Source organism: Eutrema salsugineum, unplaced genomic scaffold (assembly GCF_000478725.1).
Source record: "Eutrema salsugineum unplaced genomic scaffold, Eutsalg1_0 scaffold_17, whole genome shotgun sequence".
NCBI classification, from domain to species: Eukaryota; Viridiplantae; Streptophyta; class Magnoliopsida; order Brassicales; family Brassicaceae; genus Eutrema; species Eutrema salsugineum.
In genome coordinates, this window is record NW_006256852.1 from 1,706,119 (window position 1) to 1,778,060 (window position 71,942).

Genomic DNA, 71,942 nt, shown 5'->3' on the forward strand with positions numbered 1-71,942 from the left:
GAGATGAAATGCTTGATACGAGGTGAAAATTGGTTCAACAAGGTTGGAACGAAGTGAGAACTTACTTATTGGAAAAACTCTCGAACGATAGGCGCGAGACTTGACCTACGAAAATAATGGATGCGAGGTACGAGATGCGGGATAAAAATTTAGTAAAATAACAGGTATGAGTGAAATAATAGGTGCGAGATAAAACTCGGCTTGAGGGAAAAATAGGTGCGAGGTGAAACTCGGCTTAAGGGAAGAATAGGCGCGAAGTATGACTCGGCTTACCCTGTTTTATTTCATTAATCGTGTCCGAATAGTGAGAATGATCTCGACGTAGTTATTCGGCTGATTTAAGAAAGGATGCGGGACTGGTCCCGGCTTATTCTCTCACAATCGTAAGGTTTTTGTTCATTAGGAATGATTAAGAGTTTGCATTGTAGGGAAATGCGTATTAGGGGATCGGACATCTAGCTAGGATGTCGATGTGAAAGATGTCGAAGTGAAAAGATGTCGAAGTGAAGTATAAATAAAATTTTATTAATAGCTGTACCTCGTGAGAGGTTGCCTACGTACCCAACAAACTGGGATCAAGCCGATCGTAGTTCACATTCGAGACATAGCTCAACCGGGTATAGCTCGGCGAGCGTCCTTTTTTTTTTTTTTTTTTTTTTTTTAGTAGTAGTACCGCTTGATGTTCATCGAGTTCCAAGATCGAGGTATCATCTCGCCGTCCATCGTCGTCAGCTCGTAAACACCAGGTTTAACAACGTTAGTGATTTGGTAGGGGCCTTCCCACTTTGCGCCCAGTTTTCCGGCGCGGTATTTTATTCTCGAACACCTTTCGAAGGACGAGGTCGCCGGCTTCGAAGTGCCTTCCTTTCACGCGTTTGTTGTAGTATCGTGAGATTTGCTGCTGATAATTTTGCATACGTAACAGGGCGTGATCTCGCTCCTCCTCGAGCATGTCGAGGCTATCCTTCATCATTCTTCCGTTCTTCTTACCATCTTGTGTCAACATCGTTCTGCGTATGGTTGGTAGACCGACCTCGGCGGGGGCTAAGGCTTCCATGCCGTGAGACAACAAGAAAGGGGTTTTATTCGTCGATCTGCGCAGTGTAGTTCGATGTGACCATAGGATTCCGTCCAGCTCATCCGCCCATAAGCCCTTCTTATCTTCGAGTCTTTTTTTGATGCCGTCGAGGATGGTTTTGTTGGTCGCTTCTGCCTGTCCGTTTCCCTGTGGGTATCGTGGTGTTGACTTGCTAAGTCGTATTTTCCATTTGGCACAGAAGTCCTCGAATACATCGGAGACGAACTGGGAACCATTATCGGTGACGATCTCGTAGGGCAATCCGTGACGGCATACGATATTTTTCCAGACGAAGTTCTTCACATCGGTTGCTTTGATTTTGGTGTAGGACTCGGCCTCGACCCACTTCGTAAAGCAATCAGTGATGATAAGTATGAATCGTTTTTGTCGGGATCGAGGTAGTGGACCGACGATGTCCATCGCCCATCGCATGAAGGGATAAGGTGGCGAGGAAGCAGCCAAAAGCTCGGCTGGTGCGTGGATCATTGGCGCATGTCGTTGGCATTGCTTGCAGCGAGCTACGAATCGATCGCAATCGGTAAGCATTGTTGGCCAAAAGTGACCGTGGTTCTTGATTTTTAGAGCGAGAGCTCGACCGTTGGAGTGATTTCCACACGCCCCTTCATGTGTTTCCCGCATGACATCAAGTGTCTCTTCGCCGTGAAGACAATTGAGCAGGGCGCCCGTCGAGCTCCAACGATAGAGGTTGCCGTGTGACTGAATGTATTTAGCGCTTCGATTTTTTAAGCGCCTCGCTGCCCATCGATCGGGTGGAACTTGGCCGTCTGTAATGTAGAGCAAGATTTCGATCCTCCAATCTTCGGTTGCTGGCTCTTGTTCGGCAGGTTCATCGATGACCTCGGGGGGAGGTAACTCGACGGCGTCCAATCTGTTCGCTTCGAGTTCTCGAACCGCGCATACTCCTCGAGGTAAGACAATGCTAGGGGAATCGATGCTTTCTACCGAGATTACGCGCTTTTGATGTGTTTCAGACGTCGATGCGAGGGCGGCTAGTGCATCTGCTGAGGTGTTGTCACTCCTCGGAATTCTGGTGAGTGAGAAAAGTTCAAAGCGATCAGCGAGGTTTTTGACGGCTTTAAGATACAAATCCATTCGGTCGTTTCTGGTGTCGTAATCGCCGCTATACTGACTAGCAACGAGCTGGGAGTCGCAGAAAGCTTCGATTTTTGTGACCCCGATTCCTTGCGCTAGACGTAGTTCTGCGAGTAAAGCCTCGTACTCCGCTTCATTATTGGAGGCTGGAAATTCGAGCCGGAACGATTGCTCCAATATCTCTTTCGTCGGAGATTCTAGGCGGATGCCGATACCTGCGCCTCGGGACAAGGAGGATCCATCGACGTATAAGGACCACTTCTCGTCAGGTAGGTCGGTCTGGATTAGCTCTGGGCTGACTGGCTCGGGCTGTGCAGTATGGTTCGAAGTGGTTGATTGGTCAAGACGATGATCGAATGGGATTGAAAGTAGGGTCGTAACTTTCTGGCAGACATGATGACCGCGAGTGCGAGTTTCTCCAAAGTCGGATATCGTTTTTCTGCGTCGTCCAGAGTTTTACTAACGTAGAAAATCGGTTTCTGCTCGCCTCGGTCTTCTTTGACTAAAACGCCGCTTACTGCCGAGCTCGATACAGCGATATAGAGGTAGAGGGTTTTGCCTGTTTCAGGTTTGGCTAAAATTGGAGGGCTGGCGAGGTATCCCTTGAGCTGTTGGAAGGCCTCCTCACATTTACCGTCCCACTCGAAACGTTTGTTGCCTCGGAGAAGTTGATAGAACGGAAGACACTTATCTGTGGATCGCGAGATGAATCGGTTGAGTGCCGCAATTCGGCCGGTAAGACGTTGGACTTCACGAGTGTTGCGAGGTGATGGGAGATTGATTAGGGCATCAATCTGCTTCGGATTTGCCTCGATTCCTCGTTTTGTGACGATGTAGCCTAGGAATTCTCCGGAAGTTACCCCGAAGGTGCACTTAGTTGGATTGAGCTTCATCTGGTATTGATTTAGAACGGTGAAGCAAGCTTGCAGATGGCCGATGTGATCACCGGCAGTGAGCGACTTTACTAGCATATCGTCGATGTAAACCTCCATCGTTCGTCCCAATTGATCGGCGAACATGTGGTTGACTAGTCGTTGGTATGTTGCGCCCGCGTTTTTTAATCCGAACGGCATTACCTTATAGCAATAGGTTCCTCGATCGGTGATGAAGGATGTCTTCTCACGATCTTCGGGGTGCATCGTGATCTGATTGTACCTGGAGAAGGCGTCCATGAATGATAGGAGCTCATTGCCTGCCGTTGCCTCGACGATTCTATCGATGGGTGGCAAGGGGAAACTATCCTTGGGGCATACTTTATTGAGGTCGGTGAAGTCTACGCAGATTCGCCATTTGCCGTTTTTCTTTTTGACGACAACGGGGTTTGCCAGCCATTCTGGATATTTGACCTCGATGATCGATCCAGCCTTTGACAAGCGTTCGACCTCATCATTGACAGCTTGTGCCTTTTCTGGACCTAACTTCCTCCGCTTCTGCTTGATCGGTTTAAACGTAGGATCAATGTTAAGCTCATGACTTGTGCTTGAGGGATCGATCCCGGGCATATCGCTTACTGACCAGGCGAATGTCGTTGCATTTCGGCGAAGAAGTCGTACGAGCTCAACCTTGATCTCCTCCTTTAGATCGGCTCCGATCCCTACGCATCGTTCGGGGTCGCTTTCGTCGATGTTGACTTGGACGACGAGCTCCTGCTTCGGTCTTTCTCGAGTTGGCAAATCGACTTGAGTTACGGGTAGAATTGTAAGACACGCCTTGGCTGGAATCGCGGATTTGGATCGGAGCTTGTGCTCTGCGGCGAAGCAGAGTCTCGATATCCCCTGAGAACCTCGAATGGTTTTTACCCCGAAGGTGGTTGGGAATTTGAGGCATTGATGATAGGTCGATGGTACCGCTTTCATGGATTACAGCCAGGGCGTTCCCAAAATTACGTTATAGATGGCGGGTTTGTCGACGACGACGAATTTGACGAGGCGAGTCGTCTTTGCCGCGTAGACTGGAAGCCTGATCGTTCCGATCGAGTAGACTGTGTCGTTTCGATCGAGTAGACCTCGAGGATATTTTAACTTGCCATTTTTGTGCGAGCATGACCTGGCGGCCGTACTTTTTTATCGACCTGACGGAATCGTTGCACATCGATAAGCCTCCCATGATAAAAAAACACCTTCTTTCGAGATGCCAGAGGAGTGTCACATCGAGGTTGGTTTCCACGGTCTCTCTTCGCGACGTCGTCGTTGGATTGATCGTTTGTTGGAGGAGGAGTTGGAAGCTGTTCGGCGGAAGCCGTTGGTCGAGCCCCGCTGTTTTGCGGCGTGGTGTTTTGGGGCTGGTTTGCTAATGCGATCTCCCCCTTGCGGTATTTTGCAAGCAAATAGGCCTGTAGTTCGCGACACATCGCAGTCGGGTGACCATACTTGTTGTGATAGTCGCAGAAGGGTCGTGTCTCTCCACGATCTCCTCGCTGCCAGGTGTTTGATTGGTTTTGGTACGGGCGATTTTGCTGCTGTTGAGTGCTGATGTTGTACGTCGCTCCTCGGCGATTGTCACCTCGATAGTTATTGTCGAGGTGTTGTCGAGGTTCCTGATAATCTTGTTTGGGGATATCTTTGTGAGGTTGCTGCTTCGGTGTTGCTTTTGCTGGCGACGCGGTCTCTTTTTCTTCTTCGTCTTCGATGTATAAAGTGGCACGGTGAAGCGCGTCTTCGAGAGTTCGGGGTTTACTGAACTTGAGGCTGTCCCGAAACTTCGAATCGATTCGCAGGGCATTCCGAAGAGCTGGCAGCGATGCTTCGTCAGTCACGGTGATCCGAGAAACGATCGCATTGAACCTGCTGATGAAAGACCGAAGGGATTCTTTTTCGCCTTGTTTGATCTGATAGAGGTCGGCGCTGGAAACTGCTCCTTGGATATACATCATGTACCTCTTGAGGAATGCGGTTGATAATGTTTGGTAGCTGTCAATCGAGTTCACTTTTAACTTGGAGAACCAAACGAGGGCCGCACCGCCGAGGTTTTCAACGAACAGTTGGCAGAAGCCTGCATCTTTTTCCTCGGGGGTGAATCGTGCTCGGCCCATTTGAATGCTGAACGCGGTCATGAATTGGCTTGGGTCCGAGTTGCCTGTATATGTCGGGAGATTGAACTTCACTTGAGTTCTAATCGGGAAGTCGGTGATTCGGGTCGTGAACGGCGTGCTTTGGCTTTCTTTCAACACACGGTCGATCTCGGGTGCTGAGCTAGTAGCTTGATGGACAAGCGAAGTCATGGCTCGCAATTTGGCTCTCATTTCGAGCATTTCTTCGTCTTGCTGCAAGTTTCTTATCTGAAGCCGACGTGTCTCGTGTTCGGGAGCCCCGATATTTACCTCGTCATAGTTCGAGGTTGGATGATTTTCGGTTGTTGGTGGTGCGGGTGAGTCTCCGAATAAGGCGCGCTGTACGCGCTGAATCTCTTGGGCTCGTCTCTCTGGGGCTTGAGTCTCTGAAGAATGTAATATGTTGACTTGATCTTGGCAAGAAAGTTGTGCCGCGGCGAGCTCGTTCAGGCGAGTGCTTGTCTGATGATTTAGCTCTTCCATTCGAGCCATCATTGTTGCGAACAACGTTGCGACGTCGGTAGGAGCTGCTGGTGTGCTTCGATTCGCATCTTGTGCTTCTGGGTTTGAAGTTGCGTTTTCACGGGATTTATCGTTGGTGGCTGCCTATTCGAGGTCTCCGGATTGTTAACTGGTGACACAAGAAGTCCCTCCTCGGCAGTAGTTGAGATGGGCAGGTTAGTTGTTTCGTTGATTTGAATTCCTGACATTATCGAGCTCCTCTTTGCGTAGAAAGAAATCCCTTAGCCCCACGGTGGGCGCCAATTGTCGTATTATATCCGCACACGAGGTTACTTCAGTTAATTTGTCTAGGTGGAGCTCGAAGATTCTTGATTAAATAGAGGTGATCTCGAGGTGTTTGTTTCGAGGTTGTTTGGACGAGGTAAATTAAGCGATGTTAGCTTGCGAGGTAAGAATTTGATTATAAGTCTAGAGTATTCTTGTCCTTGTTTCAGATTACGTATCCCGTAATAAATGAAGTTACAGGGCTATTTATAGTGTTTAAATTAGGTTACATCTCGGTCAGAGTAGCTTGGGCGGCCGGGCAGATAGACCTGACCGACCGTCTATCGAAGCGTCGTGGTGGCGAGCTGCTTCATCCATGTCGACGTGGCGAGCTGTCCCATCCACGAGGAGGTGGCGAGCTGCTCCTTAGATACAAAAAGGTTACCTATTTGAACGATCTCGTTTTACTCTTCGCACACGGGCTTGTTGATCCTATTGGGCTTTCACTTCGTTAATGGGCCTGAACGAAATTACAAAAAGGGGGCTGTGCTCAGCCCACCTACAACACGTCTCCGTATGGTGTATGTCCTTTCATCATTGGAACATGTCGTTTACAGCATCAAAGAGTCTGTGATTCTAATTTGGATCTCTCCAATTTGGAAAATGGAGAGCAAGTTTGGATTCAGGATTCATGAGTAAACGATTGCATTTGTGTTGTTTGTGGGTTAGAGTTAAGGATGTCTAATTTTGTTAGAAAATTGTGATTTTGATTCTCTTTTTGGCCTTTCGAAACCAACAAGGTGAAGGTGGTGGAACTATTAAAGGACAATGGGTTATTATATCTCAATCTATCATTTGGAAAAGACATGTTTTTAGGTGGAATTGGTGTCCATCAAAACATATAGTTTAATTAAATATTAGTATTTATATGTAGATTTCATCTGGGGACAATTTTTAGCTAGCATTTGTCATAACTTTGGCCGTTAAATGTTTGCATCACTGACTTTGATAGTGAAAACTACCGTGATGATCATGCCAGGTAACTATGCGTATAGGTGAATACGGCAAGTTTCATGGAGTTTTACTGATTTTATCTCTAAAAAAACTATGGTTACTCTTCATTCCTTCAACGAAATTGTTTTAATTTTCTATATTTTCTTGAATAGTTGTATTGAAAATGTTTCTATATCCTCTTATATATTATTTATGATATGAAAAATATATTTGATTTGTCTGAAAAAAAAAAATTATACCACAAGTCCACAACGTGTATATATTACAAAGTATCTTAGGGCTGAATAAGTGTTAAGGCCTAGAATAGAATTGAAGCCCATAAGAAAAAATGAGTTTGAATCTCGACAGAAAATAGGTTCTATCTGTACAATGGTCCCCCCCAGCACATGTTCCACACTTTGTCTTGGTGACCGCTGTGACCTGTCGCTCTTAAGCCAGCCGAGACCACAGACTCTCCCTTTACATTTTTCCTTATGCTCTTTGTCTTACCTAAAGATATTTTGTAAAGGAAACCCTAGTCTCCTATATGCTTTTTTCTATTTATAACCTTGTAACCACATTATGGGAATACACTCTTTTAAATCTTTCTTGAGGCCCCATACTCTTTACCATTTCCGCATTGTTCTTTAGAAAATCCAACATCGTATCAGAGCGTTAGGTTCCGATTTACAGAGTTTCTTTTCTACATTCTTCAAGTTTTATTCTCTAAATCTCTCATTCTCTAGTTCGTTCATCATTCTCTTTCTTGTTTCTCAACTTTTCTCAAAAACAAAATAAGTTCAAGCGATGTTAACACCGAGATCTCAAAACCAGTGGTTATTCGAGTTATCCTCAAAGGAATAAACTACTTGTTGTGGTCAAGAACCACAAAGACGGCTTTGTGTGGACGAGGGCTCTGGAATCATGTCTTGGAAGAGAAGACTCCAGCAGAAGGCGCCGCTGAAGAAGGAAAGAAGGATGAAGAAGCTAAAGCCGCTGAAGCAAAATGGTTCCAAGAAGACCAAGTTGTGCTTGGCCTCATCCAAAACTCTCTGGATCCGAGTATTCTTGAGGCATATTCCTACTGTGAAACTGCCAAATCTCTGTGGGAAACCCTCAAGAATGTCTTTGGAAATGTTTCAAACCTGAGCCGAGTGTTTGAAGTGAAGAAAGCTATCAATGACTTTTGCCAAGAAGACATGGAGTTCACCAAGCACTTTGGGAAGTTCAGATCTCTGTGGACCGAGCTGGAGATGCTTAGACCAAGTACAATGGGTCCAAAGGTGATTCTTGAAAGGCGTGAGCAAGACAAAGTGTTCGGTTAGCTTCTCACCTTGAACCCAATTTTCAATGACCTCATTAAGCACATCTTGAGAGGGGATAAGCTCCCAGATCTGGAAGAGGTGTGTGCTAGAATCCAAAAGGAGCAGGGATCTATTGGACTCTTCAAAAAGCAAGAGCTCATCTCGGCGAACAAAGGAGTCTTTAAACCTGATGAGAGGAAGCCGTGGATCTGCGACCATTGCAAGAGGAAGGGCCACATCAAGGATAAATGCTGGATCCTTTATCCTCACCTCAAGTCAAACAAGTTTAAGGAGGCAAGAGCAAACTTTTCTCAAGAAGGAGCCGGTGCATCAACACAAGGTGGAGATGGTGCCATGAATGTCTCGGCCGAGTTTGTGGAGAAGGGTGATCTTGAGGCTCTCATCAAAGCTTTGGCCGCAAAGCAGTCTGGTATCACTTTCTTCTCTAATAAACCTAAAAGTACTCTAGTTGTAGATTTAGGTGCATCTCATCATATGATTAGTAATCCTGAACTCTTAAACAACATAGAACCGACTTTAAGAAAAGTTGTGATAGCTAATGGCGATGGCATTCCCATAGAAGGAACCGGAAATTTAAAACTGTTTGATAAAGATAGCAAAGCATTGTTTGTGCCCAAATTTACTTCCAACTTATTATCGGTTAGTAGAGCTACCAAATATCTAAATTGTTATGCAATATTTGGTCCTAATGATGTTCACTTTCAGAGTATTAAGAATGGGAAGTTACTTGGAAAAAGGTGAAACCAAAGATGATCTATATGTTCTCGAGGATTCTTCACCAAGCAACTCAAATGTTTCTCTTTTAATTCGTGTTTTCTACAAGTTTGAACTCTATTTGGCATGCTAGATTAGACTATCCTCATTCCCGTGCCCTTGAACTAATGTTACCTGATATTTCTTTTGATCACACTAGTTATGAATCTTGTATTCTTGGTAAACATTGTCGAGCTGTCTTCCTAAATCATCTACTATTTATGAACATTGTTTTGACTTGGTTCATTCTGATGTTTGGACCTCACCTTGCATGTCTAGGGATAGTAATAAATATGTTGTGACCTTTATTGATGAAAAATTAAAGTATACATGGATCACTTTACTTCCCTCTAAAGATCGTGTATTTGAGGCCTTTACAAACTTTCAAAATTATGTGACTAATAATTTTAATGCCAAGATTAAGGTTATTAGATCAGATAATGGAGGCGAGTACACAAGTCATAAGTTCAAAGAACATCTAGCAAAACATGGCATCTTACACCAAACCAGTTTCCCTTACACTCCACAACAAAATGGAGTTGCTGAGAGGAAAAATAGACATTTGATGGAGGTTGCCAGATCCATCAAACTGGGTCAACACTATAGTATACTACAATAGTCAGGTCGTAGCTCATCCAATTCAGGCTGTTTGTTCTCTTGCCTTGTTGCCATCAGATCATCAAGCGTTTCTTGGAAAGATTGAAGAACATGAGATTCCTAAGAGCTATGAGGAGGCTAAGGACAAGAAAGAGTGGGTTGGAGCCATCAGTGATGAAAGATGAGCCATGGAACGCAATCACAGCTGGGATGAAGCTGAGTTTCCACCAGGGAAGAGGGCCGTGAGTTCTAAATGGGTTTTCAGCATTAAGTATAAAAGTAATGGTGAAATCGAGAGATATATACAAGGCTCGGTTGGTTGCAAGAGGGTTTACTCAGACATTTGGAGAAGATTACACATATACTTTTGCTCCAGTTGCCAAGCTACACACCGTGAGAGTAGTACTTTTTCTAGCTATGAATCTCTCTTGGGATATTTAGCAAATGGATGTGAAAAATGCATTTCTTCAAGGTGAGCTCCAAGAAGAGTCTATATGACTCCTACACCGGGTATGGAGTGTTGCACCAGGAAAGGTTTTGAGACTGAGAAAAGCTATATATGGACTAAAACAATCTTCACGAGCCTGGTATAACAAGCTAAGCACCAGTCTTATGGCTCGGAGTTTCAAGAAATCCCATTCAGATCATACCTTATTTACTGTCAAGAGTTCACAAGGTCTAATACTGGTTCTTGTTTATGTGGATGATCTCATCATATCTGGAGATGACAAGGAAGGAATCAAGTCTACAAAGGCTTTTCTCAACTCTGTCTTTGACATCAAGGACCTTGGAAAGCTCAAGTAATTTCTCGGCATTGAAGTTTGTAGATCTCCGGAGAGTCTATTTCTTTCTCAGAGAAAATACACCATTGATCTCCTTACAGAAACTAAAAAAGTTGGTGCAAAACTAGCTAAAACACCGCTTGAAGATGGCTACAAAGTCAATCGAAAGGGGGAGAAAACGGATGAAGCCTTCAAGGATGTATCTAAATATAGAAGACTTGTGGGAAAACTGATCTACCTTACTCTCACAACACCAGATCTATGCTTTGCCGTTAATCAAGTGAGTCAACATATGCAAGCTCCAACCGTGTATCATTGGAGTATGCTGGAGAGGATTCTGATATATCTCAAAGGGAGTCCAGACCAAGGAATCTGGATGGATAAGAACAACAATACAGAGATTGTGGGGGTATTGTGAACTCAGATTGGGCTGATGATCGAGTTGATAAAAAGTCTACAATACCTTTATTGGTGGAAATCTTGTGACTTGGAAGACTAAGAAACAGAAGGTGGTATCTTGTTCAACAACATAAGCCGAGTATAGAGCCATGGGAAAGCTTACCAGTGAATTAACATGGCTCAAAGCCCTCTCTTGAAAGACTTCGGTATTGAACAAGACAACCCCATCACTATGCATTGTGATAATCAAGCTGCCATCCATATAGCCACCAACTCTGTGTTTCATGAGAGGACTAAGTCTATTGAAATAGACTATCATAAAGTTAGAGAGGCGATTGAGAAAGGAATCGTTCTGTCGTGCTACACTAGAAGTGAAGACCAGCTTGCAGATATTTTTACAAAATCCGTAAGTCTCAAAGTTTGCAACCAGATCTTTGGTAAACTTGGGCTTGTGGATCTTACCAAGCTTTGATCTCATGCTCTCTGACTCATGTGCTTCATACTCTTTTTCCCTCAACAAAATTTTGTCCCACGCGGTTTTTTTTTGTTGAGGTTTTTAATGAGATGAGGTGCATGAATCTCCAAACTTAGTCTTTGGATGCTCTACGACTAAGCTTGAGGGAGAGTATTGAGCAAGGCATCTTAAGGCTGAATAAGTGTTAAGGCCCAAAATAGAAGTGAAGCCCATGAAAAGAAATGAGTTTGAGTCTCGGCAGAAAATGGGTTTTGTCCGTACAATGGTCCCCCCCAGCGCGTGTTCCACATTTGGTCTTGGTGACCGTTGTGACCTGTCGCTCTCAAGCCAGCCGAGACCACAGACTCACCCTTCACATATTTTTTTATGCTCTTTGTCTTACCTAAAAATATTTTGTAAAGAAAATTTTAATCTCCTATATACGTTTTTCTATTTATAGCCTTATAACAACATTATGGGAATACACTATTTTGAATATTTTTTAAGCAGCCATACTCTTTATCATTTCGGCATTTTCTTTAGAAAATCCAACAGTATAATCATTCTTCTAGATACAGTATCATTAAAATATAGATTTGCATTTGTGTGGGGCCTAGTCTTAATTGTTCTTCAAAATACATTACAATAGCATTTTAAAAAATATATATATATAAATTGACCAATAAAAAAATAATGTCTTGCATGTTACACCACATTACCACAACGTGGCATTAACTACAAAGTGTGAACATAGAAGAGATTTAAGGTCTGATTGGGAAGGACTGTGACTTTAGATTTTAATGTTAGATTATAACTTATTAAAACTTTGGCTGTAAAATAAATAATTATGATTTAAAAAAAAAAGTAAAAACCACAAATATGAGCTTTTAAAAAAAATATGTGAAAAAATAGAGAAAAAGCTGTGAAAAAATTTAGGAGCAGTTTTTGATTTTAAAAACTTTTAAACCAATAAAGTCTGATTGGTTAACTAATGGTTTTTAAGATTTTAATTTTTTCTAAAACCTTTACAGTTTTTAATTTTTTTTTTTTGCCAATCAGTATATTTCTATATTTTTTTGGAATGAAAGTATACATTGTATATTCAGAAGTTTAGTAGATCTAATAGATTCAGAGTTATACTGTATGTGTATTGTATATCGCTATAAATAAATACTCTTAGAGACTTAGACCATGGTTAATACCATATCTTAGCTGAATAAATTTAATCAGAGGAGATATCTTACTTTTAGGTAAGATATGTTTCCTGTTTTAAGAGCATGATTATTGGTATTACCTCTAATGAGTTTCTTATGAATATTTAATGAATTGATTTGTATCAAGAAACTATTAAAAGAAACCCTGTTTTTTTAATGGTCCATTGGTAGAAACTTACATAGGTTTCTTGTAAGAAAAAAAAATTATGTTTTTTTTTAATGGAAATAAAGACAATTAATTAAATTATTACATTATGAAATTACAAAAAAAACAGAAACAACACAAACATACAATTGAAATGTAAACTTAAATTTTGTAATACAAACTTAATTGTTGGCTTCAGTACGTCCCAAATTTTTGTCAGACATGCTCCAACAAATCAGCTTGCAAACGATCATGCCGTGGTTTATCCCGAATATCATTTCGAATACCCATCATATTAGCAATGTTTGAGGGCATATACGTTGAATATGAGAGATCCACAGTTGAACTTCCGCTTCCTTCTCCATGTTCAAAATCTGAAAGATCAAAATGTCTGTATCCATCTCGTTCGTCTTCTACTATCATATTATGGAGTATGATACAAGCTCTCATAATCTTCCCTATTTTTGCTTTATCCCAAAAATGAGCGGGATTTTTAACAACGGCGAAGCGAGCCTGTAAGACTCCAAAAGCACGTTCGACATCTTTTCGGTAGCCTTTTTGACGTTCAGCAAATAAGCATGACTTAGGATCTTGTGGAGCTGGTATAGATTGCACAAAAGTGGCCCATTTTGGATAGATACCATCTGTGAGATAGTATGCTAACTTATACTCCCGTCCGTTGACATAAAAATTTACTCGTGGAGCTTTACCTTGTATTATATCATCAAAAACGGGAGATCGATCAAGAACGTTTAAATCATTTAATGTACCTGGAGGTCCAAAAAAGGCATGCCATATCCACAGATCATATGAAGCAACTGCCTCTAGAACGATAGTGGGTTTTCCTGAACCACGTGTATACTGGCCTTTCCAAGCCGTTGGACAATTCTTCCACTCCCAATGTATACAGTCGATGATTCCTATCATTCCGGGAAATCCTCGTTGCTCTCCGAAATGAAGTAACCGTTGAAGATCCTCTGGGGTGGGTCTTCTTAAGTACTCATCACCGAACAAATTAACAATTCCTTCTACAAAATGTTCCAAACATGCACGAGCGGTTGTTTCACCTAGACGGAGGTATTCGTCAACTGTATCAGCCGCAGTGCCATATGCCAAGAGACGAATGGCAACTGTACACTTCTGAAGTGGTGAGAGACCAGGCCTTCCGAGCGCATCTTTCTTCTGTCTGAAGTAACGTACTTCGGTGGAAAGTTTTTCAACTATACGTAAGAACAAATGTTTGTTCATCCTAAAACGTCGCCGGAAATAATTAGCCGGATATGTTGGAGTTTCACTGAAATAGTCGTTCCATAACCGGTTGTGGCCTTCTTCACGATCTCTTTTGATAAAAGCCTGTTTTTTCCGTGATTTGGTTGTCTCCATTTGATCGCCATAATAATTCAAACAATTCTGTAAAGTTTGATTGAACATTTGCTCTACGTTTTCTTCAAAAGCTTCATTAACTGGCCCATTGAAGTCGTTGTTGGATGAAGAAGCCATTTTTTTAAAGGAATTTGATTGGAAATGAAAGAAAAAGAAGAGAATTAAATTGAGAAAGCTTGTGATTTGTATCAAAGTATGGAAACTTATATTGGTAGCAAAGTAAGAAGGAAGACGAAGGAAGAGTTTGGAAACTTAGATTGGTAGCAAAGTAAAGTCTCTATAAATAAACGACTCTAACTTATACATGTGGTGTCAAATTGTTTTTACAATGTGTGGTCTGAGAAGAAAAAAACAAAATACAAGGCAATAGAAAAGAGACTTGTGACACTCATTTGGTGTTTTGTGGCCACGCCTATGCAATAATTCTTGTCCACCGAGTGGGAAATCTGTCAACACAATAGTACAAGTACAAACATAAGGTGAGTTGGCATAATAATTGAACAAGAGCAAAGTTCATCATGTTTAGTTAATTTTTTTATAAAGATCAAACTTAAAGCTCATCATCGTAAGGTAAAGAACAAAAGTAACACCAACATTCAAGTTAATAAAAAGAAACATTCATTTTCATAGATAAAGAACAAAAGTAACAACCACATTCAAGTACTTAACCGAGAGATCAGACCCACCTTAAGCAAGTACAAACACAAACTTAAGGTTTAAAAAAGCTTAAACATAAACTTTAACAGAAAACATTCTAAAACAATTCAGTCATGAGTTTCTTCTTAACATCTTCCTCATACTCTGATAGTGGCCCTTGCTTGGCCAAAAGACATTCAAGTATACCCATCTTTTTGATTTTTGCCTTCATTTCCAAGTCTTTCTCTTGAATTGGCCACACTGCTTGAAGCGCAAGCAATGGTTCTTCTTTCTCTACCGCTGGCTTCTTGCCCTTGGCTTTAGATGCCTTGACACCTGCAGGTCGCTTGCCTCCATTATCTTCATCGCAAGGGTGGGTCTCCTCAGCACCCGATCCATCTAAAACTCTTCTTTTTTTGGAGTTTCCAGCGACTTTTTCTGTTGAAAGAGCAGACCATTTCTGATCATTTCTGAGCTCATACCAAGCATGCTCTAAAGTGAACTTCTTCTTGTGATTGTTGTAGAATATCTCATGAGCCATTTTGAGAATATCATTCTCATTCTGACCACTTGATCTCTCTCTACAAGCAGCCTCATATGCTCCACAGAATTTGCATACTTGATCATTTATTTTCTGCCATCTTTGCTTGCATTGGATCGCCTCTATCTTCTCACCAACACACTTTGAAGATGCTGAAAAATAAATGGCTGTTGACTTCTGTTCATTTCCCACCACAGCATCCTTACTAGTGTTTAACTACGAGCTAATGAGAAGAATATCATCACTCGGGCTCCACTGTCTTCTTTCCTTCTTTTCCACAACAGGTGATGCTTCACCGATGGATGCAGCACACAGAGGGGTTTCTTCAACAAAGCTTGATGGATATCCGCAAAAAACAGAATCTTGTTGACTGTTCAACAGTTCAACAAAGCTGGGGTAGAAGAGAATGCCATTTGGTACAAGGAAAGATGAGAAGAAAAGACCAGAAGAAAAGATAAAAAGTTGAGAAGAAAAGATGAGAAGAGAAGGATTAAAAGAAAAGATGAGAAGAAAAGAAGAGAAGTTTGAGGCAAGTCGCTTTTGGGAATTGGTTGTGGAAATGGGTTAAGGGATTACAAGAAAAGATGAGAAGAAAGAGATGAAGCAAGACTCTTTTACGGAAAGAGGAAGAAGGAGAATCAAAAACAGAACAAAAAACAAGCACAAACTGAGAAGAAGAAGGAAAGAAAATATGATTATAAATAGAGGAAGCACCAGCTATGAAATAAACCAACGATGCAACATTAATGAAGGTAATGAAAAGGAACATTGAAAGAAGAAAACCATAAACGTTTTCCAGGGTTCATACCCCATTTAATATCATAAACCAACCTAATCTCAGCCATTACTCTACACTAAAGCAAAAAGAGGTATATTGAGTTGACATTTATCTAACACAGAATCAGCTTTCATTAACCACTTCCCTAAATCATTAAACCCTTTAAAACCATGAAAACTGAAGCAGCATTGATCAAGCCTCAACCACTCCATATCTAACTAGGCATTAATTGTCATCAACAAAACTAGAAGACTAACCTTAACCTTTGTAACGAGCAAAGAGAAGAGGAACCTTGGTTACGAGCATAGAGAAGAAGAACAGTAGGAGATAGACCTTTGGCATAATAAGCAAAATCTGCAAAAACCATTAACCATATTATGAACCATCACCGAGCATGAACAATTTCAATCATGAACCATTAACTTAAGCTAAAAGAGATAGAAATAGATAGAGCATATGATCAAAAACGATTTACATATGATGAACCACATACCATTTACAGATCAACAACCATTTGCAGATCATGAACCGTTTACAAATTACAGATCAGAAAACCATTTACAATGCATCGATTTAGAGACTAATTCAGGAAATAGATAGAAACTACATGCAACATAGAGAGATCATTTAACTATTTCTAAGATTTACAAACGAAATCCTCGATGAAGAACACGAGAAAGAAGATGAAGAATCAAAAACGAACAAAGAGGATTAAGAGGATTAAGAATCACTTATCTGTTAAATCGATGGAAAACAGATACAAGCCTCTGCATATCGGTGCCGGAGAAGAAGAGCATCGCCGGAGAAGAAGAGCATCGCCGGAGAAGAAGAGCATCGCCGGAGAAGAAGAGCATCGCCGGATGAATTAGTCGGGTGCTTCGGTGAGATCGTTTCGACTCAAAGAGAAATGGCCATGTTTTTTTGACCGAAGAAGATGAGATTTGGCCGAATTTTTTTCAAGCCACTCAAAGATCGCCACGTCCATAAGACGGATCGTTTCTTCTCAGTCCAAAATTAGGATCGATCCCACTTATATTGGATTTTTTTAATTAAATTTTATTCTAAAAAAGCCTCAAGAAACCAAGAGAAAACCTGCAATAAAGATGGTTTAACATGCTTCCATCTCAAAGTCAAAACCCTTAAAGAAAAACAGAGACCATCACAAATCTCTTTTTCTCTCTCTCTCTAATCTCTTCAATGGCTTCTTCTACTTCAACCCTTCTTGGCCCACCTTCCGTCGCCTCTTTAGAGACTCCGAACACTAATCCGCCGGAAACCCCTGTTTCCGATGACCACAATTTGATCTCCAAAACCGCCACACTAAACCTCGAAGGAAAACCACCGATGGGTCTAACCGAAAACTTCTCGCCAACTTTTCTCTCCTCGGGGAACCCATGTCTCGATTTCTTCTTCCACATCGTCCCCGACACGTCTCCCGGCGATCTGATTCAACGGCTGGCGGTTTCTTGGTCTCACGACCCGTTGACCACGTTGAAGCTCGTCTGCAATCTCAGAGGAGTTCGAGGAACCGGAAAATCAGACAGAGAAGGGTTTTACACTGCCGCGTTTTGGCTTTACCAGAATCACCCGAAAACCCTAGCTTTGAATCTCCCTTCTCTCGTCGATTTCGGGTATTTGAAAGATTTGCCTGAGATTCTTTATCGGATCCTCGAAGGTCAGGAAACAGAGAGAGGGAAGAAAATGTCATGGAGGAAGAAGACTCAGAGGAAATTCAAGCGTAAGAGCAGCGAAAGGTCCAACCTTTCTGGTGATTTGGAAGATCGGATTCTTGAAAACGCAGAGGAGCTTGCTGGTCCTGTAGATAAAACCAAGGCCAGGGCTTTACGGAAACAGAAAGAGTTGGAGAAGGCGAAGAAGGCTTTAGAGAGGTATAAATCAGATGCCAATTACAGATTACTGTTTGACAAAGTTGCAGATTTGTTTGCTGATTTGTTGAAATCAGATCTGAAGTGTTTGAATTCTAATGAGCCGAATAAGATTGGTTTAGCTTCGAAGTGGTGTCCTTCTGTTGACTCTTCGTATGATAAGACTACTTTGATATGTGAAGCAATTGCTAGAAGAATGTTCTCTAGAGATGAGTACCAAGGAACAGAGGAAGTGCATTACGCTTATAGGATTAGAGATAGGTTGAGGAAAGAGGTTCTTGTGCCGTTGCATAAAGCTCTTGAATTGCCTGAGTTGTCTATGAGTGCAAATGAATGGAATCTATTGAAGTACAATAGAGTTGCTTCCGTGGCTATGAAGACTTACAAGAAGCTCTTTGTGGAGCATGATGGCGAGAGGTTTTCGCAGTTTCTTGAGGATGTGAAGTCGGGAAAGGCGAAGATCGCTTCTGGTGCGTTGCTTCCACACCAGATAATCAGCCAGCTTGAGGATGATAGTGGGAGTGAAGTTGCAGAGCTTCAATGGGCTAGAATGGTTGATGATGTTGCCAAGAAAGGGAAGATGAGGAACTCTTTGGCGATTTGTGATGTCTCTGGAAGCATGAGTGGTACTCCTATGGAGGTTTGCGTGGCGCTTGGTTTATTGGTCTCGGAGCTTAATGAAGAGCCGTGGAAAGGGAAAGTTATCACCTTTAGCGAAAACCCGCAGCTTCATGTAGTCACGGGTTCGAGTCTGAGAGAGAAGACAGAGTTTGTCAGGGAAATGGACTGGGGGAATAACACGGATTTCCAGAAGGTGTTTGATCGGATTCTAGAGGTTGCAGTGGAGAATAATTTAACCAAAGACCAGATGCTCAAGCGTTTGTTTGTGTTCAGTGACATGGAGTTCGATGAAGCTAAGGGAGACAGTGGTTGGGAACGTGATTCGGACAGTGATTCGGAGGTAGATTACTCTGTTCGTTACGAGGAACAGTTGAAGAGGGCAAAGCAACGGTCCAAGGAGAAATGGGAAACAGATTATGAGTTGGTTCAGAGGAAGTATAAGGAGAATGGTTTTGAGAATCCTCCTGAGATTGTGTTTTGGAACTTGAGAGACTCGTCGGCTACACCCGTGGTGGCTAAGCAGAAAGGAGTGGCTTTGGTTAGTGGGTTTTCGAAGAATTTACTGACTCTGTTTCTTGAGGAAGGTGGGATTGTGAATCCTGAAGATGTCATGGGGTTAGCCATTAAAGGTGAGGAGTACAAGAAGCTTGTTGTTTATGACTGAGTTACACATACACAAGCTATAACGCTTAATACCTAGCACCATATTATATATTTATCAGTTTTTTTCTTTTGAGTTTTACACCAACTAAAGTTTGAATTTTTTTTTTTCGTGTTCTATTTTTGATCTGTGGTATTATGCGATGAAATGAATGAAATCTTGTTTATTCTTTCATTTTAAGTACCTACGCCTAATTAGATTTACAATTAAGAAATTGAAATGATCTAGAAGTCATAAGAGGAGGCATCACTCTTCGTTTCCTCCTAACTTTGGAATCTTTCCTCCCTCTCTCTCTTGGTTCTAATAGAGGAAAGGGCAAAAGCCAAACTAATATTCTCTAATCTCTTTCTCGTTATTCCTGTGGTGTCCTCTCACATCCGGTAGTTTCATAACGAATATGTTCTTGTAGATGGCCAAGTTGCTTGATTGATATGATGCAAACAAATCAACAAAACAATTTTTTGAGAATTACCCTGAACCCAAAACCTAGATACTATGAAGGCGAAAGAACGCTTTTCACGCTCTTTACCCGTGAAAGATCTTGAATTTGAAGCACGACCTAACCGGATTTGATTCAAGCTCAACAAAACAAATAAGGAAAGAGTTTTCTAATTGAGCTAGCATCTGGTTGTGACATGATGTAGTTGAACTTAGAACAATGTAGGTTATGTTTTAACACATGGGCTTTTGCTAAAATGGAAGAAGAATATATTCTTCAACGCGGCTTTATAAAGCCCTTTCATCAAGTTGACAATCACCGTTCTTTACCACAAAGAGAAAGAGCATATAAAAGAACATAAAGCTCTAAACTTTTTCACTTATTTTCTATATATATACAACAGCTTCTGTTTATTATAAATCTTTTAGGTTCGTCATTGCTGTTTAGTATCATTGTTGATCTGTTTCTTGAGGTTTATCAATGGATGCTTTAGACTCGGTGATCAAGAGGTTGCTTGAAGCTAGAGAGAAACCAGGAAAGACTATTCAGTTGTCAGAAACAGAGATCAAAAAGCTCTGTTTCGTCTCTAGAGATATCTTCTTGAGACAACCAAATCTCTTGGACCTCGAAGCTCCTGTCAAAATTTGTGGTAACATAACCATTCTCTCTCTCTTTCTATCTTATCTATTCTCTGATATTGTGTTCTTACGGAAAATTTTGGTTGAAACAACAAAAAACAACAGGGGACATTCATGGACAATACTCAGATCTCTTAAGACTGTTCGAACACGGAGGACACCCTCCTCATTCTAACTACTTGTTCCTTGGAGATTACGTCGATCGTGGCAAACAAAGCATCGAAACAATTTGTCTCTTACTCGCTTATAAGATCAAGTTCCCTGAAAACTTCTTCCTCCTCAGAGGAAACCACGAAAGTGCTTCGATCAATCGCATCTACGGCTTCTACGACGAGTGTAAACGTCGTTTTAGTGTCAAGATTTGGCGAATCTTCACTGATTGCTTCAATTGTCTCCCCGTGGCTGCCCTCATCGATGACCGGATTCTCTGTATGCACGGTGGGATCTCCCCGGAGCTGCTTAGCTTGAGACAGATTAGGGATATTCGTCGTCCAACGGATATTCCTGATCGTGGTTTACTCTGTGATCTCTTGTGGTCTGATCCTGATAAAGTGGTTAGAGGTTGGGGGCATAACGATCGTGGAGTTTCATACACTTTTGGATCGGATACAGTTTCTGAGTTTCTCAAAAGACTCGATCTTGACCTAATTTGTAGGGCTCATCAGGTTTGTTTCTTGTTACTTGCGCTCAAAGCAACAGTTTACAGTGTGTGTTTTCTTTTGACGCAAGCAAACGGTTTCGTCTCAGGTTGTGGAAGATGGGTTTGAATTCTTTGCGAACAAGCAGCTCGTGACGATATTCTCTGCGCCGAATTACTGTGGGGAATTCAATAATGCAGGTGCGATAATGAGTGTGGACGATGATTTGACCTGCTCTTTTCAGATCTTAAAACCTAATGACAAGAAATCGAAATTCAGTTTCGGAGGCAGAGGTGGTACTAAAACTAGCTTCCCTTATCCTAAAGTCAAGGTATGTGTATAAATCACATAGCATATTTTTCAGTTAGTGATTTAGTTTCGGTTTATGATTTCAAATAAGTGTGTTTTGTTTTTATTTTTTAAATATAAAAATGGCATATGAAGGTCTACGTATTCAAATCTGTTTTCTCTTTTGAATTCAATGGAAAAAAATAAAAATAGAAACATCACCTATCAGTCTTTTGATATTCTGCTCTAACGAAAAACTCTCCGTTCCAAAGGGACTTTGAATCCGGGGTACAAAGGAACCAACCCTTTTTAGACCCAATGTTTCAAAATTAACACTTAATCAATGGACTTTAATTTTGAGGTTTATTCGGTTACTGAAATAGTTGGGAATTTTTGTTGCCCGATTCGAGTGAGTTTTTTTCGTTTTTTTTCTTAATACAGACTATACAGTTTGTTAGTTTTTGTTAAAACATATACATTCGAGAATACATTTTAAAGCACATTTTCTCTTTTGAATTCTATAGAAGAGTAAAAAAAAACATTTTTCAATCGATTTTTCAGGGTTAAACACCTTTGGGATTTCTCATTACTAGTGATTTAAAGTCATAAATTTTGGTGATACCATGATGTACATGGGTAAGCTTGAAATCTCTAACCATTTGATCGAAATATTTTGTTTTCTTTTTATATCCAGTCGATTCTGAGTTCGCAGAGTTCATACAACCGATGAAGATTTGATGACTCACGATGACTTCTACAAGCATGCAACTGAGTATGATAATGCTTAGCAAGAGCAAGAGGATTTTGAATTTCGGATTTTTAGAAGCTTTTGGGTTTACTTATTTGGGCACTTCACTTTACCTGTGTGTGTGTTTTCTTTGCTGTTGTCTTCTTTCTTTTCGTTGTAAATTTGGTTTTGTAATTGTTGGTGCATTAAATTTGAATAAAACATGTTTTCCTTTGGACCAAATTTTTGGTTATGTTTTTTCGAAACCACCATACATCTTTTCTACTTTTATTTTCCAAAACTGTTTCTAACAAGAAAAATATATTCACAATTTTTTCTCTCGATCATCCTACATCCGACGATAAACTCTATATGACTACATAAGGAATAATAAAACCAAAAATGGACTTAGCACGAAAATATGTTCTATATGACTACATCATCTATACTATTAAAACAGAAGCATGTTTTGTGTCTAAACAGGTTTTACTTAATTTTTACTATTCTATTTTTGGATAACTTTTTTTTGGCTCAACAACATACTCTTATTAATCCAAAGATTATTACAACTCAGATTTTTCCTTCTCAACTTCTTTTGCAACCCAACTTGGCACACAAGAATACAACTTAAGAACACTAATATCAAAAGATAATGATTCCTGAGTTATTATATCAGCCACTCTATTACTCTCTCTCTTTTGGAACTCAGTCCTCACCTTATCAAGACTTGTAATTAGACAGGATATATCTTGAAGGTATGCACTTAGAGTCCGCCATTGTTCTCCATCCATACATGCATCCACCATGTTTTTGCAGTCAGTCTCAAATATCACTTATCGATAGCGAAAACTAGAGAGCGTGAGTATAGCCCATCGGAGAGCTTCAGCCTCTGCTTCTAGAGCCAAATTCATTTGTGGCAATACTCGACCTCCCATCCATATGACATCACCACGAGAATCCCTCAGGATCCATCCACACCGATCACCACCACTCTTCCACGCTGCATCCACATTGCATTTTTAACCAATCATTAGAGAGTGGTTTCCAGGCCGAGCGAGTTCTTACCGTGGGAGCGATAAGTCTTCTCTGTTCTTTCTCCTTCTTACTATTCTACCAAAACTCAGCATCTTCCATAGCTTTTTGAACCAATGCCAGAGGGTCATAATCCTTCTCTTTGAAAATGAAATCATTTCGATTTTTCCACAACCTCCAAACCAACCATGGGACAAATTTCTTTGCTTCCTTAAAGACAGGTTGATTATTAGCAAAGATAAGAACTCTATGTAAATTTGAAAAGATATAGTTAGACATTATTCCATACGGAGGAGCAGGAACAGGGGAAATGGCCCAGTTCAGGCGAGCATAAGGGCACTCAAAAAGAACATGGTTCACATCCTCAACTCCATCTTGACATCGAGGACACATAGGGTCTTTAGCTATATGTCTGTTAACCAGATTCACAGCAACAGGGAGTGAATTACACAGACACCTCCAAAGAAAATGCTGAACTTTCGGACTTGTCTCAGATCTCCACACCTCTTGGAATAAACAGTCCAAACTTGGCTGGTTAATCTCTACCAGTTGTTGTTCCGGCTTAATAACATTCATCAACACCCAGTAACCAGACTTAACAGAATATAGACCCGATTTGTGAAATCCCATGAATATCTATCTTCGCTAAAGCGGCCACCAGGTCGTATACTTTGCACTCGAGCAATATCCTCATCCGTCAGAAACGCCCCAAGGAACTCCATATTCCATTCTCGACCATTACTATGGAGCATGTCTCCAACTATATTTAACTCATTAACAACATGGCGTAGGTGCGGTTGCACCCATTTAGTTGCCAAAACTGGTTTAGCCGGCTTCCTCTCAATCCACTGCTCACCCCAAATTGATGTCTTTTGACCATTACCAATAATCGCCCTTGCACCTCTTTTAATAAAGTTCTGTGACGCAAGAATACTCCTCCATGCATATGAAGGTCCAGAACCTAGCTTTGCATTCAACGGATCAGAATGAAGGAAGTACCTTGCCTTATATACCTTAGCTATCAAAGACTCAGGGTGGGATATTATTCTCCATAATTGTTTGCCCAAAAAAGCCACATTAAAAGCCTCCAAATCTCGAAAACCCATCCCACCATGGATCTTGGCCTTGCTCATATATTCCCAGGTCTTCCAGTGCATACATCTCTTCTCCTGGTTATTTCTCCACCAGAAATCAGCCATGACCTGAACAATCTCCTTACAGACCATCTTTGGCAAGAGGAAGCAGCGCATAGTATAAGTGGGAAGGGCTTGACCGACATATTTTAACAAAATTTTCTTCCCTCCTTGCGACAAAAATCTGTTCTGCCAACTACCCACTCTGTTCTCCAGGTTCTCCTTAAGACAGCTAAATATCGACACCTTGGAACTACTAAAAGATTCAGGCATCCCAAGATAATTGCCTTCCCCACCTTCTTGGTCTATCTCCAGTTTACTTTTAATATCAGCCCTTCTTTCTTCTGGGATTAGTTTGCCAAAGTACACACTCAATTTCTGGTAATTAATTCTTTGGCCAGAAGCAAGGCTATACAAATCAAGGATTCCAACCAAAACGCCTAATTCTGCATCATTCTCTTTGCAGTAAAACATATTATCATCAGCAAAAAGAGGTGCAAAATTGGGGGAGCTGTTCTTGCTACTTTAAGACCGGTAATTCTCTTATCATTCTCAGCTTTCCTCAACATTCTGACCAGAATTTCAGTACACATAACAAAAAGATAGGGTGATAGCAGATCACCTTGTCTCAGGCCTCTGGATGGGATGATGTTACCGACTGCTTGACCGTTTATGAGTACCTGATAAGAGACCGTCTTCACACACATCATGATCAGGTGAATGCACCATTCGTTGAAACCCAATATTCTAAGAGCCATCCTTAAAAAACTCCACTCAACCCTGTCATACGCTTTGGATATGTCCGTCTTTATTGCTATGAATTCCTCCGAGCACTTGTTCTTGGATCTTAGTGCGTGAAGAAGTTCATGAACCACCAGTATGTTGTCGGTGATTAGACGCCCTTTCACGAATGCAGCCTGCAATTCTGATACAATTGCTGGTAACAGACCCTTAATCCTGGACGCCAAGACTTTAGCAATAACCTTGTACGCTACATTACTTAGGCTGATTGGTCTAAAATCAGCCATCTTGTTTGCCTTCATCTTCTTTGGGATTAGACAAATAATCGTCTTATTAACTCCATTCCCCATAATACCAGTCGTGAAGAAGTCTTGCACCATACTTGTAATCTCATCCCCAATGTCCTCCCAAAACTGCTGATAAAAGAACCCATTCATACCATCTGGGCCCGGACATTTACTCGGGTTGATATCGAAGACCGTCTTTTTCACCTCCTCTCTAGATACAGGCTTGATGACATCATCATTCTGGGCCTGAGAAATCCTCTTCTCGTACCTATGTATCTCATTAAGAATATTCTCACAGACCCCAATATCTTCAGAACTAAAGAGAGTCTTAAAGTATTTTTCTGCAATCCTTCCAAAATCCTTCTCCGCAAACCACTCTTTACCCTGATGCGATTTTGGGCTCTCCTGTTTTTAGTAGCCGCATGAAAAAACTTTGTGTTGCGATCTCTTTTGGTTAGCCAAGTGACTCTACTTTTGAGTTTCCAAAACTCCTCTTCCTTTCTATACTCATGGTCAAGCTCCTTTTTCATTCTTCTTATCTCCTCAGTAGACACATCCTCCCTTTTGGATGCCTCATCTATATGAAAATATAGCTCTTGGATTCTCTTGGCAGAATTCGATTGGTCTTTCTTTTCCATCCTGAGATAGCTTTCCGTGCATATTTGATTCAGTCCATAAAGTCTACTCTATTTCCAAAATACATAGCCTTCCAAGCTTTCACTATTCCTTCCCTAAAACCGTCCATACCAAAAGGCCGGTGATCATATTTGAACTCTGCCCATCTTTTTCTTTGATCCTCTAGCAGGCATGTGATTAGAGGGCTGTGATCAGAGCTCACCCGTTGGAGATAGTTAGCCTTTGCTTGATCAAACATCTCGGCCCAAGCTTGATTAGCTACCGTTTTGTCCAGTCTACATTTCACCAGCTCCTCATTCCTTCTGCCAATCCATGAAAACTGAAATTCATCGTGTCTAACATCCCACACACGTTTTCAACATCTGTTTGAATTCCTTACATGTGTCTTCACTTCTCTCATTACCACCCTGTTTCTCTGAGGGATCCACCAACTCATTAAAGTCCCCTGTCATCATCCATGGAGCATTTCTTTCAATCTCAATTCTCGTTAATCTTTCCCACACCATTCCTCGGTTTTGTTTGACAGGGTCCCCATAAATACATGATAGATAGAACTATTTATCCTCTCATCTAACTCTAGTATCAATGATTCTTTTGTCCAAGTAGAGGATACTAACAGAAACAGACTCTCTCCACATAATTGCTAATCCTCCACTTAGACCAACTGGTTCCACATTATGCAGATCATGATAACCAAGATGTCCTACAACATTTTTCAGGTATCTTCTTTTATTATTGGTCTCACAGAGGAATACTATTTCAAGGAAATACCGACATCGTATTTCCCGTAATTGACGAACTGTAGGGATATTCCCCACCCCCTGAAAGTTACAGCTCAGTACTCTCATTGAGGCTTCGAAGGGTTGGTATTAACCATCAACCCTTCTTTAAACAAAGATCCACTACCATCAGCCATAAAAACAGCAGAATGGTTTGGGATATCGTCACCTTCTAAGGTAGACTTGTTCTTACAGAGTTCCTGTTTCCTGAGCCCTTTCCTCCTGATTCAGATCTATCCCCTCCAAGTCTAAGAAACATCGAATAAGAGCTAGGAGAGTTCAGCTTAGCTTCAGTTCTTGCTCTTTTGTTATTCCTATCATCACTTGAGCTGAGCCGTCTCCTCTTTTGAGCTATCTGGTCTCTCATTTCCTCCACTAGTCCCTCCGCTCCAAGCCTTTCAAAAACCAATAATGAGTTACTCCTCTCCGATCCCCCAATGTCTTTACCTTCAGGCAAACCCTCCTTTACTTGCGATTTACCGTGACATCAAGGATCTATTTCCTGACTTCCGTTCTTTTTTCCAGAACTATTCCCGGAGTCTCTAAGCCTATTGAAAACAGACGGGGACCTAGCTGAACCAGCCTGACCACTCTCATCGGATCTATGTCTGTTCTGAACTTCATTGCCACTGGACATTCTTTTTTCTTGAGTGGAAAAAACAGACTCTTTAGCACTAGCTGAGCTAACCCCATCAATACCCTTACCAGCTCCTGATCCTTCTTTTTTCCTCCAGACTTGACCACCGCGATGTTCTACCATGTGTGAAGATGATTGGTTCCAGTGTAACCTCTCTTTTACTCCTCGTCTGGAAGTCCTGATATCCGCCAAAGAAGAGGAACTTTTTTCACTTCCACTTTTCACGTTTTTCTCCACAGCAATCTCCTTTCCTTTTCCTTTAGATCGAGTTTTCTCCCCTTCTCTCTTTGAGCTGGATCTTCTAGGAGCCTCCAAGCTTTGACTCTTTCCTTCACTAATATTATAGGAGCATGCCGCTTGGTCATGAGTGAGTATCTTGCATAGAAAGCAAGCATTCAGGAGCTTCTCATAGATGAGTTCCGTAAGAATATTTTCTCCAGTGTGGAACCTTGCACGTTTCCTAAACTGCAAGGGTTGATCAGCAGGGAGCCAGTCATGTGCTCTAACATATTCCACATAAGTAGAGTTTTTCGCGTGAAGCTCAATACCATCCACTCTACCTAACGGGAAAATCAAACTGTCTACTACTTGATTCTTCAGTAGATGCACTGGCAAACCTTAATTCTAATCCAGAAGGGAATTAGATTCAAATAATCTGGTCCAGGAGTTGGAGACCATCGATCACATTCAAAAATGAACCACGGTACATTCACAAGAACATGGTCCTTTAACAAGAACATGGTTCAGGTTTCTCTCGCATCCAAAAATGAACTGAAATCGGTTGTCTCCCACAACTCTGCCCCTCACCTTGTCTTCTAGATCCCAAATCAGGGGGAGAGCCTTTAGCAAGCCACCAACTTTATGGACCGCCGGATTGAGACATCGGACCACTACACTCAGGGAATTTTATTCGAGAAGGTCTTATTTATGTTACCAAACAAGTCAATTTAATGTAATATAAATAAAATAATATATTTTAAATATATTTTAAAATAAATTCGAAAATTTAAATTTGAATTTAGATTTGTTATAGATTTCTTTAAATATAGGTTGCATTATTTATCAAAAATCATAAAATAAATTATTATAATATTTTTACAAAAATAATAAAATTAGATATTAATTTAGATTTAATTTAAATATTTAAATTTAAATAATATTTTCAATGAAAAAATGAAAATGATATATTATTGTAAGTTTTATGAAATGAATCTAAAATTTTAAATATTCAAACTTAAAATATATAAAATATACAAATAATATAAATGGATGGGTTAGAATCATATTTTAATAATTGCGGTTCTTTTTTATTAATATAATTAGATATGTTATAATGACGTTTTTATTAACGTTGTATTTTTGGATTAATATGAAAAAACAGGTTAGAATAATTTGTTTTTGTAACCGCGATCATATATTTATACTAGAAATAATAAATTAATAGAAACAAATTATATAGAAACAGAAAAAGTATTTACCAGTTATTAAAAATTATATCTAAACAAAAACAAAAAACATAAATTATATTACAAAATTTTGATAAATTAAAAATAGTTTTGTGCAGATGCACGTAATAGAATCTAGTTAGAAGTTGTTAGGGATTCTAAGTTTTATTTTGGGTTTGGAAATATTTCTTCCACAAATAATTGAAGGTCTCAAATTATAGGATATGAAAACTGTTTTTGTATTTCTTGTTAAAGTTATCTTTGGGACCAAAACCTATTATTTATATATAAAAATAATTTTTAGTATGACCAATTATCAAATTAGAAATTACTGAACTTATCTTTACATTAAATTTCTAAAACACTTATGCCCCTTAGTTATTAACTTGATTCTAAAATGACCACTTAGTGGCCTTAACATATTAATTAATTCTCTGACCCCAAAATAGATCTTACAATTTTTCACTGGATCATATATGTATCCTGAAAATATGATAGATTTTATGAGAGCTAAAAAATTCCATGATATTACATCTGAGAGTATATAAAATCTTTTCCTTGACTATAGCAACATAGATTTGTTATAACAATCATAATTAAACATTCTATGATCACTGAAATCAGTATAGCCAAATAACATAGATCAATTATGAAAAGTATGACATGAAAATCACATGATGGTGATAAATACATGTCCATTTTCAAGTGGTCCTATTTTATTGAAATCTTGTAATTTAGTGTATAGATGTAATCCAAAGCTTTACTTCTGATCAGAAAATAATGTGCATAAAACAACCAAAACATAGAACAAAAAAAAAACAAATGATAACTCCCATTAAACCAAATGATCCTCGAACACTGAAACACCCATTTGAGCAGTATACTCATGAAAGACCTTTGGTGGAATACCTTTTGTAAGAGATCTGCTATCATGGAGTTTGTCCCTAAGTGTTCTATAGAAATCTCAGCTCTCTGTACCTTCTCCTTCACAACTAGGAACTTGATGTCAATAAACTTTGACTTTGTCATGCTTTTATTGTTATTGGAGTAAAAACAGCTGACTTATTGTCACAATATAACTTCAATGGTCTTTCAATTCCCTCAAGAATTCGCAGCCCTGTGACAAAATTCCTCAGTCAAAGTGCCTGATTTGAGGCCTTGTAAATTGCTACAAATTCTGCCGCCATTGTGGAAGAAGCTATAAGTGATTGTTTACCACTACGCCAAAAAATAGCTCCAGCGGCCAATAGAAAAACAAAACCTGATGTAGACTTTCTACTATCTCAACATCCATCAAAGTCAGAATCAGAATACTCAATGATCTCCGAATGATCTGATCTCTGATAAGTGAGCATATAATCTGTTGTTCTCTGCAGGTACCTCATGAATTTTTTGGGTGCTTTCCAATGGTCCAAACCTGGATTAATTAAGTATCTGCTTAAAACTCCAACAATGTACACTAAATCCGGATGCGTAGAAACTTGAGCATATATCAGAATTCCTACTACAGATGCATAAGGCATCTTCTGCAGTTTCTGAATTTCCAAATTTCCTTTAGGGTATTGATTGAGACAAGAGCCATGATTGTCTTAAAAGATTCCATTGATAAAACTGGAAAATATCTTTCTTTGTAGTCAATATCTTCTTTTTGAGTATATCCTTTAGCTACTAGACGAGCCTTGTATATCTCTCCACATTACCACTTGAGTCCAGTTTGGTCTTAAATTTCATTTGCAACCTAAGGGTTTCTTTCCTTCTGGTAACTAGACAAGGTCCCAAACGTTAGTCTAGCATTGACTGATACTTTTTTTCACTAGTTTTGACCCACTTATCTGAATTAGAATTGTCCATGGCCTCATGAAAGTTGATAGGATCATCTTCCAATTGGGTTTAATTCGCTCTTGTTCCATAAGTACTGTGTAATCATCTCGAATAGTCTTCTTTCGCTAATGGATCGCTGCAAATGCACATGTTCTTGTTGCACCATCTCTTGAGGATTTTGAATTTAACCTTCAGGTTTGATAACATCTTTAATTTGGAGAAAGAACTTCAATATCAACTTGAGGTTCCAAATTTTCTTTGTCCAAAGCAACTATACGAACCAGATTAGGAACCAAAATTAATTCTTCTTCAAAAATGATGTTCTTAACTTCATTTCTCCTTCCAAATTCAAAATCCTCAAAAAAATGTGATTATTCCCGTCTAAAAAATAGTCTTCTGTGTGGGATCATAAAACTTATAGCCCCTAAATCACTCAGAATAACCAACAAACTAACTGCTCACAGTTGTGAAGTCCAACTTCTTCTCAAATGGCCTATAAGGCCTAGCCTCAGTTGGACATCCCCAAATGTAAAAATATTTCAGACTAGGTTTTCTACCAGTCCAAAGCTCCTAAGGTGTCTTTGCAGTTGCCTTAGTTGGTACTCTATTAAGAATGTAAGCTACAGTTTTTGTGCCCCTCCCCAAAGTGATTCAGGTGAAGTGGAATGAAAAATCATACTCCTTACCATGTCCTTAATTAAGACTGCGATTGCATCTTTCCGATACACCATTCATACTGGGAGACCCAGGCATAATGTATTGGAGAACAATTTAACACTTCTCTAGGTATCTAGCAAATGGTCTTCAATGCTGTTCACCTAAACCGTCATGCCGACCATAATATTCATTACCATGTTCAGATCTGACAGACTTTATCCTTTGCTCAAGTTGGTTCCCAACTTCGGCCTTAAACTGTTTGAACACGTCTATAGACTCTGCATTTTCATGAATAAAAAAGAAGTATGAATACCGATACTAGTCATCAATGAATGATATTAAGTATTGGTGAGCGTTCCAAGATGTTGTAGGAAATGGTCCACAAATGTCTGTATGTATCAATTCAAGGACATCCGTAGCTCTGTATGCACCCAATTTCTTATTTTTAGTTTGTTTTCCTCTAATGCAATCCACACAGGTATCATAATTTGTAAAGTCAACAAAACTCAAAATGCCATTGGACACAAGTCACTCAACTCTGTTCCGAGAGATGTGACCTAGGTGCTTCAGCCACAAAGTTCCTGAACTTACATTGTCTAACTTACGTTTAGTACCCCTTGATTCAACGCTTAAGCCGTCATCACGAGAATCTATAGTGTGTAGCATGTAAAGACTACGATTTTCCAGAAGAGTACCGGTCCCAATCACAATTAAATCTAAAGACACAACCACTTTTCCATTCCCTGATACACAAAAATATCCAGACTAGTCTAAATAAAGACCAGGAACCAAATTTTTCCTGAATCAAGTCGCCTTTTCAAATCCAGAAAACAATTAGTACTGAATTTTTTTTTTTAAATGTGTAATTGCCTCCACATATACCAAAGTTCCATTTGCCACATGAATGTGTCTTTCAGCTTCAGTTAGATTTTGATATCTTAGGCAATCCTGTAGTGAAACACTAATGTTAGTAGTTGCACTTGAGTCTAAGTATTTCTAGGTACTTCAACTAAATTCAACTCAGAACAGACCATAGCGAAAAATATGGCCTTATATAGTGTGTGACACTTTTGGAATTCTTTCTTCATGTGTCTATTTTCTTTACAAAAGAAACATATGTTTTCAACTTTGGTCTGTTCTTCTTGGATTGGACCTTTAGCAGCAATATTTTTAATAACCTTAGTTTTAATCCTTTTGGCCTGAACTTTAGAGATGTTAACTATATAATCACTTTTAGAATGCAAATCCATCTCCGCAATGAACTGTTTGAGATCTATGACCTCCTCATCACCTCTAATGGTTTCTGGAATAGTGTCTCTAATGATCATTAGACCAATGCGATTAGAACGTTACCATGTCTCATAAGTTGCCTTATCCCCAACAGCGCTGGTATCTATATGAGAAGCAAGTGATTCCATCCTAATTAACGCAAGATCAAGATCCATACACTCAAGAACGATCTTAACTTTACTTTTCTACTCCTTGAAATTGGAACCACTAAGAGTTGGAATTGATCATAAGTTTGTAGATACCGTAGCGAAATTTGCTAAAAAAAAGAGAACAATCTTTATCATTCACATAATTATTTCTAATAATCATCACATGTTTATCATCACAATTATCTCCGTAATTCGGCGAAATACAAATTTACCTCTGAGTGATTTAATATTCGCATTAAAATACATACACAATATTTAATATTATCCATAAAAAAATATCCACTATAGAAGTTACTTTACCCAATACAAATATTTAACTTGCATAATCTAATTTATCTATTTATTAAGAATTTAATTTTATTCTTGCGCAAATGTATAACTAAAAGTTTATGGGCTCTATATGCAAGAATAATACAGCGGCATAGTGGTTGAAAAAAAAACTATAGTCCTATTCCTCTTTATTTTCCTTCTTTTAATTTTGCCAATGAACCTGCAGTCCATACCTTATGGTTTCTTCTTCTTAATTTGGGTCAAGCCCAAAAGAAAATCTCAATAAATGAAATAATGTGTTTCATTAAATCAACAACATGAAAAACCAAATTACCCTTTTCTTCAACCTTCTGACTGTAGGGTTTTGAAAAAAAAACTCACAGCCACCAGGCCGCGAACCAGATCTGAATTTTGCTCAATTTTGCTCAATAAGTTTCAGAGATTTATATCAAAATTGATCCAAGAAATTGCTCACAGAAAATTTTGATAAAAATTAAATAAAATTTCTAGAAAACAAAACCTTATGAGCAATAATCAGATTCAATGATCTAAAATTTTCACCAAAATAATTCTGAATTAATTAACAATAGCCTAAATATTAAACAGAACCTGAACATGATGCTATGATACCAATTGTAGGTTTTATTTTTTAATAAACTACTATAACAGATGAGTTCATGATTCATAAGAACAGAAGCGCAAGCGTATCTTTTGGATCCATGGTTTATGTTTTAAATTTTGAGAATGGTTTTTCTACAACAAACCCTGAATAGCTGGAGGTGATTGGATGCAAAAATTTTTGTGTTTTTCTTGTTAGGATTGTAATGGAATCAAAACTTTCTATTTATATATAGAAACAACTTTTAATTCGACCCTTCATCGAATTAGAAATTACTGAACATATCCTCATACTAATACACAATAATCCCAAAATTGATCTTCCAAGGAGTGCTCAAGGTACTCGATGTAGCCAAAACACAGGTTTACCATTTCATGGAGATTGTTATCGCTGGATTGGGTTTCTTCACTGATGCTTACAATCTTTTTTTGTATCTCGTTGCTCACAAAGATCTTAGGTCGCATTTACTACCACAAGGAGCAGAAAAGCCTGGAACACTCCTGCCATAAGTTGTGGCCGCTGTCAATGGTGTGGCTTTGTGTGAGACACTTATGGGTCAACGTTTTTTTGGGTGGCTTGGAGACAACTAGGCCGGAAAAATGTTTACAGAATCACTTTGATTTTGATGGTCCTTTGCTCTATCGCCTCCGATCTCTCCTTTGGAAATAGTTCCAAGGGCGTCATGACAACTCTTTTTTTCTTGGTAAAATGTAAAAATGTCATGACAACTCTTTGCTTTTTCAGGTACTAAACGAATTTTTATTTTATTTTTTATTTTATTTTATATTTCTTTTATATTGGATTCTTTTAAATGATATTTCACATTCATTTTACGTTCAGAATTAGAACCTCTATAAATTAATACTCGATAAATTAATAATCACTATAAATTAATAAATTTTTCTGGTCCCAGTCGGGCCAGTGTAAAAATCCATCAAATTCGATAAGATAATTAGATAATAATTTTTTTGAAACTCCTATGTAAATAAATGGTCCCAATATAAACATAAATTAATAATTTTTGAAAATTTAAGTATATATATGTATAGACTAAAATATAGTTAATCTTTTTTGTTTTTATTTAAGTTTAAAATTTTATTGAAAATCATCTCTTTATTGATTTACATCAATAGCTTTTAATGTTCTTTTTTGTATCTCCATTCAAAATTTATGAAAAATGTTAGATGTGATAATTGATTTTCTTACGCGTAATTGTTTCGAAATATATTATGGTATTATCTTCAGTTTCAGCACCAACAATAAGGATAATAGCCATATTTTTTTTTATAAATTTTGTACTAATGAACATTTATATTATTACATAGATAATTTATTCCAGAATTAATAAATAGAGATAACTATTCTATTGGGATTGCTATAACTAGTTATCATAATTTTAAGTTTATGCATGTTATTTTATAAGCATATGAGTTTAAATTTTTAAATATAACTTCATTTGAAATAAAGTTTTAGGAAAAGATGGGTGAAAAATAAATTTTCTCTAAAAATTAATAATTATTAATTTGTAATGAAATTAGTATCACAATAAATTAATAAAATATCATGGTCCTCACATTATTAATTTATAAAAGTTTACTGTATTTTTTATTTTACGAATCCAATATTTAAGTGAAATTTGAATTTCTTTTTACAATCTTGTAATTAAGTTGAGAAAATAATTGAATGAGTTTTTTTTTTAACTTTTAACTATGGATATTGTATTGAAGTTATTAACAGATATATTAGGGCTAGAACGGAGCCGGATATCCGGACTTATCAAGGTATCCGAATCCAGATCCGGATCCACCGGATAATCAATTTTACTATCCGGATCCGAAAACTCTGGATATTCGGTTTGAACCAAATATTTACGGATATCCGATCGGATATCCGGTTTTGCTGATTTAAAAAAAATCTTCAATTTTTTAAATTATAATGCGATAACATAGATAATTAAAATGTATCATCATAGCAAAAGTTATGAATAGCAAAAATTTAAAAGCATTCAAGTAGCATTCAAATAGCACAAAGTTTAAAAGTTTAGATAGCAAAAGAGAAAATAGTAATAGAGAAGTTAATTTATCTTCTTGTCCATATGCTATCCATTTTCATGTTCTTCTCTCAAATCTGAAATAGAAAATTATCATGCAATATGAATTTCAATCATATGTATGAGTTAAACCAAAAATAATTTTACAGTTAATTTTTAAAAATGAATAAATATTATCAAAAAGAAATAAATATTTAACAAATGGATAACGGATACCCGGTTTTAAAATTTTCTATTATCTGGATCTGTATCCAAAATAACCAAATACTTAATTTTACTATTCAGATCTGAATCCGAACTACACGGATATTTGGTTTTTACGGATCGGATAGGACCGGATACCGGATAATAATTCCAGGCCTAGATATAATAGACTTACGGATATAATAAACTTTATAAGAAAATTCTGAATATATATCAACCTTTTTTAAGATAATTGTGTTGAAAGTTAAAACGGACGAAATATATAGATATATTAATGACACCTGAAGACCATTAGTGACTTTTAACATGCAAAAATAATTTATTTGTGTATATTGTCAATTTTTTCCGCAGCTGTGGCAAAAAGGTTTTGGCTTGGAATTGGTATAGGTGCACACTTTCAGCAACGATCATGTCGGAGTATGGGAACAAAACGATTTGTGGTACGTTCACTGTAGTCCGTGTTCACTGTGCAAGGGTTGGGATCTTGGCTGAAGGTATCGTTGCGTTAATATTCTCGAGCATTTTCGATCACCAATTCTCATCAGAAATCTGTTGTGTATACCATGTTGGCTCAACCGTACCTTAAGCTGATTACTTATGGCGTATCATCCTTATGGTTGAAAATCTTCCCGCGGCTATGACCTATTACTGGCTAATGAAAATGTCAGAAACTGCTCGCTACACCGCTTTAGTTGCCAAAAACATCAAACAAGCCACACAAGACATGGCTAAAGTTTTGCAAGTGGATCTTGAAGCTGAGGAAGAAATTAAAAGATTGTTAGAGACCCTAAGCTTAACTATGTATTGTTTAGAAATAAAATATGGATTGTTTTTCAAGGAGTTCCTTAGACGACATGGACTTTCAGGGGCGGATGTAATAAAGGAAGAATGGGGTCAAGTGCCCCCTACTTTTTTTTTAAAAAAAATTTTTTTTCTTAAAATATTTATGCAAATTCAATCAAAATAATTTTAATTTAGTGGTAAAAAAATAATTTGCCCCCAACTTTTTTTTTCCTGTTTATAAACTTATGTCCCAACTAATTTTTCTTCTAGATCAGCCAGGACTTCCTCTCTTAGGAACCAGCTCAACTTGGTTTTTGCTTGACATCATGTTTTACAGCCAAACCTTATTTCAGAAAGATATTTCTTCCACGATCGGATGGATCCCAAATGCGGCTACGATGAATGCCATCCAAGAGGTTTACAAGATCGGTAGGGCTCAAACCCTCATCACGCTCTGTAGTACCGTCCCATATAATTGGGAAGATTTGCGATCCAACTGATGGGATTCTTCTTCATGACCATATTTATGTTCGCTATAGCTTTTTCCCTAATGAACACTGGATCAAACCGGACAACCACATCGGATTAGTCATTATTTACTCTCTAACTTTCTTCGTTGCAAACTTCGGTCCAGATGCAACTATATTTGTTTTTCCAGCCGAGATCTTCCCAGCTAGGTTGAGATCCACTTGTCATGGAATATCAGCTGCGGCGGGTAAGGCGGGAGCTATCGTGGGAGCATTTGGATTCTTATACCTGACTCAGTAAAAGGATAAGACCAAGATGGACGCAGGATACCCACCGAGTATTGGTGTCAAGAACTTTTTTTTTGGTGTTATTAACTTTGTTGGTATGATCATGACGTTTTTAGTGCCGGCATCTAAAGGCAAGTCTCTTGAGGAGCTTTCGGGCAAGAATGTGAATGATGAGACGGCCTCGTTCGCCGTCGCAACTTCCAGAAGAAACTAAAGGTATAAAAACTTTTGCCTTAACCAAAATTATATATTGTCCTTTCGATCCACTGTAAAATTTTGTTGTTTATACTGTGTTGTGAACAAACCATAGTGTATTAAAGAGCTGGTTAATTTAATATGCTGTTATAATTTCTCTTATCTTATAATATTAAAGGAGAAGTACATTTAGGAAAATGATTTCGGTGTTAGGTGGTATATTACAATGAATGTCATTGTATAAAAATGTATCCCACGAACAAAAAAAAAACTCAAACCAAAGAGGATCCGCGTCCTTTTAAAATGATCCGTTTAAAAGGACGCAGATCCTTTAATTTGACCCATTTTTTATTTTAGGCAATTCATTATTTTTGAAGATGTAATCCCTTTGAAATATTTAGCTTTTAATAATCGGGATAAATGAAATAGATATCGCAATAAATATATTTACATATTAAGAACATTTTATGCATGAGAGAATCTTGAATTTAAAATATAAGAGAAAATATACAAATCTTCAAATCTTTTTTCTCGCATACTTGATTATTAACACAATAATAACAATTTCCAAGAATGACGTATTTAGTTATTTGCCAAAATATTGTATAAATTTAAATTTGAACATATATACTTAGCCGCCAATGTATCTTCCCTCTTAACGGCATTGTATAAAATCCTAAAATTTTATTTTGAGCTATAGCCAAATCTCAATCTAGGAGAATATTCTATTAGTTTGTTATTGAATACTATCCCATTTATTTTGCATCACCGTATCGATACTCAATAACAACTACTTTACAAAAAATTTAGGATTCACTATTTCCAATCAATATTGTGATCAATTTAATTTGAGAAAAATATACTTGGCCGCCAGATTACATACAGCTCAACGGTATTGCGAAAACCCTAGATTGTTTCACTATAAATACGACACTACCGTATTCCATTTCACTCTACATCAACTACAACTTTATTAACTTTTACTTCAATTCAATTCTTTGCAATGGCTTCCAACATGAGGTTAACCCCTTTGGCTGACTTAAAGCCATTCAAGACTGGGTGGAAGGTGCAAGTGAAGGTCTCTCGAAATCATTCTCGCAGATGAAATGGTATGATCAAGTGAATGTGTAATTACATTTTCGTACTACTAACTATTACTGGTTTACATATAAACATTTTTTATTTTCAGGGTACCAAAATCCACGCCACCGTCAAGAAAAACCTGTTGCATCGCTTTGAGCGATTGATGGTTGTCGGTGAATGAAAGTTCATCGAGAACTTTTCATTGAACCAGGCATCCGGTCAATACTGGGCCACAAAGCATCAATTCAAGATGTTCTTCATTTCATCCACTGTTGTCACCAAAAGTGCTAATCGATCTGACAGTCGATTTTTTGAGTTCTTAGATTATGATACAATCTTGAACGATTCCACAAGTACAAGTTTTTTGATCGGTGAGTTTCTATTTATCTATATAGTTAGTTTATTACATTTATATACGTATACATCTGACGTCATTTTTCAAAATACCAGATGTTATTGGACGAGTTGAAAGTGTACGTGAACTTGAAACAATCCCTGTAATGAACAAGGACACAAGCAAGCTTGAGTTCGACTTGTGTAATGCGAAGTGAGTATATACGGTTAATGTTTTTTATTCTTTAAAATATTTACTCTAATCTAATTGAACCGTATTATATGTAGAGAGGAGTGCTTACCATGCACACTTTGGGGTAAATTTGGCGAGCAAGTCTATTCAGCTTTTCAGAATGTTGGCGAACGTGGTGTCATCATTGTAATCCGTTTTGAGAAAATCAATGTGTTTAGAGGTAAAAATATTTAATTACAAAATTTTTATTTCAACATAAAATAAAATGCATTTTGATTATTTGTTTAAATTATCATAGGTGAACGTCAAATTACCAGTTCTTTCCAAACCTCTAAGGTGCTCATAGATCTTCACGATCCAGATGTCATTGATTTCAAAAATAGGTAAACAATTTATTTATATATCAAACACATATTTTGACAATGTGATTATTAATAATAATTGTTTTCCAATATGAAGTTTACCTGCAAATGACGGAAATATTACTTTCTTGAGTAGCAAGCCACATCAGAGGATTTTTTATGATGGTGAGAGTAATTTTGATCAGTTTCCAATGGTGACTATTGCTGAACTGCAAGATTATCTGGAGGTATATAACAAAGTCGTCATAACTTTATTATATGTTGATAAAATGATATGTCTTTGAAAAATGATTTTTTAATATAAATCTAATAACATAAAATACTTAAAGGGTATAAAACCTTATATATGGTATCGACTAAATTAAATGTATAACTCAAACCTTAACTTTTATGTGTTAATTTATCGATAGAGTTTATGCAATTATGGTGACTGTTCTATTTTTAAATATTCAGGTTGGAAAATATAAAATCATGTGTACTGTATATACGCGGTTGATACAGATTAGTCATGGTTTTACTTGGTTTGCACTAAGTGTGGGAAAAAAGTCTACAAAATCCCAAAACGCAAAGACGAGAAATTTTGTGATAAAACTAAGAAGCTTTATTCATGTGAAACATGTGATGCCAAAGTTTCATCTGTCAGTGCGAGGTAACTAAATTTTATAAATTACTAAATAACAATTTGTTTGCCAAAAACATATAATCATGTTTACATTTAACTTATATTGTAGATACAAACTCCATCTTTGTGTAATGGACAACATGAGCAAGATCAAATGTTTTCTTTTTGATTCAAATGCAAAGGATATTGTTAACCAATCTGTTGATGAAATTTTAAAAGGGACATATGATAACACCGGATTTTGACCATTTTTATGGATCACTTTAATATCTTTTACAGGTGTTTTTACTCCATTTTCAAAGGTTTTCAAAGGATTTCTATGTTTCCGGATTTTAAAAGACTTTTCAGGTAATTTGGGATAAAGAGGCACAAAATGGAACAAAAAGACTCTTTTGGATAAATGCAGACCGTCAGAACTCTCATAGAGCGACGAAGACCTTCTCACCGTCTGATCACCCTCAAAATTGGACAACCTATAGAAGAATCAACCAGCTTTCAAATACACTTGGTTTGGAGACATTCGAACGGTTGGATCTCAAGATATTCCATTAGCCCCGAAGCCATGCGGAGTCGGCCAGCAACTCACGCGACCGTGGCCAACAAGCTATTTGCCGCGGTCAGAGGCTTCCCGACCGCGGCCAACAAGCCAATTGCCGCGGTCACAACACTCCCGACCGCGGCCAACAAGCCAATTGCCGCGGTCACAACACTCCCGACCGCGACATTCAAGCTCCGACTTAAAGCCCACTTATCTGAAGCCCAAAGTCATTCCCAGCCTCAATTCCGGAACCCTAGAGACCATGGAGTATTGGAGACTATAAATACATGTCATTTAGGTCGTTTTTAGGAGAACCTTTGATACTTTACAGAAACCCTTTTCCTTTAGCCATTTTTATGAGATTTTTGTAGAAGATTGTTCAAGTCCGAGTTCTTCAATAGAGAAGCTTTCTTTATCTCTTTTCTTTACTGTTTTTTATTACTTTTATTAAAACCAATGATGATGTCGAACTCAGCCATGTCTGAGTAGATCCCGAGTTGGGCTTAGGGTTCCCGAAAGGGGCTCTCATAATCGATTAAGACATCTAGGTTTATAGATCTGGGATTTCGACTTGTTCTCTGTTTATTCTTGTTCTTATTGCATGTATGCTTGATTGATCACCTAGTATCTGATCTAGATAGTTAGTGTTGCGAAAGTTTTCATTAAGTATCAGCCCTAGAATGAAACAGACGATTTTTCCGTAGGAGTGGAAACCTACCTGCGGCGAGATCGTGAGTATTGACGAGTCTTGTGCAGCTCTTGCGTTCTCTCCCTTCCAGGGCCAGAGTGGAAACCTACTGGTCAGGGTTGCGAGAAACAGTTGGTTATGATCACGATGGTGATGTAGTCATACCGCCGTACTCTAGCTCTAGAACCCATATATTGTTATCCGTCAATCCCAATCTATCTACCTTAATGTTAAAACCGATTATGATCCCTTAGAGTTCCCAAAAGCTCAGCGTTTTAGCCATAGTTTACAATTCCATCAATTTTTACTTGCTTTCTTAGACCAGCATTTCAATTTCCTTAGTTCGTTATTTACTTGCTTTATTTACCTTTCATGCGATATTTTACTTGCCTTATTTTTGTTTAGTTCGATATTTTACTTATTCCATTTGCATTTCATTCGATTTTCTTACTTGCTTTTTAGGATAGATTTATTTGCTTTCTTTTGCTTTAGTTTAATTCGAGAAAAACAACCAACCTTTAAAACCAATTTAGTCTAGACATAAAGTTAAAAACCGTAGAAGAATACCAGGCACACAAATCTCTGTGGATTCGATCCCTAAATATTACAACTGCTTAGCTGTGCACTTGCGGCTTTCATTTGTTTTGTTAAGGGTAAAACTTGTTCCCTCACGTAGTTGACACTCAACACCGCATCAAGTTTTTGGCGCCGTTGCCGGGGATTTGTTTCGCTGCCTTTTGCTATTTTTCTTGTTTTAACTTCTGTTCTAGACACCTGATCTCTAGTTCTTTCTTAAAGTTTTTCTGAACTATCTTTCCCTTCTTTTTTCTTTCTCTGAATTGCATGAATACCAGGCGTAGACCTGCAGGAGACATTCCAATTCTAGACGAGATAGACAGACACGAAAGAGAACTTCGAAGACTTAGACGAACGCAAGGAATGGCCAACGACGACCAGCCTGGAGATCCTATTAATCGAAATTTAAATATGGACCAAGACGGGTCCGAACATGGAGAAAACAAAGAGAATGATCACATAGAAGGTGATCATGCTCGACAAGATGGAGAGGAGGATGAGGTTCTTCCAAGAAACCACCAGAACCGAGAGAGAAAAGGACGTGAAGACCTTGATCCACCCATCAATATAGCCGATGGTGACCACCCAGCAATGCAGCCGAATGAACGCGTTCACCGCCCCATTCCGCCAGCAAATCAACACCGAAGACAAGCCAGGAACCATCGCATAGCTGATTTTGATGCACCTACTCAAAATTTTCAGAATCGATCTGCAATTCAAGTACCATTTCCAAACCGGAATGAGTTTGAAGTCAAGCCTCAAATCATCTCATTGGTGAAGCAAAACCAGTTCCATGGAGTTCCTTCTGAGCATCCAATGGACCATATCGAGCTTTTTGAAGAAATTTGCAGCATGATGAGAACAAACCAAGTTCCACCTGACTATTTAAAGTGTAAGTTGTTCCCTTTTTCATTAGCAGATAAAGCTCACCGTTGGTTGAAGTCTTTGCCTGCAGGATCGATTACTAATTGGGAAGAATGTAGAACTGCTTTCCTGAACCACTTCTACACTAAGTCAAGGTCGAACAATTTGAGAACGAAGATCTCAACCTTTCAACAAGGGTCAACTGAATCTTTCTATGAAGCTTGGGAACGTTTTAAGGAGTATGAACGTGATTGCCCTCACCATGGATTTCATGGATCAAGCCTGCTGAGCACATTTTACCGAGGTTTGCAACCAAAATACAAACTTTCACTTGATACAGCTAGCAATGGAGATTTTGGGCAAAAGACGATAACTCAAGGAAGAGCTCTCATCGAAAATTTGGCTCAAGCCAATAGCAATGATTGTCCTGAATATGATCGATCAATGAAGCAAGCCGGAACGGACAACAAGGACATAACCGAGTTGAAGAACATGGTGAGCCAGCTTCTGAAGAGCAACAATCACCCGATCCATGCTTGTGAGACCAACAATGGCGCAGAAGATGAAGGACCTAGTGATATCGATCACATTAATCAAGCATTTCAAGAAGAAGATGTGAACTACGTAGGAGCACTGGTGCCATACCAAAATCGCTCCAACAACAACTTCAACAACAACTTCAACAACAACTTCCGGAATGCAAATTACAACAATCTCTCTTACCGCAATCCAAATGTGGAGAATCCTCAAGACCAGTACTACCCACTCAGCAAAAATCCTTCCAAAACAAGTTTCAAGGTGGAAACTTTGGAGGAATAGTACCATATCAACCGCGACAGCCATATAACTACCAAGGTACGGATTTTAATAATCAATTTGTACAACAGCAGGGAGTCACGACGAACCAGCTAGCTTCACAAATCGGTAGACTTGAACAGTCAATCCAATAGCTCGTTATGACGAACGAAAAAACATCTAAAGACGTAAACGTGAAATTGGACTGCATGTACAATGATCTGAATGGTAAGTTTGAATCTTTATCTTCGCACGTAAAAAAGTTAGATGTGCAAGTTGCCCAAACAGCCGATTCTATGAAGAGGCAAAGTGGAGTCTTCCGGGGAGTGTTGAAGATAACCCTAAGAAGTTTTGCAACGCCATAACCACATTGCCCGAAGAAGAGGTCGGAACCGATGAAAAGAAAGAAGAAACCCCAATCTTTGTACCACTGTACAAGGATATCGATTCCAAGCAGCCACCGTTTAAGGTACCTGAACGATCACCGTTTCAAAGGCTTACAAAAGCCGATGATCCGGGACGTTTTGTTTTCCAGTGTTTCATTTCAGGAATCAAGTTTACAGACTGCCTGTGCGATTCCGGAGCCAATGTCAACATCATGTCTAAGACATTTGCCGAAAAATTGGGCATAAAAACCTTAAGGACATCGACGGTTAAGGTTATCTTTGGAGATTCATCTCAAAAAGATACTGAAGGGGCTATTCATGATCTACAAGTTCTAGTGGGAGATAAGATTTTTCCAGCAGATTTCCAAGTCCTGGAGATGGATAAAGACAAGGAGAGGCCACTCATTTTCGGGAGACCATTCCTAGCTACAGTAGGAGCAATTATCGATCGCAAACCGGCATGCTGTTTTCCTCAATGTGGACAGAAAAAGGTACTATCCTACTATCTTAGATGAATTTCCAAGCAAAGGAAACAGGCCAAAAGAGAAAGAAAAGGAAAAGCCGAAAGCTTTTGCAAAGATCAAGATCATCATTCCACCAGATGCAACAGAAACTAGTGAGGACCAAATCCAGGAGCTGATCGAAAACACAAAAAGGGTTCTGAACAACATTAAAGTCCGAAAAAAGATTAAAGGTAAGAAGACTTCTCTTCAAGGAGAAGAAGTAAAACCTCCACCAACCAGAAGTGACAAAGGCACATCAAGTGGAGTGCCATTCAAATCAGCATGATTCCTCATGCTTACGTCGAGCTAAATGACTTAAAACAAAAGCGTTTAATGGGAGGCAACCCATTTAGGTACTCTTTCTTTTAGTTTTTTTTCCTTTTTAGAATTTATGCTTTCTTTTTCTTTTTTAAGTTTTAGGTATTTTATAAAAAAAAAACACAAAAAAAAAAATATCAGAAAATTAGAAAAACCAAGGAGAAAAGGTAGGTCTTTATCTGCTCGGCCCGGCAAAGACGAGAAGATTGGACAATAGGCCGCAGGAGGAAGACCCGCGGTCGCAACAGACGGAACCGCGGCCAAAGGTGCATCGACCGCGGCACCGTGAATGTGACCGCAGCCGAGCCCTCATCCACCGCGGTCGCGCGTCTCCTGACCGCGGCCGTTGGTCGTTGAGGTGATGTCGCGGATTTGTGACGTTTTTCGTTGATTCCCGGTGTTTCCCGAAATGTTCCTGGTAAAACTCGAAAAGATCCTCCGTAAGTTTTAAACTTTCCTAATGTGCAAACCAGAAAAGGTAAGTTCCCGTAAACGTAAAAATTTCCAGAAATTTTCCGTTTTTGCTTCAAAAACGCTTTTTAAAGAAAAGAAACAAACTTTTTGGATCAAAACTATTTCTTCTCTTCTCCTCCAAAAGACATAGAGATTTAGGAGAAAGAACACATTTTTCAATTCTTAAGCTTTTTAAGAGATTTTTGGCTCAAACCTCACTCTTTTTCAAAGCTGATTTCAATTCTGCCATCAATTCTCTCTTTCCAGCAAGGTATGAACCTCAAACTCACCATTCTTACTCGATTTTGAACTTAGGGTTTTCTTTAAAAACCCAAAATCTTGGTCTATTGATGGTGGAAATAGCTTAAGAATGATAGATTATCCATTAGATTATCCATTTAGGTTATCTAAAAATCGATTTTATCACCTAGCTTAAGAGGAATTGAGATTTTTGAAATTTGGATTCTACATGGTTCATAAAAATCGAATTTGGAACAGCAAAATTGATGAATTTGATTTAGTCTTGTGTGATTAGTGATTAGTATTAGGTAATCTTTAGAATTCACATGGAAATTGCTCATAAAAACCGATTTTTAGAAGATTTCTATGTTGAGGACATCAAAAATCCGAATTTGGTCATGAATTACTTGATTTCTCTGATTTAATATCAGTTTTGTTTGCTACTAGTTTTAATTAATCTCTTTATACCAGTATTAGTATAACAGATCTTAATGTGTTAAAATTAGCATCCAAAATTCACTCTTTTTCCAAGAATCATTTTATTTTGCAGAAAATGGACGAAACCAGATCCCGAAGGAGCCGTCGAACTGGTGGCAGCTCCGATGATATTCCCGACGATGCTACTCTAGGAGAGTACATGCTGAACCAAGCCAGACCGAGAAGAAGAAGCTATGTGATGAGATTGCTCCAACACTCAAGAGAAACACGAGCACCTCCCGAACCACCACAGATTCGATACATTGGGAGGGAGACAAACCCGAGAGTGGACTATGCAAGGCGTTTCAAGAAGCTGAACATCAAACCCATGCCTTGCATTGATTATCATACACTCGAGATGCTTGGAATCAGAGAGGATGTGATCTGGTACATCAATGCACTTAAGCTGAGACCCTACTTGGAGCTGAACCTTCCGACTTATCCTGAGCTAGTCCGTGAGCTTTTAGCAACCGTTACACTCCACCACACGAAGAGGATGAATCCCAGAGCATCAGATGGCATCTTGTCATTCTCTATCCGCAGACAGCTTTATTCTCTCACCATTTCCGAGGTTTGTGAAGCTCCTAAGCTTCCATACACTGATGGCATTTACCTTGAAGATGAACCTGATCTTAACCTGTGGAGAGAGATGGGTCATGGAGCCTATGATAGTGGGAGATCTAAGTCAGCCCTTCTTAGCCACCCAGCAGTGAGAGTTGTGCACAAACTCTTAGCACACACGATTTTCTCTAGAGCCAACATGGGAGGTGTTTTGAAGACTGAGCTCATTACACTTCAGATTCCGTTTATGGATGATCCACGACTTGCTTGCTTTGCCTGGATCATAGCGCAGAATATGGTAAAGGTGAAGCATGATTTACATGGTTGCGATGACGCTACTCCAGCTTTCGGGAGTGCTATTACAGCGATACTACAGGCTGTAGGATTTGATTTCTCATCTGATGATCCACTTCCCGATGTCTGGTATGATCTACTTTATCTCTCTCGCGATCACACTATCTCTCGTGCCGCTTTCGATCCAGACAGGTTTGGTTACAAGTATTGCACTGGCACTGAGGAGCACCGAGTCCGCTTACCTTCATCATCTATCCCGAGATTGAGCAACGGAGGACGCCCTCGATGGACTCCGGAATCCGATGATTTTCTGCCATCCGTTCCTCGTCTACCATTCACCATTGGCCAGTACATAGTGGCCAAGGCGAGGCATGATGCAGCTGCGGCCCGTGCTCATTTTCAGCCATCCATTCCGACCGGCCACACCTTATCATCTACATCATCTCATACTCATTCCGATCTGGAGCGCAGAGTTGAGAGACAGGGACGACGCTTTGAGCGCGTTGTCACCTTCCTACAGGAGCAGCACCAGTTCGCAGACGACACTTCGGAGGATGAGTGATTGATCAGCACTTCACTACCATCACGGTTCTATCATCATTTTCTTTTCTTTTATCTTATTTTATTTCGCTTTTATTCACCATCTTATCACCAACTTTTTCACACTAGGGACAGTGTGATTTAAGTCTGGGGGAGGATGTCTATCCGTACTAATCATTTCCCTGCTTTGCTTTTAATTTTCAAGTACTTTTTATATTTTAATATGTAACCTATTCGACATTAAGTATTTTTCAGGAATGTTTGACGCAAAACTATGATGATTTAGACCTGCACACTTCTACACTATGCATGATAGCTCATTTGTGGTTAGCACTAGACTAGGCGGTAGCTAGAGTACTCCCACCAGAGGACTTCTATTCATGGAGATTCTATCTGACAGGATATACTAGCTCATTTTATTTGAACTTAATATTGATACCTAATTTTCTCATCATTGATTTTAGGCAGGCGCCGACATACACATCTAGGACGTCTTTTACCCCACTTTTACCACTCTTTGTCGTCCTAGATGACCAGTTTATCTTTATCTGGTACCATACCCTAAACCCAAAACCTTTGTTTTCAATCCTCATGCATTCTCTCTTTAGTTTATATCAGCAGATATGTGCAAAAATGTCGGAGAGAAGAGGAGCGACGCAGTTTTCAGTCACTCGCAAAAGAGACTGAATGGAATTGGGAAGGAAGAGTATCAGAAACATAATAAAGCTTTACAAGACAGATATTAACTGGTAAATTCGTGCTCTCTAAGACTCTATATCTAAAGGTGTTCCCTTTCTTTTCCAAAAAAAAAAAAAAAAAAACGTGAAAAAGAAAAAAGGGACAAAAAGCCTAATGAGTCTTAGATTGTCGAAATTTGTGGAGCAATGAGCAACAACTATTCATTTATGGAGCTATTGTTTTGAAAGATTTACAAAAATCTAAGTCTGGGGGAGTTTGGAGAGAACTTGAGGAAGAAGACCATGAATCTATGTCAAGAAGAAAGTGACTGAAAACTGTGGATACCAACAGCTTCATTCTCTCTTGCGGTTTTGCATAATGTCCTGCATCCTCCAGATCTTCAGGTAACCCTTAAACACTTTAAGCCATACCCCCAAAATAATCCTTCTTTACACCTAGCCTAGATTGCCTTGCCTAGATTTTCTATGATGAGAACCACCGAGATTTTTAATGAATGTTAAGAGCTAGTTGACTGGAAGTTAGATCTTAGTGCATAGATTTCTGCATAACGGATTAACGGACTAGTTATGCCTGTATTGCTAGTAAGAATTTTCTAGGCTATTCCCGATTGATGCATACTGATTGATATTGGTCTAGAAGTTTGGTCTCTGAGATTTTGTTTAGTTCCTGCGTTTTCAAACCTCTCGCCGAGATTTAGCCTTTGTTTTGTTTGAGGACAAACAAAAGACTAAGTCTGGGGGAGTTGATAACACCGGATTTTGACCATTTTTATGGATCACTTTAATATCTTTTACAGGTGTTTTTACTCCATTTTCAAAGGTTTTCAAAGGATTTCTATGTTTCCGGATTTTAAAAGACTTTTCAGGTAATTTGGGATAAAGAGGCACAAAATGGAACAAAAAGACTCTTTTGGATAAATGCAGACCGTCAGAACTCTCATAGAGAGACGAAGACCTTCTCACCGTCTGATCACCCTCAAAACTGGACAACTTATAGAAAAATCAACCAGCTTTCAAATACACTTGGTTTGGAGACATTCCAACGGTTGGATCTCAAGATATTCCATTAGCCCCGAAGCCACGCGGAGTCGGCCAGCAACTCACGCGACCGCGGCCAACAAGCTATTTGCCGCGGTCAGAAGCTTCCCGACCGCGGCCAACAAGCCAATTGCCGCGGTCACAACACTCCCGACCGCTGCATTCAAGCTCCGACTTAAAGCCCACTTATCTGAAGCCCAAAGTCATTCTCAGCCTCAATTCCGGAACCCTAGAGACCATGGAGTATTGGAGACTATAAATACATGTCATTTAGGTCGTTTTTAGGAGAACCTTTGATACTTTACAGAAACCCTTTTCCTTTAGCCGTTTTTATGAGATTTTTGTAGAAGATTGTTCAAGTCCGAGTTCTTCAATAGAGAAGCTTTCTTTATCTCTTTTCTTTACTGTTTTTCATTACTTTTATTAAAACCAATGATGATGTCGAACTCAGCCATGTCTGAGTAGATCCAGAGTTGGGCTTAGGGTTCCCGAAAGGGGCTCTCATAATCGATTAAGACATCTAGGTTTATAGATCTGGGATTTCGACCTGTTCTCTGTTTATTCTTGTTCTTATTGCATGTATGCTTGATTGATCACCTAGTATCTGATCTAGATAGTTAGTGTTGCGAAAGTTTTTATTAAGTATCAGCCCTAGAATGAAACAGGCGATTTTTCCGTAGGAGTGGAAACCTACCTGCGGCGAGATCGTGAGTATTGACGAGTCTTGTGCAGCTCTTGCGTTCTCTCCCTTCCAGGGCCAGAGTGGAAACCTACTGGTCAGGGTTGCGAGAAACAGTTGGTTATGATCACGACAGTGACGTAGTCATACCGCCGTACTCTAGCTCTAGAACCCATATATTGTTATCCGTCAATCCCAATCTATCTACCTTAATGTTAAAACCGATTATGATCCCTTAGAGTTCCCAAAAGCTCAGCGTTTTTAGCCATAGTTTACAATTCCATCGATTTTTACTTGCTTTCTTAGACCAGCATTTCAATTTCCTTAGTTCGTTATTTACTTGCTTTATTTACCTTTCATGCGATATTTTACTTGCCTTATTTTTGTTTAGTTCGATATTTTACTTATTCCATTTGCATTTCATTCGATTTTCTTACTTGCTTTTTAGGATAGATTTATTTGCTTTCTTTTGCTTTAGTTTAATTCGAGAAAAACAACCAACCTTTAAAACCAATTTAGTCTAGACATAAAGTTAAAAACCGTAGAAGAATACCAGGCACAAAAATCTCTGTGGATTCGATCCCTAAATACTACAACTGATTAGCTGTGCACTTGCGGCTTTCATTTGTTTTGTTAAGGGTAAAACTTGTTCCCTCACGTAGTTGACACTCAACACCGCATCAACATACGATGAGGTATTATACACTTTATATATTTTATTTCAATGAATTTTATATTAAAAAATCATTTCTCAAATATTTATTATTTTTCAACATAGATACAAGATCCATATGTCGTTCCTGATGTACTGCAAAACTTGGTTGGGAAGACTTTTCAGTTTCTAATTTGTGTTGAGAAAGAAAATCTCTACAGTGGTAGTAATACATACAAGGTCGAAAAGGTTTGGAAAGGCAATCAGGTTTTGACTACCACCGTTGATGATGCGAATGAATCTGAAGATGGGGGTGATCAGAGTTTACTCATGTATGGCGATCAGGTAAAATTTATATGATGTGAATGTATGTTTTATATTTATGAGACAATACTATATCTTGAAAATTTATTATTTATAGGCATCACTGATGAACACACATAGCCAAGAGTCTTCGGATGATGTTTCTGGCAATATCAAAACTCTTTTATCAAAGCGTGAGCGTGATGATCCTAAAGATTCAGTCGACTCATCCTCATCGTCTAAGAAGTCATGTAATAGTGGAAACAGTGTGGAAAAGACATATGCTAATGAAGTGATTGATTAGGATACACTGAAGAGTGATGGTGTTTTGGTGAACGCTCTTCTTACAAGTAAATCCAATGAAGGTGTTGCCAAGGGCGAACTAGAGGACGTGGTGGTGGTAAAGTTGTTGGCAAAGAGGGAGGCAAAAATGGGAAGATGTGATCCCATATATTCTGGAGTTTATGAATTTGTTATTATTCAATTTTTTTATTGAATAACTTTCTCTTTTCCAATATTTGGTTTTGTATTTTGAGCATTCGGATATTTATTTTTTTGTAGTTAGTTAATTGTTTCTATAAGTTGAATTATTAATAAAATATGTTTGGGTTTTGCATACTATGTTTGCCAGTCACATGTTATACATTTTAATTCATTTGCATCAAAAAAATAGAAGTATAATATATGAGTAGTTTAAATAAATACTCCTTATGAGTTCTGACGATGATCCTTACGAGTTCTGACGAACTTGAGAATCCATCGTCTGGATCTTCACTCACTCCTTCATATAAGAAGCTAATTTTTTTTTTTATGGTAATTGTCGAACTTTTTTTTGCATATTTTTATTTAATTGTGGAACTTGAATTTTGCCCTAGAATTTTTTTTTCTAATTCAATTTTTTTAAACTTTAATTTGTGATTTAAAATTTTTGGTTCAACCAACTGTCATAAATTTAAACGAAAGTATCAATTAAGACGACATTAAAACCATAACCGTTTTACTCCATCACATAGAAAACTATTCATTTCCTTATTCTCTTTTATCTTCAATCTTAACAAAACAATGTCTCCTTGTGAAAGAGTTTCCAATCTTCAGAAGACAAACGGCGGATATCGTATTTGTGTACAGATACTAAGAGATTGTTATGATTATACTCTCTTCGATCGACCTAATCGGATGTTAATTCTTGCGGATGAATTTATAAGTTTTGGAGGTTTGAAAAGATTTACCGTATATATGTTTTAGGAATGTATTTCTTAATTATTTATTTTGATAAACCGTGTAGGGTAATCGCAACCTGTCTACTATTCAATATGATATAATGGACAAATTCGAGTATGCATTGGTTGAAGGATATTGGGTTTTTCTTGGTAATTTTGAAGTTACTGACAGAGTGATTCGTCCAAGTATATCATCAAACAACTATCATATACATTTACTCGAGGATACTATTGTTGACAAACACGATCCAAAGTCTTCCAGAGAAATATACTCTTTTTGTGCATTCATGAATATTTTATATAGATTTATTCATACAGATAGATATCTTGGTATGTTTCTTACAACTTTTTATTTTAAATCGTTTATCTAAGGAACTCCAACATGTATTTAAAGGCAGTCTTTTATTTTTGCAGTCTTTTATTTTTGCAGTTGATCTTCTCGGTGTTGTCACATTTGTTCAGAAACTTCAGTTAGGAGTTCCTATGCCCGATACATCGGACACACCCACGCAACGTCCACTTATTCGTTTTAAAATTCAAGATTTCAGGTCTGTACAACTTATCCTCAAAACATATGTTATGTGTATATTGTTTACAAATTTTAAAGTATATTAATAATGTTATAAATGATTTAAATATACAGTGGAGAATCTTTGAAATGTATTGCTTGGGATAACTTGGCAAGGAAATTTGAAGAACTTTGGAAGAATCGTGAAAGGTCTTCTAGGCATATTATTGTATTGCGATTTTTCTCTTTCACTAGATGGAGAGGTAACTAACTACCTCATTATTTGATAGTTTAATTAATTATAAGTTTACATATATATTTTTCCCATATACTGAGTATATCTATGTATTTAGATGAATGGATAGTTGAATCGGAAATATTCATATCTGATATTCTCGAGGATCCTCCTACTCCAGAAGTGGAAAGAGCAAGGTTGAGATATGTTTATTCCATCTTTGATACTGTATCCTGTATTTTAATATTTATAAATATAAATATATATATATATATATATATAATTATAAAAAATCATAATATTATTTCAGACTTGCAACTTCCATTGATTTTCCTCCGGTCCACGATGAATATGAAAACCATTCTCAGTAAAAGAGATTATTTTTTCCTATTTCTTATTTTTATAGTGTTAAACTTGAAAATCTTAACTTATATATTATTCTGATTGATATAAATTATCCAAACAATTTAATTGTGTTAGCATTTTTTCTTGAATCGTACTCTATTTTTTTTCAACAAAAAATAACTATGATATTCAAAATTTGTATGGTCCGTGATTTGTGTATGTATTAAAAAATAGAGTACATAAATTTTGGGATTACTCTCATTAATTATTTGTAATTAATAAAATGAAGTAACTGATTTAATTAAAGAGAAGTAGTCAGTAAAAGATATGATATTTTTCTACCATCTTTACATATTTTTCTATATATATTTAATCAACATAAAAGTCAAATATACCTATGAATTGAATGTAACCAATTTGGTTTGTTCGTAAGTCACGTAGTGCAACAAATGTCAAAGGTTGCAATTTATTCTATTTTTACAAAACGACACAACCTTCCAAACCCTATACTTGCTTTGCTATACATATAAAGGACCATGTAAAAAAACGTCTCGCCATCTTAACCAAACAAAACCTAAAGGTTGAGGAAAACAACCACTTTCCTCAAACATGCCTCGCTATTGTACTCTTGAGTATCTTTCTCCCACAAAACCTGACTCCAGAATTTTTATAAAAGTTCTACGAGTTTGGGAACACTTCAACTACCGTAATCAACGCCAGGAATTGCATCTTATCCTCGGTGACGAAAATGTAAGTTCATCTTTTTGAAGTTTTTTTATTCTATTGCATGTTATGAACATTTAAACACATGAATATCTGAAATGATTATTTGGTTCACGAATTTAGGGCTACAAAATAGAGGCATCGATAGATCAGGATCTTATCCCTTCGCTCGGTCCAAAGGTTAAAGAACGAGAATGGAATTATGTCAAATTCTTCAGCGTTGTCAATGCGTTCGGATCATTCAGAAATACTATAAACTACCACTTCATCAACATGAACGCCGATACTGTTGTAGACAAGACCTTTCAAGTCAATCCTAAGTATATGATAGATTTTATGCCATGTGATGTCATTATCCGAGGGAATTTCCCTACTGAGTATTCTATCGGTTAGGCTTCTCACATTTATTCAATTTAAGAATTATTATAAATATTGTGTAATGAAATTTTTTTCTTTGTAGACTTGATCGGCGTAATCATCTATGTTGATGATGAACTAAGTACTGACATTGATGATCCCTACGAGATGATTATGTTGATAAGGGACATGAAGTAAGATGTTTTATATTATCATCTATATATGTAAAGGCTAATAATTTGTCTTATATTGTACATATGTATTTTTGTTAATGTTGTGGTAATATAATTTTTTGGTTTAGTTATGTTGATATGGACATAACACTCATTGGGAAGACTGCTCTGAATTTCTGGAAGAAATGGGAAGACATAGGTACTAATGAAACAATCTTGACTTTGCGCATGTTTCGTCTGACCTATGATTCTGAAGGTTAGTAATTAAATTTTACAATCGAGTGGGAACATTCAATTCCACTTTGTTAATATGATAATTTGGCTTCTAACATGTGTGCTCTTTATATTTTAAAATCATACAGAGAGATATCGCATAAGGAATGCTGGAGACCATTCTGAACTACTTTTCAATCCTCACATAAAAGAGGTTTCTGATTATCTTAACTGATAATTTTTCTAATTGGTATTAATATATATATAATATGTTTTATGGTTTATTTTAATCTTTTTTCAATTGTTAACTTGAAATTATTTTTGGTCAGGCTTCTTTTTATCGAAATCCATAGAGATCTGAGCTGGCCATAATTTTAATTCTTATTATGTACTTATATTTTCTTGTAACTGTTAAACATTCCCATTATGTAATATTTTCCCATAAAACTGGGATGGATTTGAACCTACTTTCGTATATTTGTAATGACTTATTTAATATTTATTTATGGTAATGTTTAATTGTCAATTTACTTATGTCATTTAATATCACTGTATTTATTGTTTATATATTTTACATGTATATATGTATAGTTTTGGATATAACATATACCATCTTTATATAGAATCCATTTGATTTTAGAAAGGTTACTTCCTTTATAGACATTTTCTTCTATCGAATATTGCACATTTCCATAATAATAAAACATTACCAAAGTATACTACTACAATATAGTAACGGCCATTTTTTATATTATGCCAATTTTAGTACCATAACGATTTATGTAAGTAGACTTCGACATTACATTTATTACTTACCTTTATGAATTTGCTTATTTATAACTATGCCAAACGATGCAACTATAACGCTTCTTAGGCAATTTCATCCAATGCTCACTATTGATCTTTTTTTTTGGTTCAAATGCTCACTATTGATCTATTAACAACTTTACATGTAAGAGTAAATTGAAATTAATTCCGATTTTGACGTTTTCATTTCAGTGCTGACAACTGACGTTAAGCGTTTCTCATAACATTTAGAGTTGAGTGTAAAATGTTATATAAATTATCGATGTTTTAATGTGTGTGGATTATAATCAATGTAGCAGATGAGATTATAATCTTACGAATCAATACATATATATGAGAAAGTGATTTGGGAAAATAATTATTTTTTATTTGAATCAATATAATACAATTTATTGTAGCAATATGCTTAGATAATTCCAATAAAGATAGATAATTAAGGTACCAAAATAAAAAAAACAGAGATAATTTTAGCTAAACTCAAAAGTTTCTCCTTCCACGTTTATTCTTATGTGCCTGTAAGATTCAAAAACATATAATGTTGTTAGCTTCAAACATATTAGTTAAACAAATCAATGTATTAATGGAATATTAACAGCTTACCCACTGAGATTTATCTAGGTACCGGATCTCTGTCTTAACGAAACTGCATTCTATACATTTCAAACCTATCTCCAGATCTAGACGGAGATCGTGTTTTCCGTTCTTGCAACGTTTCTTTGGATCATCAGTCAATATTTCTTCATCAGGCTGCAGATATTACATATTCATATAAACATTTAATTATACAGAAATCATCAATAAAAACGAATAATTTAAAGTTTAAATTACCTCAGAAGAAACCTCGATAGCATTCACAGTTGATTTGCTGAGAAAGTCATTCATCTCTTCCCACATATTAGTTTCCTTAATCTCTGATTCAGAAATTGGAGGAGGTGATGGTGTTTCTTCCACACCAAATCTCATGTTCAATGGTGATGGATTAATTTTCAGTATTCCGTTTTCATCATAACGTTTTTCTTGGTGATTCTCCATTTTTGTGTAATCTCTTATCAGGCGTTGAAGGTGTAAGAGAAAATTTAAGAAGTATGTTTATAATCGAAGGAACTCTTATTTTATATAGGATAGGATAGTTATAAAATATTCAATGTCAACAATTTTCTATGTTTTATTTGGAATACTGTTTCAACCAACCAGTTTGACTTTTTAACTTTCGTTTTTGATATATGGATATAATATTTACACACGTCTTCTTCGTCCAATTCACACAAATTAGCTCATACAAAAATATTTAAATTTTTGGATTTTCCTCTTTACAGTTTGATTTAAACCGCAATATATGGTAACATAATCTCAAATTTTGGAAATCTTTGATAAAATTAAACAACTCTTTAAATTTCAATTTTAACTAAAATACATAAATTATATAAAATGCGATTTTTTGGTATTTGAGATAATTGCAAATGAGAAATAATAATTCTAACAATCCTAGAAATAGGAAAATCGTTATAGTTCAAATTAAAAAATCCCAATTAAAAGGTTTGTATTTTTTACACAATATTGGATCTCATTCGAGGTAAATAACAATTTTCTACATAATTAGAGTTTTTTCTAAAAATTCCAGTGAATAATAAAAAATCTACAATAGCAAAAACTTATAGAAAACGGTATACATTTCTGTTTAACTACTGAGCAAAATAACTTGTATCTCACTCTTCAATAAGTACACTGTCAATACTCTATCCAAAAGTTGGTATAACAGTATACTTCCAGTCGAAAGTGAGCATTCATATGTAATATAATTACAATAACTCTGTGGCGAAACAATGAATAAAACTACTTATACTGATGTGATTCTTCACAGATGCACAAGAAATATTATGTAGGAAAACGTGTATTTTTCTTTCATGTAAACATATTTTTTGTACGTCTATGTGAGGATCACATCAGAAGAATAATTGTAGTATGGGTTGTGTTTAAGTGAGTAATTGTTTGCTTGGTTATTTGATCAAAATTCTCTTATGGTGTGTATATATAGAATTCTTAGAGAGTGACCACTACAAGAAAACAATCGTTTTCCAACGGTCCATTACGACGGTTTTAAAATCGTCGCAAACTTACAACGATTTTACGACGATGTTACGTCTAATTTAAAAACCATCGTAACACTGTCGTATAATAAAATCGTCGTAAACTCGACGTACAATTTACGACGAATTACGACGAATATACATCGATAACGAGAGATTTGCTAGTAAATGTAAAATCGTCGTAAATTCGATGCAAAATTACGACGAATATACGACGACTGCATTTCGATGTACATATTACGACGATTTTACGTCGAAAAAGAAGTTAGGTGAAAAACATTTAAAACATGTTTACCTAACATTTGTAGATGAAAGATTTTATCGCATAATCGTCGTAAACTCGTCGTAATATTATTGTTGAATGTAAAATCGTCGTAAAAAGTTGTCGTAAAAGCGTTGTAAAGCCCGAAATTTTCCTATAGATCTTCATTCCTTCATTCAATCACAACACATCATCATTCAAACATAAGAGCATCTTCATCTTGGAGACCCATTATAGGTCTTTTAAATTTTAGTATAGTGTTGTAAATCCTTATATATTGGGTTGTCCATTGCTGGAAACCCGAATTAGGACTTATATTACTTTGAAAAAAAGAAGTAATAATATTATAAGGTTAATTTACTCCATTCACGTGGCTAGACGTGACACAAGAGACCACCTCCTTTATTTTCTAATCAATAAAAAGAGATATTATTTTGAGTTTATTTTCAAGATGTCTATATACGAGCTAAGAAGTTGGATGTATATGCGTAAAGATTCAGATGGGGCGTTGACAGAAGAGTTCAAGAACGGGTTAGAAATATTTATGTTTCAGGCTACAAATATGGAGAGAACGAAAGATAGTGGGAAGATGTTTTGTCCTTGTTTGAAATGCAAGAATACGAGGTATACACTAACCAAAACCGTGTGGACGCATTTATTAAATAGAGGGTTTATGCCGCAATATTTTGTTTGGTATCTACACAGAGAAGGATATGGCAGTAATACTCATGGGAATGCTGGTAGTAGTAGTAATTATCAAAGTCATGTTGATATTGATGAATCGAATTATGGTCATCAGCCTAATCAGTATCAATATGATCAAAGTGTAGATCATGATAAGATGCACGAAATGATGACTGATGCATTTCATGAAACGCATACTGGTAATGCTGTTGAGGAACATAATGTAGATGCCAAACGATTTTATGATTTGTTAGACAATGCTAATCAGCCAATCTACGAAGGATGTAGAGAAGGCTTGTCTAAATTATCGTTGGCAGCTAGGATGATGTCAATTAAAACAGATCATAACCTGGCTGAGGTTTGCATGGATGATTGGGTTGATCTTCTGAAAGAATATCTACCGGAGGATAACTTGGCAGCGGAAACATACTATGAAATTCAGAAGTTGATTTTTAGTCTTGGTCTACCTTCTGAGATGATAGATGTATGTGTTGACAACTGTATGATTTTTTGGAAAGATGATAATCAGCTGGAAGAATGTCGATTTGCCAAAAACCAAGATACAGGCCGCAAACTGGTGGGCGTAAAAGGATACCGTACTAACGTATGTTGTATCTCCCTATAACTGATAGGTTAAAACGGCTTTATCAATCTGAAAGGACAGCTGCATCAATGAGATGGCATGCGGAACATACACAAGTAGATGGAGAAGTTGTTCATCCATCAGATGCAAAGGCATGGAAACACTTCAATATGGTATACCCAGATTTTGCTAAGTTCAAACGGAATGTCTATCTTGGTCTGTGCACTGATGGTTTTAGTCCATTTGGTATGTCTGCTAGACAATATTCATTATGGCCAGTAATCCTAACTCCTTATAACCTTCCTCCAGATTTGTGCATGCAAAGGGAATTTCTTTTCCTAAGTATTTTGGTTCCAGGTCCAAATCATCCGAAGCGAGCTCTCGATGTATTTCTGCAGCCACTCATACATGAGTTGAATCAGTTATGGTATACTGGCGTTCGTACATATGACTGTTCTACGAGGAAAAATTTTACTATGCGGCCTGTGCTTATGTGGACAATAAGCGATTTCCCCGCTTATGGTATGCTATCAGGATGGACTACACATGGGAGGCTATCTTGTCCTTATTGTCTTCATCGAACTGATGCGTTTCAGCTAAAACATGGTAGAAAAACTTGTTGGTTTGATTGTCACCGGAGGTTTTTACCGGATAACCATCCATATCGGAGGAACAAGAGGTTATTTATGAAGAACAAAAGTGTACATGTCCCTACACCCATTAATTTAACAGGAGCTGATATACAGGCGCAAATCGATCATTGGAGGGCAGAGGAAACAGTAACGCGTGGGGGAAACTGGCACACTCCTGCAAATATGCCTGAAGGTTATGGAGTTCATCATAATTGGCACAAGAAAAGTATCTTTTGGCAACTACCTTATTAGAAAGATCATCTGCTCAGACACAATCTTGATGTCATGCACATTGAAAAAAACTTTTTTGATAACATCATGCATACAGTTATGAACGTAGCGGGAAGAACAAAAGACAATGGTAAGTCAAGGAGAAGGTCAAATTCCGCCTCAACAACACCGTTTCCGACTGGAAACGGAAGTGGGAGGTGGACGGCGACAAGGCCAAGCCGGCACCTATGGCCAATTCCGTCTGGCGGGGTCTTGTCAAGTACTGGTTGGATCCGCACAACCAGACTACTGCCGCCAAGTGTTCCGGATCTAGGTAATTTAATTCCCTTAATAATTACATTATCTGTTTTTCTTCTTATAATATATTCTAATAAAAATATTTTTCAGGAACGCTACTGACGATGCGAGAAATCGGAAGAACGTCCCGCACACTTCCGGCCAGATTCCTTTTGCCGGAAGACGCCTTATGATGGTAAGTAAATTAAAATTTTTTTTTTTTTGTTTTTAAATAATTAACCCTTATTTGTCTTATAAATTTTTTCATTTTGATTTTGTAGGTCGAAGAAAACGGAGGAGAACTTCCTCCGATGACGAAGGTTTTCGCCGAGACGCATAAAAAGCAGAACGGCGAATTCACGGATCCTCGGGCGGAGGAGATCTACAACGCCGCCTGTGTGGCGATCGAGGAGCGGCAGACACAACTGAATCAGCAGGCGCGTCCAACGTCTCCCGGAGATAGCTCGGTCCAATCGACCCCGGCGCTGACGGTGGCGGAGATTGACAAGATATTCGAAGAGGTAAATTCAATTAATATATTTAATTAATGTAATTTTAATTTAAATTTAATTTTTAACCATAATGTTTTTAAATATTTTTAGGTTGCCCCAAAGAAAAATGGGCGGGTATTAGGGATGGGGTCCATCCGTGATACCCCGAGAGCTACAACGACTGGTCACGTCCGAGTCCCGGATCCGGTTATCCGCCAGGAGATCGATCAGATGCAGACCCGTTACGAGACGAGGATCGACCAGCTGTACGGTCTCTTCGAGATCATGGGAGCCGACAACCCGGTGTTGATGGCGCAGTTGGACAGGCTGCGGGCTGATGGGGTTGTCGGATCGTCTGCCGGGTCATCTACTAGGAGGCAACCACCGGTGCAGACGGACGAGGAGATGTTCCGGTCTCTCGGGGTTGATCCTCCTAGAACCGAAGATCAGGCGCCGGCGGAAGCATCTAACCGAAGACCCGGCAAAGAACACGTCGAGGACGATGGGGAGCAGGCCGGTGACGGGATCGACGATATTGATGTAGATTTAGATTTAGAGCTGTAGGGTTTTTTTTTGTAAATACTACAATTAATTTTAATTTGAAATTTAATTAAAATTTATATTGTAAATTATAATTTTTAATTTAAATTTTAATTCGAATTAATTTTTTTTTTAATTTTCAATTATATTAAACGTTGTATAATCGTCGTAATATAATTATTATTATTTTATAAAACCGTCGTACATTTGTCGTAAATAGTACGACGAATTTACGACCAAAATGTACGACGACAAACACGATGATTATACGTCCGTGTTTTACGACGATTTTACGACGAAATGATTAAATACTTTACGTTTGATTTACAACGATTTTTGCGTCGTATATTTTACGACGATCTTACGTCGATTATTAACGACCACTTAACGACGGTCCAGGCGAAAATCAAGTCGACGCAATTCGATGTAAAATCGTCGTAAACTGTACGACGCATTTACGACGATCTTTTTCCTTTGATGTTACGACGAAACGTAACCGTCGTAAATTATACGACGATTTTACGATGATTTATCTATTACGACGATTTCGAAATCGTCGGTAGTCCGTCGTAATAGCCCTATTACGACGAAATAACGACCATTTTGACCGTTGTAAAATGATGTTTTTCTTGTAGTGGACTCCTCATTTTTCTTCGCTGTGTTTCATATTCTCCAAAAATCGTTTATAATTAAAACATATTAAATAACATTTGACTGATTTATCATAATTTCCAAACGAAGATACATTTCGAAATAAATGAATACATCTTCGCATATAATCTATAAAATATGTTCATATATGTCACATTTCGATGAATAACTTAAAAACATAAAATTAATGTATCTATTCATAATTACATGTATTCTTCATCTACACTTTCTTCATTATACATACCTAATTATAATTACGTTGAATTTATAACTGCAAATATGAGGCAATTTTAAGACACAATCCAATTCTTAAACTAATAACATACTATTTGGCCCAAAATTAGTAACACTGTACCCACACACAATGTCAATTATCAATATTGTAAAATTCGACCCAATAAACTTAACAATATACCAAATAAAATTAAAACATTAAAAAACATTCAGACGTTCAATTTAAATCATCTTGAAATAAATAAGTCTCATTTATTATACAATATAATTATCCCTATTAAGTAGTTTAATGGTTCATCACATTTCCAACTGACAAAACATATTCTCTTATATTTATGTTTGATATTGTTTCGCTTTTCGATATCAAAAAATATATTTATATTATTACTTAAGTAAAACAATGTACCTATATATTTGGTAGCTGTTTATATTTCCTATTTTAAATTGAAACAACTATTTTGTTAAATGAACAATATTAATTAGATTTGGTTCTTCTTATTTATAACTACCAAAGTTAATGGTATCATATATTTGTTTCCAACTTCTCCCACTTATTTTTATAGTTTCTTTTATTAGGATATATTCGTATACAGCAAACAAATATTTCTTTACTGGTTTGGTATGGTAGTTTAAAAACCCTAGATAATACTAACTATATATAGGTATCAGACTGTGGACGAAAGTTTATCATATTACTTCTTAATACAGTCCATTTGCTCAATTGTTTGTTTTGAAAACTAACATGCCAGGTTTTTTAGTTTTTCTCGATAATTTTAGTTTTACTACTTAAGGTTTACACTTACATATGTTTTGTTTTTTTACTAGAAATGATGGATTACCATCTTCCTTTATCTCTTGGCGAAACCAACGTCAGACACGGTAAAGTCATTACGAAAAGCAAATTTATGGCTTGGATGGAATGTAACCAGAAGTACCAAAATGGTCGACACATTCTATACACTGAAGTTCCTACCAAATTGTGTGGAATGCCAGACTTAAAGAATGGAGACTCAGAAAACGTGGTGTTGGTCAATCCGAGATACTTAAGAAGTGTCCCATTGAAGATTCCGAGCTTTTTTACTTGTGGTTATTGTTGCACATCGTAAGAGGTCCTACATCTTATGATAATATTAAGATTGTTCATGGTGTTACTCATCCCACAATCAGAGAAGCTTGTCTTGCTAGAGCATTTGTCCCATTTGAAGATCAATGATTCGTTTATCTTTTTAAGTATTCAGTATTAAGTTTATTGATAATTATTTTTATTTTTCATAACATTTTGGCTTTTATATGTAGCCAAAATAATCAATAACGATGTGCATTTTACGAAAACTGAAATGAAATAAAGCTTTTAATATTTCTTTACTACTTATAGCTTCATCTGTGTCTGTTTATATATTATCTTCGCATATAATCTATATCTCCATGTTTAGAAGTAAACGCAAATTATATAATTTGGTCCATACAATATTGTATGAATATATATTTGATAAACCCATAAAGCTTTCGGTATTTATATAACAAATTCATTATATTGTTGTACGCTTTAATGATAAACTGACATTATATTTATTTTGGATGTTTGCTTTATGCAATAACTCATCGATACTTAATTTAAACATAGGATATTTTCATCAATACTATTAAGGTATGTGTACAACTATAATGGAATATTTTTGTATATTTATAGTATTAAATGTAATAAGTGTTTGAAGGACATATATCTAAGTATTTATTCGTACGATATTTAACAATACCATATAAATTCCAAATTATGTTCTACTCTTCTTCAGTGATTTTTTAAATTTCTTTAAATATATAGGCGTTGTTATTATAATATTCACTTTACTATCCTGAGTATCTTACCTATATTCTTTAAATCCTACATCGTCGGAGATTAAAAATTTGTTCACCACTATTTAAGTAATATTTTAGAAGGCATACAGTAAAGTTGTAATTACTATTGTTTGATATTATGTTTGGCTACGACTACATTTCAGATTTGAACACTCATACCTCAGACTGGAAGATTCGAGTTAAGATCGTTCGAAAGTGAAAGGAATGGATTTTACATGACGGTGTCACTCTAATGCTTATTTTGTCGGGAAAGCGGCCTATTCATGCCTCAACTGGCTTCTCTGGTACCATTTGCTACCTGTACTTTTTAGCTGTGCTTACGCATACCTCAACTTCTAAAAATGTGAATTTTCGTACCTATACTTTAATTTGTTTGGCTAATTCATGTCTTGACTAATTCTCCGTTAGTCAACCCCGTTAATCTGTTAACGGACGCTGACTCATTTGCCACGTGGGAATCCTTGTTGGAACGGGCAATACGACGTCGTTTTATATGAAACTGGGTTTAAAAAAAATCCGCAAACTTGGGCCCTTGAACCCACAACCTGTTTGTGTTATAACAGAGCCCAGAACCACTAGACTATATGTGCTAATTGATAAATCATCCCCAGTTAATATATATAAAATAACTTCACAACCCTCATTTAAAAAAAAGTAATACGACGTCGTATTACTTTTACGTGTGTTAAGAAGGATCGATATTCTTTCTCCTCTTCTTCGTCGATGTCTATGTTCAAAATTGGGGATAACTTCTCAACTAGAGTTTAGGGGTTTAGAATTGCTTAAGACATGAATATAATATTGCAAAACGATTAAAAAATTGAAAACAAATATAAAATTTGAAAATTAGATTGAAAACCTAAACCCTAGATTTTCAAAGTACCTCATTTTTCAGGGAAATTGAGTCCCCAGATTCGGAATTTTCCTCAAATTCTTCTCCTTCAACCAATTTCATCAAGCTCAACCATATCTGCCACCATCGTCGTCCAAAATCGGGATCAATTCGAAGGGAGAAGCTTTGGAAGAAGAAGAAGAAGATCGATTCTGGTTAAGAGTAATAAAACCCAAACGACGTCGTCTCATTTTTTTTAATAATGGTTATGAGAATTGTTTTATATTAATTAATTCTAAGATGGTTTATCGATTAGCATACATAGTCTACTGGTTCTGGGCTCCGTTTAATTGCACTCAGTGCAGGGGTTCGAGTTCAAGAGTTTGCACATTTTTTTAAAACCCAGTTTCATACAATACAACGTTGTATTACTTGTTTTTTAAATGAGGATTGTGAAGTTGTTTTACATATATTAACTGGGGATGGTTTATCGATTAGCACACATAGTCTACTGGTTATGGGCTTGGTTATAACGCAAACAGGTCGTGGGTTCGAGTCTCTGAGTTTGCGGATTTTTTTTGAAACCCAATTTCATACAAGACGACGTTGTATTGTCCCTTCCAACAAGGATTCCCACGTGGCAGATGAGTCAGCGTCCGTTAACATATTAACGGGGTTGACTAACAGAGTATTAGTCAATGCATGAATTAGCCAAACAAATTAAAGTACAGGTATGAAAATTCACATTTTTAGAAGTTGAGGTATGCGTAAGCACAGCTAAAAAGTACAGGTAGCAAAAGGTACCAGGGAAGCCAATTGAGGCATGAATAGGCCGCTTTCCCCTTATTTTGTCTGATCCAAAGGTTACTTCAATATAATATCTTACTATATGAATTTATTGTTTTGTTGCGTATACTACTGAACTAATATTATATTTGCTCATAAACTTTTTATTTGTATTGTGTTAAGGACATACTATAGAAGCAAGAGTGAACAAAAAATTCATTAATCATTTTGATTGTTTGCTGGTTGAAAGTCAATGGTATGATATTGAAGATTTTGGAGTAATCCTTAGCCGTGAAGACAATTCAGCATCAACGAGTATTCATATATTGTTATTTATTGTGTCTACAGTCGTCACAAAAATTGATAAATTTTCAAGTTAGTTCCATATGCTTATGTATGAGAACTTTTTATTTAATTTGCAGCTATCCAAACAAGCTTGATGGGAAGACGATGTATTTTTTTAGGATAAAATTAGAATTTTAATATTTAGATTCTGTATTTTTCTGTTTTATAGTAACTTATTATTCTATAATTTCTCGATATAATGATTTCTGATTGATTCTCTCTTGTGTTATACCTATTATTTTAAAAATCAAATGATCACATACGTATAATTATAATTTATGTTCAATTAATATATTATACGTTAACATATATATAAAACAGGTGTCCATAACTGCACTACAAAGCATATGCATGCTACAGAATAAACAGTCATAACGTTAGCTTTTTAACTTCTCAATAGTAATGATTATTGTCTCGGTAATCGATTGGAGTTGCAATACTAATGAAACCATATAATAAATTGAATAAATATGATTTATAATTTGATGACGATAATAACCAGTAATTAGAAGTATACATATGCATTAATTTTGTTATATATATTTGATATTCTTTGATAATATAGAAATATATAATGTATATGTTAATTATTTTTGTTGTTGTTTAACTACAACAACTTCGTCTGTTCTTTTTATTTAATAATTACTAAAAAAACTTATAGCCATATTTTGTAACTTATGCTACATATGTGAGATACTAGACACTTTGTTTTTCTGCATGGTAATCATTACACTAAAGATCAATGTATTTTATATTTTAATTTAAGATAACCAATATAATAAATGAATCGTCGCTATTTAATATAATTTTATATTGTTAGGTGTGAAACGGTTATTATATAAGATAGAAACTAAAAACTGTAATCATAAACTACTTTCACTCCTAACATATAATAACGAACTAAGTCTTATTTTATTTCAGTTATCGGAGTGATTTTTATTCGATATCTAAAATGTATAACCAATAATTATACTATTTACTCTAATGTATTAAATGTGAAAATGAATTTTCGATTAAATGAAATATAAATTTTATATCATTTAAACTACTTTCAGTTCTAACATAGAAAAACGAATATTTATGTATATATTTTGGAATATGAATCTCAAAAAAAATTTGTCATGAATTAATACAATATAGAAAAGTATGTTGCATTCAATGTATATAAATGTCATTAGTTGCTACGATAGGTGTAATCATTATTTTTGTTGTTTAACAAGAAAACCAAACCGGTGCTAAAATTAATTCGAAGAAGTTCTCCTTTTCGTTTTTGACGACGGTTCCATTTTATTTGTATTCTATTTATACAGTTGCGATCATAATTTAGTATAACTTCGTCATTTTCAGAGACTATTGCTTAACAGAACAAACAAAATTTCAAAACACGAACTTCTCGAATTATGTCTTACTATGACTTAGTTAGTAAGCTTACACCATGGGAAGAAAATCCGGTGATACATGTTGTTATTTACAAAAAATGGATTGAGAAAGACAGCAGTGGTCGGGATCGTGTCGAATTCATGTTTGCCGACGAAGAGGTTAATAAGTTGATCTTTTATGCTAGATGAATTTTTGGTGCATGCAAGTAAAAATTTTTGCCCTAATAGTTTCTGAATTTTACAATCTGTAATCATTCTAGGGCTGTAAAATTCATGCGTCTGCTAATAACTGGATCAAAAATGAATGTCACGAAGGAGAATGGTTTGAAATTCGCAATTTTATTGTCAGATCTTCAGACTGGAACAATTGGAAAGAACGCCCAACTAAACATATTTACAATGTCTTTCTTACTGGAGATACCACGCTGGACTTTATACGCGAAGAGCCGGTATCTAATTGGTATTTCTTGAATTTAATCAGATTCGAAGATATTGTGAAGAGGAAAGTGGATCATGTGTTTCCTATTGGTAATATTTTATTTTCATTATTGATTTATTTAGTTTATTTGTTCTTAATAATACTTAGTCTGTTATATGTTAGGGAATCATAATGTTATTTTAACTTCTTTTCTTTTAAAAAAAAAAAATAGAATTGGTTGGTGTGATCTATTTTGTTGGTGAAATATCCATTGGCAATGACTTTGACTCCATTTCAAGAACCCAGCCAAAGAAAGTTCTTGAATTTCATATAAGAGATCTCGAGTAAGTGTATTTTCTATATGTTATGCAAATTCATTTTTATAAGTATTATTCATTGGTGTTATATTTACTTTTAAATTTAGGGATGTTGTTATCAAATGTTTTGCCTTTGATAACTGCGCAATTTGTTTTGATAATTCATTGAAATCGAGAAAGACTGATCGCATTTTCGTTATGTTAAGTGAGTGGAGACTTGATCTCTATAAAGGTTAGATACCCCATGTATTATTATTATTGAATTTGGTATCTAAACTTCTACTAAAGTATATAACGGTGTCAAATGCTACAATTATATTTTTCTTTGTAGGTGAACACTTTGTCAGAAATGGAGGAGTTCAGTCTCGATTTCTTTTCAACCCAGAGATAACTGAAGTTCAAGAGTTTGCGTACATGTAAGCTGTTTATCTTTATTGTTAAATGAAATCATAATTTATAGTTGCTAACTATTTATATTTATATCAACAGGTTCGTTCTGGCCGACAAGAAGTCAAATATCAAACCAGGAAATTAAGATGTGCAGATGAAACCAGACTACATTATAGCACATTTTCGTTCAAAGGAGATATGTCATCCTATTTATATTTATGTTATGAATCTAATATATTGAACTTATTAATTTATGTGGGCTTTTTACAATGGTTGTTTATGTATTTCTGTAAACATATTTTATTTTCATATCTAAATTACTATCTGCTTACATATGTATCAATGATCGTTAATAAATTATAACGAATCATGTAATAGAAATATGGAAATTAAGTTATTAATTAGATTAATTTTATTATTATTATATATACCTTATTATATGAAAAGATATTATCTTGTCATACAAATTGATAGGCTTTTAACTAGAACGTAAGTTATCATACCAAATGATTGTAATACAAATTGATGGGCTTTTATTGATTAAAATCTGTAAAACTATCAACAATTTTGCTTTCTATACTATATATACATTTAGCAAATTTGCATTTTAATTTGCCCACTTGATTGCTAACATTGACTTAAACTCTACATCTCCATATCATAAACATCACACGTATTGATGTTTAGTCTCCACATATCATTTCATCCATAACATTCAACTTTATATATACATTGAATTAAACATTAATTGGATACAACTTATAATTTGTTTTTTATTTTAGCCAACAAAAATCACGTCAAGATTAGAATCTAATTTGAGTTAATACTGTTATTTTTTGTTTTTAGTCTCTTAAACCCTTTTATCATAATTTTTGACCTTTTTTGTTTTACTCTCTCGCGTATAACATGTGACACCTTCTTCATTATTCCCAACCCTTTTTGTTTATATGTATTCAGATCTTTCTCAAAAGCGGATTTACTTTCCAACAGCATATTTGAACATCTTCTTCGTCATTTTCTGGTAAGCGTTTTATGTTTTTCTGATACCGATTAGACATTGATCTTTTTGTTGTCTTACTTTGGCTTATTAATGAATTATTAAGTCAAGCAAAAAGGTGATAAAGAATCAATGTAAATATGTATGCAGTTGAGGCTACAAACTACAAAAAAATATTTGAAAGTTAAAATCAAGAGAGATATTAAATAAAATAAAAGAGAGAATTGCTTCTATAAGCCAATTCAATTAATATTTGTTCTTTTAATGTTTTCTATTTTTTTGTCATTTTTGACATAGTTGTCCTTTTAAATCAGTTAAGCAGTTATAAGAAAAATATAATATAAATTATTTTTAAAAATTCGAAAATACCTAAAAAGAAATAAAAATATTTTTGGATATTATTTAAAGAAAAAAATATTTAAAAAATATTTTTTAAAATTCGTTCTACGCAAGGTAGAATACATGTTCTATGTTCTATGTCTACGTAGAATCTAATTTCTATAGTTCTTTATATATTCAACCAGCTTGTAGAATTCGTTTTCTATAATTCTTTATATATTCTACTGATTGGTGGAAAACGTATTTCTATATGTTACATATATTCTACATTACGGTAGATTACAAAATCTACTGGATAGATTATACTCTACATGTTGGTAGAATATAACTTCTACTGAATACACAAGGTTCTATATTCTCATAAAAATTAATTGTACTTATTAGATCAGATTCTACATTATTGTAGAATAGTTATTCTACATATGATCTTCATCTATACTACTAAAATTGAAGTATGTTTTGTATCCAAACAGATTTTACATAGTTTTCTACTATTTTGTTTTTGGATAACTTTTATTTATGTTACCAAACAAGTCAATTTAATATAATATTGATAAAATAATTTATTTTTAATTTATATTTTAAAATAAATTAGAAAATTTAAATTTGAATTTAGATTTTTTATAGATTTCCTTAAATATATGTTATATTATTTATGAAAAATTATAAAATAAGTTATTGTTATATTTTTACAAAAATAATCAATCAAATATTAATTTAGATCTAATATAAATATTCAAATTTAAATAATAGCTTCAATGAAAAAGATGAAAATGATATATTATTTTATATTTTTATTAAATAAGTTTAAAATTTTAAATATTCAAACTTAAAATATATAAAATATATAAATAATATGAATGGATGGGTTAGAATTATGTTTTAATAATTGCGGTTCTTTTTGGATTAATATAAATGAATATGTTATAATGACGTTTTTATAATCATTGTACTTTTCAGATTAATATGAACGAACGGATTAAAATAATATTTTTCTAATCGCGGTCATATATATACTAAAAAAATTAAATCAGTCGAAGCAACTTATATGTAAAAAAAAAATCTTTATCACTTATTAGAAAATTATATATACACAAAAATAAAAACATAAATTAAAAAATTTGATAAATTAAAAAAAAAAGTTCTCGTGCGGATGCACAGGCTTGAATCTAGTTTTACATTAACGTAGAATACGTATTTTACCAAAATATGTGAAAATCTAAGAAAATTGGTTAACGCCCAGAACTGAATATTTTCGAAAATCTTAATTTTTTTTCTACATTTATTATCTGTTTTTTTACGTTTTTATTTTTTTGCTATCATCATTCTCTTCTTCTTTTCCATTGATCAAACAGATTTTCTCTAAGTTTACCTATCTTCTACTTCAAATATGCTACATATCTATGTCACTTGTGGTTCATAGAAATCAGAAACAAATAAAAAATGGATTTTTGTAGCTGATTAGTTGCTGTTGAATCGAAAGAAATGGACTAGGGTTGCCTAATAATTACTTCATAATATTAATATAGCAAAACTTAATTTGTCTCTATACGGACTTTGAGTACTTTTCTACATAATCTAAAATATGGTTCTATAAGGAGCCAGTCCAATCAAAATTTCGTATATATTTTTATCATATTTTATTGAATTTAACTTTTTAACATAGTGAATAAAATTTGAAATGGATAATTTGTAATTCGTCATACGTAATTGCATCATTATTGGGGCAAGCGATGGATTTGGTCTCAGCATCATAATGGCATAACACAATGAATCCATGGATGATTTCTTGTACATGAATCTAACTCTATTAATATAATAATCTTTAATAAATCGATAATCTATGTATGTATCTATATATTTATTTGTGTAGTGGTTTGCTTAGATGTCGGATCTACAACGAGTTTCAGAATGTTTATCTTACGTATCAGCTCTAGAATGAGTTTCAGCTGCAAAAATACTTTTTAACAATATTTTTTAATTATATATTCTTTTTTAATTGGTTTTATTAAAATAACTTAAAACAACCTTGATTAAATTATTATAGTTAAATGCAATATTTTCAGATCTGAATGTGACATTGACATTATAAAATCCAAAAGTATTGAGAAAATCAGTTCTCGTACTTGTTCAACAAAAGTAATTTTAAATTATTGACATTATGATCCAAAAGTAATTTTATAATGTATGATCCAAAAGTATTGACATTATAAAATCTGATTGAAAAAAGATCGGACTCGCCACAATAGATCTGTTTGAATTGACATTATCAAATCAATTCTCCCTAAATAAAAAGCATCAACTTTTAAAAAATTTCTTTGATATTGTTGGTTAGAAAAACAAAGAGTGGATTACAAGATTTGCACACTGAGCAATAAGATTAAAGTATTTCACATCACAAACATTTGCTTTTAGTGCATCACGCAAAGGGAAATAAAAAGAATTGAAAAGAACAAAAAAAAAATCAAACAAACCACATTACATTGA

At 36.4% G+C, this 71,942-nt stretch overlaps 6 protein-coding genes, 1 non-coding gene and 2 pseudogenes across 7 annotated transcripts; 5 read left to right on the top strand and 4 right to left on the bottom strand.

The window, feature by feature from the left end:
- Nucleotides 1-4,208: 4,208 nt before the first annotated feature.
- LOC112087458 lies at nucleotides 4,209-5,735 on the bottom strand. Its single transcript, XM_024157379.1, has one exon. It carries the CDS (start codon nucleotides 5,733-5,735, stop codon nucleotides 4,209-4,211), a length of 1,527 nt encoding a protein of 508 aa, XP_024013147.1.
- A 7,088-nt stretch (nucleotides 5,736-12,823) lies between these two features.
- Nucleotides 12,824-14,128, bottom strand: LOC112087459 (annotated as a pseudogene).
- Nucleotides 14,129-17,090: 2,962 nt separating this feature from the next.
- On the top strand, nucleotides 17,091-19,300 carry LOC18020538. The gene has a single exon (XM_006403182.2). It carries the CDS (start codon nucleotides 17,164-17,166, stop codon nucleotides 19,135-19,137), a length of 1,974 nt encoding a protein of 657 aa, XP_006403245.1. The 5' UTR covers nucleotides 17,091-17,163; the 3' UTR covers nucleotides 19,138-19,300.
- A 690-nt stretch (nucleotides 19,301-19,990) lies between these two features.
- Nucleotides 19,991-22,107, top strand: LOC18020539 (serine/threonine-protein phosphatase PP1 isozyme 7). The gene is made up of 4 exons (XM_006403183.2): nucleotides 19,991-20,222; nucleotides 20,317-20,876; nucleotides 20,959-21,180; nucleotides 21,832-22,107. The coding sequence occupies exons 1-4, from the start codon at nucleotides 20,054-20,056 to the stop codon at nucleotides 21,865-21,867; spliced, it is 987 nt and encodes a 328-aa protein (XP_006403246.2). The 5' UTR covers nucleotides 19,991-20,053; the 3' UTR covers nucleotides 21,868-22,107.
- An 867-nt stretch (nucleotides 22,108-22,974) lies between these two features.
- Nucleotides 22,975-26,199, bottom strand: LOC112087460. Its single transcript, XM_024157380.1, has 5 exons — nucleotides 26,045-26,199; nucleotides 25,896-25,995; nucleotides 24,685-25,462; nucleotides 23,508-24,487; nucleotides 22,975-23,457 (listed from the first exon to the last, which is right to left on the bottom strand). Exons 1-5 carry the CDS (start codon nucleotides 26,197-26,199, stop codon nucleotides 22,975-22,977), a joined length of 2,496 nt encoding a protein of 831 aa, XP_024013148.1.
- Nucleotides 26,200-33,264: 7,065 nt separating this feature from the next.
- Nucleotides 33,265-37,366, top strand: LOC18020540 (annotated as a pseudogene).
- Nucleotides 37,367-38,350: 984 nt separating this feature from the next.
- LOC112087461 lies at nucleotides 38,351-50,847 on the top strand. The gene is made up of 8 exons (XM_024157381.1): nucleotides 38,351-38,425; nucleotides 38,537-38,603; nucleotides 38,881-38,977; nucleotides 39,052-39,176; nucleotides 39,255-39,339; nucleotides 39,416-39,545; nucleotides 50,367-50,585; nucleotides 50,662-50,847. The coding sequence occupies exons 1-8, from the start codon at nucleotides 38,351-38,353 to the stop codon at nucleotides 50,845-50,847; spliced, it is 984 nt and encodes a 327-aa protein (XP_024013149.1).
- On the bottom strand, nucleotides 42,769-42,875 carry LOC112087680. The gene has a single exon (XR_002900226.1). It is a non-coding gene; the product is annotated as a small nucleolar RNA R71 (small nucleolar RNA).
- A 2,613-nt stretch (nucleotides 50,848-53,460) lies between the features above and the next one.
- On the top strand, nucleotides 53,461-54,552 carry LOC112087462. Its single transcript, XM_024157382.1, has 5 exons — nucleotides 53,461-53,601; nucleotides 53,698-53,962; nucleotides 54,035-54,125; nucleotides 54,233-54,360; nucleotides 54,467-54,552. Exons 1-5 carry the CDS (start codon nucleotides 53,461-53,463, stop codon nucleotides 54,550-54,552), a joined length of 711 nt encoding a protein of 236 aa, XP_024013150.1.
- Nucleotides 54,553-71,942: the final 17,390 nt, after the last annotated feature.

Excerpts from the sequence above, each read along its gene's own strand:
- LOC18020539 (XM_006403183.2), top strand. The coding sequence starts at position 20,054 with ATGGATGCTTTAGACTCGGTGATCAAGAGGTTGCTTGAAGCTAGAGAG. Across the intron at positions 20,877-20,958 it reads TAATTTGTAGGGCTCATCAG|GTTGTGGAAGATGGGTTTGA; the intron begins GTTTGTTTCTTG and ends GTTTCGTCTCAG. Across the intron at positions 21,181-21,831 it reads TCCCTTATCCTAAAGTCAAG|TCGATTCTGAGTTCGCAGAG; the intron begins GTATGTGTATAA and ends TTTTATATCCAG.
- LOC112087462 (XM_024157382.1), top strand. The coding sequence starts at position 53,461 with ATGCCTCGCTATTGTACTCTTGAGTATCTTTCTCCCACAAAACCTGAC. Across the intron at positions 54,126-54,232 it reads ATGTTGATAAGGGACATGAA|TTATGTTGATATGGACATAA; the intron begins GTAAGATGTTTT and ends TTTTTGGTTTAG. Across the intron at positions 54,361-54,466 it reads TCTGACCTATGATTCTGAAG|AGAGATATCGCATAAGGAAT; the intron begins GTTAGTAATTAA and ends AAAATCATACAG.
- LOC112087461 (XM_024157381.1), top strand. The coding sequence starts at position 38,351 with ATGGCTTCCAACATGAGGTTAACCCCTTTGGCTGACTTAAAGCCATTC. Across the intron at positions 38,978-39,051 it reads TTCGACTTGTGTAATGCGAA|AGAGGAGTGCTTACCATGCA; the intron begins GTGAGTATATAC and ends TATTATATGTAG. Across the intron at positions 39,177-39,254 it reads GAAAATCAATGTGTTTAGAG|GTGAACGTCAAATTACCAGT; the intron begins GTAAAAATATTT and ends AAATTATCATAG.
- LOC112087460 (XM_024157380.1), bottom strand. The coding sequence starts at position 26,199 with ATGGTGTGGGAAAGATTAACGAGAATTGAGATTGAAAGAAATGCTCCA. Across the intron at positions 25,463-25,895 it reads AGGCTAACTATCTCCAACGG|GAGAGCCCAAAATCGCATCA; the intron begins GTGAGCTCTGAT and ends TACTAAAAACAG. Across the intron at positions 24,488-24,684 it reads CATAAACGGTCAAGCAGTCG|AGAATGATGCAGAATTAGGC; the intron begins GTAACATCATCC and ends TTTACTGCAAAG.
- LOC18020538 (XM_006403182.2), top strand. The coding sequence starts at position 17,164 with ATGGCTTCTTCTACTTCAACCCTTCTTGGCCCACCTTCCGTCGCCTCT.
- LOC112087458 (XM_024157379.1), bottom strand. The coding sequence starts at position 5,735 with ATGATGGCTCGAATGGAAGAGCTAAATCATCAGACAAGCACTCGCCTG.